This window comes from Mesoplodon mirus (assembly GCF_964341445.2).
Source record: "Mesoplodon mirus genome assembly, chromosome: 14".
Lineage (NCBI taxonomy): Eukaryota > Metazoa > Chordata > Mammalia > Artiodactyla > Ziphiidae > Mesoplodon > Mesoplodon mirus.
The window spans coordinates 8524364-8596452 of NC_138990.1; positions in this window are offsets into that span (position 1 = coordinate 8524364).

The following is a 72089-nucleotide window of genomic DNA, read 5'->3' on the forward strand; positions in this document are numbered from 1 at the left end:
GCAGGTCTCAAATTACTGTGGCCTAATTTCTCACTTTATTCAGCATTTAGTAAAGAAAGCTTCAAGGACATGACATATCATGGGAATGAAGCTACATACACAGACACACACACATACATATAGCCCACACACACCACACATTAAATTTATTTAGCCACATGGGCACAGGAATAAGAGACATTGTAAACCTCAAGAAGGTTGGATTGTTATGAGGGAAGCAGACATGTACATCAATAATATATCACTGGTTACAACTTAAACCTGAGATCCTTCCAAATTAAGATCCAGGTACGTCTGGAGAACTGCAAGGACAGACTGCCAGTGTGCCTACTGTTTCGAGAAAAACTCCCTGTTGAAGTTTGAGATGAGAACAATGGATCAAACTCTGAAGAGAAGGACAATTTTAAATATAGGGTTGCACCTCATAGAATAACCAATCCCGTAGACACATAGGAGAGTCCTACAGTAGATTATTTAATTCATAAACTCAAAAAACATGTACCGATCACTTGTCATGGGCTTAGCCCTCTGCTGGGTAATGGAGAGGCACTGAGGAGAAAAACTGACAAGGTCTAGCACTAATGATTCTGCTCCCAAGAGCAATGGGAAATCTATGACACGTTTCAAAGAGGTCCTTAAGAAATGAGTAAGTTAAAGGAGTGTTTGCCAGCAAATTCCATAAAAGCCTGAGAGCATAGACACCAACTGCAATTCTGATGACAACTGTGACCATCATAATGATATTAGTGCATCTGGGGTCTTAGTGTCTGGGCTATGGTGACAGTGTTGACACCACCCATAGTGCCCTCCACATTGGCTTATAGGCACTTTTGTGTACAGTGTACTTGATCTTTCTTATTTTGATCTTTGAGATGAAAGAGAAACCTCAGCATCAGAGGTGACATTGATATGTCTGAGCAGGAGCACAAGGTAACTTTCCTGGCACCATGTATATAGCTTCCATTTTTTTAATGATACAGTTATAGGAAATCTCTCCACATGGTGACAAAGAGAAAACAGTTTCTCCCAAGGTTGAGTAAGAGGACTGTGTGCATGGAAGTCATCCCCTGTGTTGCCCCAACATTACACGTGCTCTTAGAAGAAACCTGAGGTTATTTGATTCCAGCAAAGTGGATGGAGCAAGAGGCTATGACCAGGGAATTTCCACTTCTTATGTGGCTAGAAAAGCAGAAATTCATACTATTGCTTACGTTTTCTTTGGTATGATATCACTCATATGTGAAACCTATTTTTTTAAATTTATACAAATGAGCTTATTTACAAAACAGAAACAGATTTATAGATATCAAAAGCAAACTTATGGTTACCAAAGGGCAAACATGGGAGGGGGAGATAAATCAGGAGCTTGGGGTAAACATACACACACAACTATATATAAGATAGATAACCAACAAGGACCTACTATATAGCACAGGGAACTTTACTCAATATTCTGTGATAACCTATAGGAGAAAACAATCTAATAAAGAATGAATATATGTCTATGTATAACTGAATCTCATTGCTGTACACATGAAACTAACACAACATTGTAAATCAACTATACTCCAATAAAACTAAAAAAAAAAAAAAAGACCTTTTCTTTGTGAATTCAGATTGGTTTTCCCCATATTGGAGGAAAGGGGAAGAAAGAGTTTAAGCCAGTCCATTTCCCAAGATTGGAAATGGTCCTGATAGCTTGAAGAGAATTTCTGAAATCTCCTAATGTATTAGAAAGGAAGGATTTAGGAAGGTTGAGGAAACCTGCAGAAGTTGCCTCAAGTGCAGCAGTCACAGCCTTCTGGTTGTCAACCTCTAGCTCCTGGGACATGGCTACAGCCAGATGTTTATGTGATCACAACAATGTCTCAGCTTAGGCATGTAGGATACACGTAACTACCCACACACCACTCATACAGAGACATTCACCCTAAGGTTAATGATTTCACAAGTTATCCTGAAGACAATGCACTAGTTAAGACTCCCATAGCTGAAACAGGGAGTAATTGAAAGGAAGTTCTGTCCCAGGCAGCATAAAGGACCATAGCATTAAATAGAAATATAGTTATTGCATGAAGTTCTCAGCGGCAAGCATCAAAGGAGTAGAGGTTTATTCCCAAAGAGTGATAGGAAACAATACAAGTATCAAATATATCAGGTGATTAATCCCAAAAGAGCCAGTATACTGTCTTGAAAACAAACCTCAGCCCTAGACTTAGAAGTGTAAACCCCAATTTCTGGCTTGGAACGAAGTTGTGAGAGTAGATTCCAAGTGATTTCCAACAGGTACAGGGACGTGCGCAGGGACATTGTACTCTTCAAGGTGCAGGGAGAGTAGATGCTTTCTTGACCTCAGCACAATACATCACTTGTTACTATGTAAGTGCAATCCCAAGCAGCTTTGTGAAAAAAAAACCTATAATTATTTGTGATTTGGGCTCTATAGCTGGATCCATCTCTAACTTTAAAAAATTATTTGTTTGTCTGTTTGTTTGTTTATTATTTATTTATTTATTTATGGCTGCATTGGGTCTTTGTTGCTGCATGCGGGCTCTCTCTAGTTGCAATGAGTGGGGGCTACTCTTTGTTGCGGTGTGTGGTCTTCTCATTGCAGTGGCTTCTCTTGTTGTGGAGCATGGACTCTAGACATGCAGGCTTCAGTAGTTGTGGTACTTGGGCTCAGTAGTTGTGGCTCACAGGCTCTAGATCGCAGGCTCAGTAGTTGTGGTGCATGGGCTTAGTTGCTCCACAGCATGTGGGATCTTCCCAGCCCAGGGCTCGAACCCATGTCCTCTGCATTGGCAGGCAGATTCTTAACCACTGTGCCACCCGGGAGGCCCAAAGAAGGCAGCATGACTGTATTTTCAGTTCTATACAATTAAGTGTTTTTCTATTAACAGGGCAAAGTAATTCCATGCCATTGCCCTCAGTGATTTCCCACTAAAATACTGACCACAAATATTTCCTTCAAGCTGCAACTGATAGGTCACACTTCAGCTCTTTCCTTAAAACTAGAACTAGCATATGACTTTTCAAATCATTATTAACATGCATTATAACAGTTTGATAATTACTGAATGAAAGTTAGGTAGTGGATTGATTATTCTTGGAGAGATTCTTCCCCAAATTGCTGTGTGATCTTGCTTTATAGGAAATCAATCATATATTTTGACAGTTTGAACCTGTGTCTAAAATGACCAAACTAACAAGAAAGTAGTTAATAAATTGCCGTATTCATGGAAATATCAGCTGAGCCTTTAGCTGTCATATAACTGTTTTGAGTTACTGATGCCAAATGCACATAAATAAACTGGAGACAATGTGGCGCTGACCTGAGAGATAGGTGATCTTAGTTCTAGTCCTGGTTCTGCCATTATTCAGCTGTGAAACTTCTGATAATTTGCTCAGTATCTCTACATTTCTCCCATAAAATATAATTGTTGGATTAGATAAAATCATTTAAGAGGATCAACTGCTATCTGATTCTACCAATCAGTGAGTATTGAGAAGCAAAATAATCTATAATGTTCTTCCCACTATGATACTTTATGATGACTTACATCATTCAGTCCAGTCAAATCAACCTGAGTTTTTACAGTTTAGAACTTGTGTAAATTATAAAGATGACCCTATTAATTATACCTAACAGGTATTCAGTTTTATTTTTGGTAACCTACTCTACAGATCGCTAACCATTACTCAAGCCAATACAAATGTAATGTATGCCAACACCATGCTGTTTTGATTACTGTAGCTTTGAGGTATAGTCAGAAGTCTGGGAGGGTTTGTTCTTTTTCCCCAGGATTGCTTTGGCAATTCTGGGTCTTTTGTGGTTCCATATAAATTTTAGGATTATTTGTTCTAGTCCTGTGAAAAATATCATGGGTATTTTAATAGGAATTGCATTAAATCTATAGATTGCTTTGGCTAGTATGGCCTTCGTAACAATATTAATTATTACAATCTGAGATCATGGAATACCTTTCCATATCTTTGTGTCATCTTCAATTTCCTGCATCAGTGCTTTATAGTTTTCAATGTATAGGTCTTTCACCAGGGTAGTTAAGTTTAGTCATAAGTATTTTATTATTTTGGTGTGATTTTAAATGAGATTGTCTTTTTAAAAAAATGTCTTTCTGATATTTTATTATTAGTGTGTAGAGAAGCAATAGACTTCTGTATATTAATCTCATATCCCACAACTTGGCTGAATTCATTTCTTAGTTCTAATAGTTTTGGGGTGGAGATTTTAGGTATTTCCATATAAAGTATCATGTCATCTGCAAATAGTGATAGTTTTACTTCTTCCCTTACAGTTTGGATGCTTTTAATTTCTTTTCCTTTTCTGATTTCTGTAGCTGGGAATTCTAGTACTTTGTTCAACAGAAGTGGTGAGAGTGGGTATCCTTGTTTTGTTCCTGAATTTAGAGGAAATGTTTTTAGCTCTTCACCATTGAATATGACATTAACTTTGGGTTTGTCATAAATGGACTTTATTATGTGGAGATATGTTCCCTCTGTACCCATTTTGATGACCATTTTTAACATGAATGGATGTTGAATTTTGTCAAATGCTTTTTCTGTGCCTAATGAGATAATCATGGATTTTTATTCTTTTGTTACTTTGGTGTGTCCCTAGAATAAATGCAACTTGATTATGGTGTATGATCCTTTTAATATATTGTTGGGTTCAGTTTCCTAATATTTTGTTGAGGGTTTTTTCATCTATATCCATCAAAGATATTGGCCTGTAATTTTATTTTTTGTAGTGTCTTTGTCTGGTTTTGGTATCAGAGTAATTGTGGCCTTGTAGAATAAATTTGGAAGTGTTCTGTCATCTTCAATTTTTTTGGAATAGTTTGAGAAGGATAGGTATTAATTCTATAAGTGTTTTGTAGATTTCCCCTGTGAAGCTGTCTGGACTTTTCTTTCTGAGAGTTTTTTATTACAAATTTAATTTTCCTACTAGTGATTGGTCTGTTCAAATTGTTCGTTTCTTCTAGATTCATCTTGGCAGGCTATATGTCTCTATAAATTTGCCCATTTCTTCTAGGTTATCCACTTTTTTTGGTATACAACCATTCAAAGTATTACCTGATGATTCTTTGTATCTCTGAGTATCAGTTGTTATTTCTCCTCCTCATTTCTTATTTTATTTATTTGGGTCCTCTCTCTTTTCATCTTGGTGAGCCTGGCTAAAAGTTTATCAATGTCATTTATCATCTGAATAAAGAGTTCTTGGTTTCATTAATCTTTTCTATTGTTTTTTGTTCTCTATATTATTTATTTTCTCTCAATCTTTTTTTAATTTCCTTCTTTCTGTTGACTTTGGGCTTTGTTTTTTCTTCTTTTTCTAATTCTTTTAGGTTGTAGCTTAGGTTGTTTATTTGAGATTTTTCTTGCTTCTTGAGGAAGGCCTGTATCACTGTAATGTTCATTTAGAACTACTTTTGCTGCATCCCATAGATTTTTGGTGTGATGTTTTTTCATTTGTAATATTCTTAAGCTATTTTCTGGTTTCCTCTTTGATTTCCTTATTAAACCAGAGTTTTTTAGTAGCATGCTGTTTAGTCTCCAATTGTTTGTTCCTTTCCCGTTTTTCTTAATGTAATTGATTGCTAGTTTCCTACCATTGTGATAAAAAAAATACTTGATATGATTTCTATACTCAAATTTGTTGAGACTCATTTTGTGGCCTAACATGTGATCTATCCTGAAGAACATTCCATGTGCACTTAAAAAGAATGTGTATTCTGCTGTTTTTGGATGTAATGCACTGTAGATATCTATTAAATCCATCTGGTCTATTATGTCATTAAAGACCACTGTTGTATTGATCTCCTGTCTGGATGATCAGTTCATTGATGTAAGTGAGGTGTTAAAGTCTCCTACTATTATTGTATTATTGTAAACTTCTCCCTTCATATGTGTTAGTATTTGTTTTACATATTTAGATGCTGCTGCTTTAGGTGCATATATGTTAACAGTATAATATTCTCTTCTTGTATTGATCCATTTATAATTATATAACACCCTTCTTTTTCATTTGTTATGAACTTTGTTTTTCTTTTCTTTTTTTTAACATCTTATTGGAGTATAATTGCTTTACAATGGTGTATTAGTTTCTGCTTTATAACAAAGTGAATCAGTTATACATATACATATATCCCCATATCTCTTCCCTCTTGCATCTCCCTCCCTCCCACCCTCTTTATCCCACCCCTCTAGGTGGTCACAAACATGGAGTTGATCTCCCTGTGTTATGCAGCTTCTTTTCACTAGCTATCTATTTTACATTTGGTAGTGTATATATGTCCATGCCACTCCCTCACTTTGTCCCAGCTTACCCTTCCCCCTCCCTGTATCCTCAAGTCCATTCTCTAGTAGGTCTGCATCTTTATTCCCATCTTGCCCCTCGGTTCTTCATGACTTTTTTTTTTTTTTTTTTTTTAGATTCCATGTATATGTGTTAGCATGCGGTATTTGTTTTTCTCTTTCTGACTTAATTCATTCTGTATGATAGACTCTAGGTCCATCCACCTCACTACAAATAACTCAATATCGTTTCTTTTTATGGCTGAGTAATATTCCACTGTATATATGTGCCACATCTTCTTTATTCATTCATCTGTCAATGGACACTTAGATTGCTTCCATGTCCTGGTTATTGTAAATAGAGCTGCAATGAACATTGTGGTACGTGCCTCTTTTTGAATTACAATTTTCTCAGCGTATATGCCCAGTAGTGGGATTGCTGGGTCATATGGTAGTTCTATTTGTAGTTTTTTAAGGAACATCCATACTGTTCTCTATAGTGGCTGTATCAATTTACATTTCCACCAACAGTGCAAGAGGGTTCTTCTTTCTCCACATGCTCTCCAGCATTTATTGTTTGTAGATTTTTTATGATGGCCATTCTGATCTGTGTGAGATGATGTCCCATTGTAGTTTTGATTTGCATTTCTCTAATGATTAATGATGTTAAGCGTCCTTTCATGTGTTTGTTGGTAATCTGTATATCTTCTTTGGAGAAATGTCTGTTTAGGTCTTCTGCTCACTTTGGGATGAGGTTGTTTGTTTTTCTGATATTGAGCTGCATGAGCTGCTTGTAAATTTTGGAGATTAATCCTTTGTCAGTTGTTTCATTTGCAAATATTTTCTCCCATTCTGAGGGTTGTCTTTTTGTCTTGTTTATGGTTTCCCTTGCTATGCAAAAGCTTTTAAGTTTCATTAGGTCCCATTTGTTTATTTTTGTTTTTATTTCCGTTTCTCTAGGAGGTGGGTCAAAAAGGATCTTGCTGTGATTTATGTCATAGAGTGTTCTGCCTATGTTTTCCTCTAAGAGTTTGATAGTGTCTGGCCTTACATTTAGGTCTTTAATCCATTTTGAGTTTATTTTTGTGTGTGGTGTTAGGGAGTGTTCTAATTTCATTCTTTTACATGTAGCTGTCCAGTTTTCCTAGCACCATTTATTGAAGAGGCTGTCTTTTCTCCATTGTATAACCTTTGTTTTAAAGTTAATTTTGTCTGATACAAGCATTGCTACCCCTGCTTTCTCATCATTTCTGTTTGTATGAAATATCTTTTTCCATCCACTCACTTTCAGGCTGTGTGTTCTCTTAGCATTGAATCGAGTCTCTTGTAAGCAACATATTGAAAAGTTTTGTGTTTTTAATCCAATCAGCCACCCCATGCCTTTTGTTGGAGCATTTAGTCCATTTACATTTAAACTAATCTTTGAACGTTATGTACTTATTGTCATTTTATTAATTGTTTTCAGGTTATTTTTGTAGTTCTCTGTTCATTTATTCTTTTTGTTTCTTACCTTGTGGTTTGAAAATTTTCTCTAATAGTATGTTTGTGTCCCTTCTTTTTTGTTTTTGTGTATCTATTGTATGTTTTTGATTTGTGGTTGCCATGGGGATCTTATATGATGACCTATAATTATATCAACTTTTTTAAAAACTGGTAGTCATTTCAGTTCAAACACATTCAAAAGGATATATATTTTAATTCCCTCCCCCACATTTTATGTTTTTGATGTCATATTTTACATCTTTATGCTTATCCCTTAACAGTTTATTGTAGTTACAGTTGATTTTACATGTTTTTGTTATTTAATCTATGTACTGGATAATTAAATGGTTGATTGGGGATTGTTACTATATATTTATATTTCCTATTGGAATTTTACCTTTTCTATAGACTTTTACTTATTTTGCACTTATAGAAGACCCTCCAACGTTTCCTTTATTGTAGATTTAGTATTTTGAACTCCTTTAGTTTTTACTTGTCCAAGAAGTTCTTTATCCCTCTTTCTACTCTAAATAATAATCTTTCTGCATAGTGTATCCTAGGTTGCAAGTTTCTCCCCTTCAGCACTTTGTATATAATAAGTCAGTCCCTTCTAGCCTGCAAAGTTTTTGCAGAGAAATCACCTGATAACCTTAAAGAAATTCCCTTGTATATGAATCTTTGATTTTCTCTTGCTGCATTTAAAGTTCCCTCTTCACATTTAAACTTTGCCATTTTAACTATAATATGTCCTGGGGTGGGTCTGTTTGGGTTCATCTTGTTTGGGACCCTCTGTTCTTCCTGTACCTGACTATCTGTTTCCTCCTTCAGGTTTGTGCAGTTTTCAGTCATAATTTCTTCAGATACATTTTTGATCCCTTTCTCTTTCTCTTTTCCTTCTGGGACCCCTATGATGTGAATTTTTGTATGCTTAATATTATTTCAGAGATTTCTTAAGTTGTTTTTATTTTTTTAAAATTTGTTTTTCTTTCTGCTGTTCTGATTGGGTGTTATCATTATTCTATCTTCAGATAACATATGTGTTCTTCTGTATCAGTCTGTTATTCATTCCTTATAGTGTGTGTTTATGTTTTTAAATCTGTTACTGAATTATTCCTTTTTGATTGGGTCTTTTTTATATTTTCTAGCTCCTTGTTAAAACATTCACTGTTTACATCAATCCTTTTCCCTAATTCAGTTAATATTTTTATTACCATTGTTTTGAATTCTTTATCTGGTAGATCATTTATTTCTGTTTCATTATTTTTCAGGGGTTTTCTGTTGCTCTCAATTGAGAGCAGTTACTCTGACTTTTCATTTTGCATAACTTTCTCTTCCTTTATGAATTTAGGTAAAACAGTTACTTGTTACAGTCTTGAAAGAGTGTTCATTTGTGAGAGCCTCTGTATACAAACTGTGTGTGCCCAGTGCCTTTGTTTGGAGAGTTGGATTTGATGTGGATACAAGTCACATCTTTCTTCAGTGTGTGGTAGCAAGGGGTTAATATCCAAATATTTAAATAGTCCATACAGCCCTGTATCAAAAAGGAAACAAACAACCCTATCAAAAAAATGGAAGACCTGCATAGACATTTTTCCAAAGAAGACATACAGATGACCAACAGGCACATGAAAAAATACTCAACATTGCTGATTATTAGAGAAATGAAAATCAAAACAACAATGAGATATCACCTCACAACTGTCATAATGGTTATCATCAAAAATTTACAAATAACAAATCTTGGAGAGTATGTGGAGAAAAGGAAACACTTGTACACTGTTGGTGAGAAAGTGAATTGATACAGTCACTATGGAAAACAGTATGGATGTTTATCAAAGAACTAAAAATAGAACTACAGTATGGGCAAGCAATTCCACTCCTGGGTATATATGCAGAAAAAAAAAAAAAGGAATACTAATTCAAAAAATACATGCACCTCAATGTTCATATTTGCACTATTTACAGTGGTCAACATATGAAAGAAACCTAAGTGTCCATCAACAACAAATGGATAAGGAAGGTATGGTGTATTTATACAATGGAATATTACTCAGCCAGGAAAAAATGAAATTCTGCCATTTGCAGTAATGTGGATGGACCTTGGGAATATTATGTTCAGGGCCTTTTTTTAAAATGTTGATGCTAATTTCTACTTTTGTTACATCGTGATTAAATTATTGTTTATAAAATTTCTACTTTATTGAATATACTAATGATTTCTTTTTTATCTAACATGTGATCAAGTTTTGTGACTATTCTATGTGTGCTTAAGAAGTTGTATTCCTTTTATCTGTGTATAAAATTTGATATATAACCATAAAGCTGTGTGTAATAAATAATGTCATCTTTTTGTTTTTTAGGTCTTCTAGTCTTACTTAAAATTTCTTATCCAGGTGAACTCTGTTTTACTAAAGGTAGCACATTAGTTTCTTTTTAACAATGTTTTTCTACCCATGTCTTCTCACACTGCCTATGTTTTTGCTTTTTAAAGGGTCACTATGTTATTTGTTGTATAGATATCCACAGCATTGTAAACTGTGGCTTCTAGCATTGAAAAGAATCCTGTGTGTGTGAAAAAGCTTCCTTTATATTATGACACATAAGTCTCTCAGAACACAGAACTCAGAAAGCCTTTACACTCTTTCAGCCCTTTACACTGCCAATTCACATTTCTTTTTGATTTCTGGTACAGAAAGATATGTACATTAATTTTGAGCTTACTTATGTTTTATTAAATTTATCCTTTGTATTATAGTCTTCCTTGTTATGTATCTGGAGCAAATAGGGGCAGATACAAATATATGGTATGATATTCCATAGCTATTTTGATAGGAATTAATTATTTAACCAACTCGTTTTTTCTCTGATGGACTCAATACACATGTAAAATATCCGGGTCATAGATGATGTTCTGTAATTCTATTCACTCATTTTCAACTAATCAATAAGAGTTTTCTCAACAATCCTACCTAGTATTTTTCTAACTTCTGTAGCATGTAGCATTACTGTCTGTTGCATTATTGATGTGCCATTATTTTGTATCATTGGTATAATATTTCATGTAAATTAATCTTATCTCCCCAACTAGCACATGAACTTTTCAATAGCAGAGTCCACTTGGAGGCACCTTTCTTAGCAAGCAAACCTAGAGACTCTCCCAGGGGCTAACAATGAAGCTGAATATGTGTCACAGTACAGGAATAAATAACTAATGTGGATACACAGGGGAGAGTGAATGGTGAAAATTTACAAGTGATGTTGAAGCTGTGCCTTGAATTTTTTATAAGAAATTAATTCATTAGACAGATAAGGGGGAAAAGACATCTAATGAATGAAGAACCTGTTTAAATGCCCAAAGATATAGGAATACATGGCTTATTCTGAACATGGTGATTAAGGTTAGCATGACTGGAGCACAGTGTGTCAGAAGACCTGTTTCTGCAACACAGTAGTGCTTTGTATGTCCTGAAAGGGGTTAGAGTGTAATTCAGCCAGTCCTAGAGGTAATCATTAGGGGTATTTAAGGGGGAAAGTGATAGGATTATAGTTGGATTGGGAAAAATAACTGTGTCAATAGTTTTGAATGTATATTTCAGGAGGCATCTCAAACAAAAGGCATTGTTTTAAAAGCTACCCAATGTGGCCAGGAGAGACAAGCTGAAAAACTGAACTAAGCTTCCTTTATATTATGAACTAGCTGTTTTCTAGTGATGGTAAAAATGGATAAGAGATCAGATTTGATGACTGTTTTGCAGGTAGCATTGCTAAAATTTGATATCTAATTTGCTGTCACAGATGAGGCAGATAGAGAGGGTGATGTCAATGTTTTCAGCTATAAAGATTTTGTAAGTGGCCTAAGAACATAGGAGAGAGAGAAGGTTTAAGCGACACCGAACAGATTTAAAGTTCACTTTTATGGTGACATGAGGAAAAATAAATTCCCTCTCTGCTACTCCTCCTCCCTGAACTTTGCTTCGGCCTTGATGTGAAGGAATGTTGTAAAAAAGAAACAGTTAAATATCAAGAAGGACCATTGTGTTATCAGCTGTGTTCATAATATAATATTATAATATAATATTTATTCCACTCAAGGATAAATGGGGTTTGGAAAGTAAAGTTGCCTTCAGGTTGAACAGAGGCCGATTAAACTTCTAAAAAGAGTATTATAGAATGGATAAAAAATAAAGCCCTACTGTATAGCACAGAGAACAATATTCAATATCCTATGATAAACCATAATGGAAAAGATTATTAAAAAATAATGTGTGTATATATATATATATATATATATATATATATATATATATATGTATAACTGAATCACTTTACTGTACAGCGGTAATTAACACAATTTGTAAAAGAGCTATACTTTAATAAATAATAATAACAATAATTTAAAGAAAGAGTATTCTCTTTCACCACCACTGTCACGATTTTTCCACAAAGGCAGTTAATACCTTAAACCATAGACTCTAAGTAAGTGAAATAACTCAGTAATACCAGAGTCCCAGAAGATAGTGTCTATGGAATAGAACTAGGTAAATAATAGTCTGAGTAAATAAATGGCCAGTATCCAGAAGCTTACTTTCCTGTCTGAAGATTCTGGAAAGAAATATGGTTAAGATACTCTTAAGTCATTAAATTACATTGTCATTGGACGCTTGATTCCCTGGGCACTCCCAGAACATCTGGCCGAAAAATATCTTGTTGAGAATTTCATTGCCAGCATCAATCCACAGCTTTGAGAGTCACAGATGCCATGCTGGATGGGGGCCAATGATGTCTCTGGACTGCCTGTTCTTGTATAAGATAGATGGAAAAGTTGGGGATTGGTCCCGTTATTTTATTTTCATCTTGCTACTGAGAGCATGGATCACAAGCCACAGCCTGGTGCCCTGTTTCCCCAGACCTTCTGCTCCATCTTCCTAATAGAAATGAAGCAAAGACATTGTGACCCAGGGCCATGCATCCATAAGTGGTGTGATGCATGTAGCTTAACCAGAAAAAAACAAGTTTCTTAGTTCTGGTCTCATTTATAATGAAGTAGTTAAAAGGTAATTAATGAGTTAAGTGTGAAGGTTTTGATTTATTTCAGTAACAACAGGTACTAGATTGAATATGGTAGCTCTTTTCTAGAGATTTATTGAGAGAATAGAAGCTGCTAAGTGAAACTTGGAGTCTTAACTAAAGGTGAAATAAGCAATTACAAAAAAACATGTAACATGCCTTGCAGTGAAAGGTCTTCTTTTTTTTTTTTTTTTGGTGCGTTGGATCTTCATTGCTGCACGTGGGTTTTCTCTAGTTGCAGTGCAGGGGCTACTCTTCGTTGTGGTGTGGGAGGTTTTCATTGCAGTGGCTTCTCTTGTTGCAAACCACGAGATCTTGGTGTGTGGGCTTCAGTAGCTGTAGCACACAGCCTCAGTAGTTGCAGAGCATGGGCTCTAGGATGCAGGCTTCAGTAGCTGCGGCTCACGGGCTCTAGAGCACAGGCTCAGTAGTTGTGGTGCATGGGCTTAGTTGCTCCATAGCTTGTGGGATCTTCCTGGACCGGGGATCGAACCCATGTCCCCTGCATTGACAGACAGATTCTTAACCACTGTGCCACCAGGGAAGTCCCAAATCTGCTCTTTCTGATAAATATTCTACATTTGACCATCAGGGTGGTCTAAAATTCCAGGTATTAAATTCATCCTTGGTTTGAAGTTAAGAAATTACCTCATTGGGCTTCCCTGGTGGCACAGTGGTTGAGAGTCTGCCTGCCAATGCAGGGGAGACGGGTTCGTTTCCCGGTCCGGGAAGATCCCACATGCTGCGGAGCTGCTAGGCCCGTGAGCCATGGCCACTGAGCCTGCGTGTCCAGAGCCTGTGCTCCACAACAGGAGAGGCCACAACAGTGAGAGGCCCGCGTACCACAAAAAAAAAAAAAAAAAGAAAAAAAAAGAAATTACCTCATTAAGCCCTTTCTGAGGATGAAAATTTTATCTTTATCAGGGATGTTCTTTTATGACATTGTTTTTTGTTTGTCTGTTTGTTTTGTTGTTGTTTGTATTCTTTTAGGGTAAAGGTTTACTGAGCTTGACCACTTTTTGACTATAGACTCCTATGCACTGACCACAAGGGATAGAATATTAGCAATAAAATGTGAACCTATTTGGGTATGTGAATTAATTAGTTTAGCATGACAATAAAATAACACTGACAGAATGATATATACACCTCCATATTTTATTAGGAGATTCAGGATGGAGAAGGCAGGTTGGAGAGGCCAAGGGCCAGAAACCCTAACCTGGGGCCTCACAGGAACTGGAATGGAGTCATGGACAAAACAGGGATTCTAGGAAAATGCAGAATGAGGGCACAAATAATTTCCTCTTCTCATAATGCCCAGCCTATAGTTGAAGTTCAAAAAGAGTCAAATTTAACTTTCAAAAGTTGATTGTTGTCTTTCAAATAAGGTCTGGCCTCTATACTGCACTACTGATAACTAACTAATATTAAAACCTTCCATCTAGGGCTTCCCTGGTGGCGCAGTGGTTGAGAGTCCGCCTGCCGATGCAGGGGACACAGGTTCGTGCCCGGGTCCAGGAAGATCCCACATGCCATGGAGCGGCTGGGCCCGTGAGCCATGGCTGCTGAGACTGCGCATCCGGAGCTTGTGCTCCGCAATGGGAGAGGCCACAACAGTGAGAGGCCCACATACCGCAAAAAAAAAAAAAAAAAAAAAAAAACCTTCCATCTACTTTTGAAAACGCAAGTTTCCCTCTGAATTTGCTTTGCATTTTATGATTTTCTGAATTACTGTCTACCTTTCTGCCTTTTTCATAAATTTGAATTTTAGGCAATGAAGAAATAATACGTTTATCAATTGTTTATCCTTCCTTCAGGGACTAACATTTATATCAAAGAAGGATTAAAACTCGGTGAGAATCAGGCTGAGAATTCTAACCTTAATAACTTAAGACATTTCATAATAATAAGTAGAATCTTTCTGGATTAGTTTTGTGTGTGTTGGGCTTAAATGACATATGCTTTTATTCTCATATTTTACTGTTTCAAAGCACAGAAGCAGAAATTTAAGTGCAAGGAATGTGTGCTTGATAAGGAGAGTGAATAATTAGAAGTATTTCAAACTGGATGAGCAAAAACAAGAAAATAGAACAAGCTCACCCCGTACTAATGTATACTACTTGTATGAAATGAGGGAACAATATTTTTGAAATGAAGGGCAATTACTCTTCCTCACAAATTTTCTATGGATTTTAGCCTACTTCTAATTTGAAAAAAAAGGACATTGAAGGCAAATGTATATGAGAAATTTAATCTTATTAATGTGCTTTGGTTTGGAAAGAATATGAAAAGAACCTGAGAAGATCATGTAAACAAAGAAATTGTGGTTGCTCACCAAAGTGTAAATTTTCCCCTGAATTTTATCAAAGTATCTGATTTGTGACTTTACTCAATGTTGGAGAATTGGAAAAGCTATAAGTTAAAAATGAGATAGCAATCAAGCAAAATATTCTGTATCTGGAGAAGGATAAAGATGTGAATCCTGCTTTACAGAGATTAATCTATCTATCCCCCTATTGTTTTGTTTTGTTTTGTTTTGTTTTGTTTGCGGTACGTGGGCCTCTCACTGTTGTGGCCTCTCCCATCGTGGAGCACAGGCTCCAGACGCGCAGGCCCTGTGGCCATGGCTCACGGGCCGAGTTGCTCCACGGCATGTGGGACCCTCCCGGACCGGGACACAAACTCGCGTCCCTCACATCAGCAGGCGGGCAGGCTCTCAACCACTGCACCACCAGGGAAGCCCTATTGTTTTGTTTGTCTTTGTTTTTCCCCCCCTTATTTCAGGAAGAGAAATGATTCATCCCCTTTTAGGACATATGCAAATGAGTTTATTTTTTGGTTACTTGTGATTTGGAGCATAATTTCCATGAGTCATTGAGGTTGATATAGAAATACTGGTGAGGACCCCATGAAGAAAAGAGAGGTCTCTAGGGTAAGGGTGATCAGAGAGAGGGTAGCAAGCATGCTGGTATAGGGTCTACCAAAATGCCTAACACGTATTAGGAGTGCAGCCAATTTGAGTTGAAAAAATGAATGGATTCACCAACAAACATAAGTGAAAGACTTAATTATGGAAATGCTACAGATAAGTTTGTTTCCAAATTCTCAGTGCTTTTGAATGTTTTTGTCCGAAAAATTATCAACAGTCTCAGTGATTTTGACCTCTACATATTACAGCTTTTTTTGACACCTTTATTGAAGTATAATTGCCTTAAAATGATGTGTGAGTTTCTGCTTTATAACAAAGTGAATCACTTATACATATACATATGTCCCCATATCTCTTCCCTCTTGCATCTCTCTCCCTCCCACCCTCCCTATCCCACCCCTCTAGGTGGTCACAAAGCAGCAAGCTGATCTCCCTGTGCTATGCGGCTGCTTCCCACTAGCTATCTATTTTACATTTGGTAGTATATATATATATATGTCCATACCACTCTCTCACTTTGTCACAGCTTACCCTTCCCGGTCCCCATATCCTCAAGTCCATTCTCTAGTAAGTCTGTGTCTTGATTCCCATCTTACTCCTAGGTTCTTCATAACATTTTTTTTCTTAGATTCCATATATATTTGTTAGCATATGGTATTTGTCTTTCTCTTTCTGACTTACTTCACTCTGTATGACAGACTCTAGGTCCATCCACCTCACTACAAATAACTCAGTTTCATTTCTTTTTATGGCTGAGCAATAATCCATTGTATATATATGCCACATCTTCTTTATCCATTCATCGGATGATGGATGCTTAGGTTGTTTCCATCTCTGGGCTATTGTAAATAGACCTGCAATGAATATTTTGGTACATGATTCTTTTTGAATTATGGTTTTCTCAGGGTATATGCCCAGTAGTGGGATTGCTGGGTCATATGGTAGTTCTATTTGTAGTTTTTTAAGGAACCTCCATACTGTTCTCCATAGTGGCTGTATCAATTCACATTCCCACCAGCAGTGCAAGAGTGTTCCCTTTTCTCCACACCCTCTCCAGCATTTATTGTTTCTAGATATTTTGATGATGGCCATTCTGACTGGTGTGAGATGATATCTCATTGTAGTTTTGATTTGCATTTCCCTAATGATTATTGATGTTGGGCATTCTTTCACGTGTTTGTTGGCAATCTGTATATCTTCATTGGAGAAATGTCTATTTAGGTCTTCTGCCCATTTTGGATTGAGTTGTTTGTTTTTTGATATTGAGATGCATGAGTTGCTTATAAATTTTGGAAATTACTCCTTTGTCAGTTGTTTCATTTGCAAATATTTTCTACGATTCTGAGGGTTGTCTTTTCAGCTTCTTTAAGTTTTCCTTTGCTGTGCAAAAGCTTTTAAGTTTCATTAGGTCCCATTTATTTATTTTTGTTTTTATTTCCATTTCTCTAGGAGGTGGGTCAAAAAGGATCTTGCTGTGATTTATGTCAGGGTGTTCTGCCTATGTTTTCCTCTAAGAGTTTGATAGTGTCTGGCTTTACATTTAGGTCTTTAATCCATTTTGAGTTTATTTTTGTGTATCGTGTTAGGGAGTGTTCTAATTTCATTCTTTTACATGTAGCTGTCCAGTTTTCCCAGCACCACTTATTGAAGAGGCTGTTCTTTCTCAATTGTATATCCTGGCCTCCTTTATCAAAAATAAGGAGACCATATGTGTGTGGATTTATCTCTGGGATTTCTATCTTCCTCCATTTATATATATTTCTGTTTTTGTGCCAGTACCATATTGTCTTGATTACTGTACCTTTGTCCTATAGTCTGAAGTCCAGGAGACTGATTCTTCCAGCTTCTTTTTTCCTTTTTAAGATTGTCTTGGCTACTCGGGGTCTTTTGTATTTCCACACAAATTGTGAAATTATTTGTTCTAGTCCTGTGAAAAATTGCATTGGTAGTTTGTTAGGGATTGCATTGAATCTGTAGATTGGTTTGGGTAGTATAGTCATTTTCAGACTGTTGATTCTTCCAATCCAAGAACACACTGTATCTCTCCATCTATTTGTATCACCTTTAATTTCTTTCATCAGTGTCTTATGATTTTCTGCATACACTTCTTTTGTCTCCTTAGGTAGGTTTATTCCTAGATATTTTATTTTTTTTGCAATGGTAAATGGTAGTGTTTTATTAATTTCATTTTCAGATTTTTCATCATTAGTGTATAGGAATTTAAGAAATTTCTGTGTATTTATTTTCTATCCTGCTACTTTACCAAATTCACTGATTAGCTCTAGTAGTTTTCTGGTAGCATCTTTAGGATTCTCTATGTATAGTATCATGTCATCTGTTAACAGTGACATCTTTACTTCTTCTTTTCCAATTTGGATTCCTTTTATTTCTTTTTCTTCTCTGATTGTTGTGGCTAAAACTTCCAAAACTATGTTGAATAATAGTGGCAAGAGTGGCCAACATTGTCTTGTTCCTGATCTTAGTGGAAATGGTTTCAGTTTTTCACCATTGAGGATGATGTTGGCTGTGGGTTTGTCATATATGGTCTTTATTATGTTGAGGAAAGTTCCCTGTATGCCTACTTTCTGGAGGGTTTTTATCATAAATGGGTGTTGAATTTTGTCGAAAGCTTTCTCTGCCTCTATTGAGATGATCATATGGTTTTTCTCTTCCAATTGTTTAATATGGTATATCACATTGATTGATTTTCATATACTGAAGAATCCTTGCATTCCTGGGATAAACCGCACTTGATCATGGTGTATGATCCTTTTAATGTGCTGTTGGATTTTGTTTGCTAGTACTTTGTTCAGGAGTTTTGCATCTATGTTCATCAGCGATATTGGCCTGTAGTTTTCTTTCTTTGTGACATCTTTGGCTGGTTTTGGTATGAGGGTAATGGTGTCCTCGTAGAATAAGTTTGGGAGTTTTCCTCCCTCTGTTGTATTTTGGATGGGTTTGAGAAAGATAGGTGTTAGCTCTTCTCTAAATGTTTGATAGAATTCGCCTATGAAGATTTCTGGTCCTGAGCTTTTTTTGTTGGAAGGTTTTGAATCACAGTCTCAATTTCAGTGCTTGTTATTGGTCTGTTTATATTTTATATTTCTTCCTGGTTCAGTCTCAGTTGACTCTGCTTTTCTAAGACTTTGTCCATTTCTTCCAGGTTGTCCATTTTATTGGCTGATAGTTGCTTGTAGTCATCTTTCATGATCCTTTGTATATCTGTAGATTCAGTTGTTACTTCTCCTTTTCATTTCTAATTCTATTGATCTGCGTCTTCCCCATTTTTTCTTGATGAGACTGGCTAATTGTTTATCACTTTCGTTTATCTTCTCAAAGAACCAGCTTTATATTTATTGATCTTTGCTATTGTTTCCTTCATTTCTTTTTCATTTATTTCTGATCTGAGCTTTATGATTTCTTTCCTTCTGCTAACTTTGTGGGGGATTTTGTACATCTTTCTCTAATTTCTTTTGGTGTAAGGTTAGGTTGTTTATTTGAAATGTTTCTTGCTCTTGAGGTTTCTTGTTCTTGTCCATAACTATTATCTATTCCTGCCCTACCATTGTATTTTGGCAGCAGGTAACTTCTTGTCTTGTTTCACAGGTTCACAGATGGAGAGGAATCTTGCCCTGGAAAGGATCATATTCAGAATGTGACCCATATCTGAATATTTAGAAAATGAGATTCTGGACTTTGGAGTTGACAATATTCAGATAATGGGATTTTGGACTTTGAGTGGGTGCTTTGGGATTGAGCTAAAAATAGTTTGAATGACAGATGAATATAAATCTTTGAAGGCTAGAGGTCATACTGTAATGGACAGAACAATGGCCACCAAAATATGGCCAGATGTGTGAATATGTTACCATACATGGTAAAAATCACTTTGCAGATGTGATTAAGTTAAAGATATAAAGGTAGGAAACTTATCCTGGATTTTCTATGCAACTTCAATGTAATCATAGGGATCCTTATAATAAAGAAGCAAACATGTCAAGGATAGTAAGTGATGTGACAATGGAAATGGAAGAAGAAAAAGCAGTTTGATATGGGACCATGTGCTAAGTAATAAAGAGAGCCTCAAGAAACTTGCCTTTATCAGGCAAGGAAAAAATTTTTCCCTTAGAGCCTCCATAAGGAAACACTTTGACTTTAGCCCAGTGTAATACTGATTTTGAACTCCTGACCTCCAGAACTTTAAGCCAATATTAATATATATTTTTTAAACCACTAAGGTTTGTGGCAATTTGTTACAGCAGCAATGAGAAACTAATATTTATGCTGTATTACTCTGATTGATTTGGGGATGTTAAATCAATCTTGCATTCCTGTGATACATTTCCCTTGATGGTAGGTTATAAGTCTTTTTATATCTTGCTGGATTCAGTTTACTAGCCTTTTTATTGAGGTCTTCTGTATCTATATTCATGAGGATATTTTTTAATATAGCTATTTTTTGTTTTGGGGTGTTTTTGCACTATTTTTTTCTGATTTTTGTATCAAGGTAATACTGATCTCATAGAATGAACTAAAAAGTGTTCCCTCCTTGTATATTATTTTGAATGAGTTTATGAAGGATTGATATTAATTATTCTTTTAATGTTTGGTAGAATCACCAATAAAGTAATCTAGGCTTTGCTTTTCTTTCTTGATTTTTTTTAAATTCTTAATTCAATCTTTGCTTTTATAGGTCTAGATTATATGTTTCTTCTTGAGTCAGTTTCAGTAGATTGTGTCTTCTAGAAATGTGCCCATTTTATCTAATTTATTTATTTTTTAGCATACAGTAGTTGATACCTCCTTATTATCTACTTTATTTCTGTAAGACCAGTAGTGATGTTCCCACTTTCATTGCTGATTTTGTTAATTTGAATCTTTCAACTTCTTTTCTTGATGAGTCTAGCCAAATTTACCAATTTTTAAAATCATTTCAAAGAACCTCCAATGAATCAATGGTTTCATTGATTTTCTCTATTGTTTCCCTATTCTCATTTCAGTTCAGGTCATTAAATTTATGTCTTTCTTCTTTTTTAATATAGTATTTTACAGGTATAAATTTCCCTCTAAGCATTGTTATTACACCATTCCATAAGTTTTGACATGTCATGTTTTGCTTTTATTTTTTTCATAGTGTTTTCTAATTTCCTTTGTCAGTTCTTCTTTGCTGAATAGATGACCTAGAAAAGTGTTGTTAATTTTCACATTTTTGTGAATTAATAAAATTTCTACCATTATTGATTTCTAATTTAATTCCATTGTGATAAAATCATATACTTTGTATTTCAATTCTTTTAAATTTATTGGAGTTTATTTTATGGCCTAATATAAGGTTTATCCTAGAGAATGTTCCATGTGAGCAGAATGAGTATTGAGAAGAATATGTATTCTGATGTTAGATGGAGTATTCTCTAGATATTTGTCCTGGCAATTTGTTTTATAGTATTGTTCACATCTCCTATTTCTTTATTGAACTGCTGTATTATTGTTCTATCTATTATTGAAAGTCAGGTATTGAAGTTCCCAGTTACTATTGTTGAACTATCTATTTCTCCCTTAATTGTGTCAGTTTTTGCTTCATGTGTTTTGGGGCTCTGTTGATAGGTGTATATATGTTTATAATTGTTATATATTCCTAATGAATTAGCCCTCTTATAATGGTAAAATGTGTTTCTATTTCTCTTGTAATTATTTTTGTCTAAGAGTATATTTTGCCTGATTTTAGTATAGCTAGTTCAGTTCTCTTTTGACTCTTGTTTGCATGTAAATGTTTCCATCCTTTTCCTTTTAATCTACTCATGTCTTTGAATCTAAAGTATTCATCCTGTAGACAGTTTATGTATTCTGCCACCATCTGTCTTTTAATTGAGGTATTTAACTGACTTGCATTTAATGTAATTACTGATAAGGCAGGATTTATACTTGTCCTTTTGCTATTTGTTTTACTTATGTCTTGTGCTTTTTTCTTTATTCCTTGACTCATCTTTTATTATTGTTAAATATATATTTTCTAGTGTATCTTTTTAATTCTATTGTTTTTTTTATTTCATTATATTTATTTAAGTTATTTTTGTAGTGTTTGTTCTTGAAATTAAACACCTTAATTACACACCTTACACACCTTGAAATTAGCACCTTAATGTGAAACAATCTATTGATTAATGCTAATTTAATTTCAGTAATGTGCAAAAACTTCTGCCTAAAATACTCCTATTCCTTCTTCCTCCTTTGTAAAAATGTTCATCTGTATAAATTATAAGCCCACTAACACAGTTTTATATTTATTTTTATGCAGTTGTCTTTGAAAACAGATTGGAGAGGAAAAGAATTACAAAAATGCGTGTATACTGCCTTTCATAATGGCTACAGTTACCATTACCAGTATTTTCTTCACACGTTCCTTTAATTCTTTATACATGGTTTCCTATAGTTCTTTGAATATACTTATAATAGCTTATTTAAAATTTTTTCAGGCTTCCCTGGTGGCGCAGTGGTTGGGAGTCCACCTGCCAATGCAGGGGACACAGGTTCGTGCCCTGATCCAGAAGATCCCACAGGCCGTGGAGCGGCTAGGCCTGTAAGCCATGGCCATGGAGCCTGCACGTCCGGAGCCTGTGCTCTGCAACGGGAGAGAGGCCACAATAGTGAGAGGCCCATGTACTGCAAAAAAATAAATTAATTAATTAATAATAATAAATAAAATCTTTGTCTACTAAGTCCAAAATCTGGTCCCCCTCAGGGACATTTTTGATTAGCTGTTTTTTCGCCAGGGTATGTGGACTTACTTTCCTGTTTCTTCCCATGCCTTGTATTTTTGATGTTGTTTTTGTGTTGTTACAAATTGACTTGTTTGTAAAAACTCTGGTATTAGAGTCTTCTACCTCCCACTGAGCTAAGCTCTGAATCATTCAACTAGCCACCTAAGCATAGACATTTCCCAGAGAGCTAGAAGTTTAGACAAAATACTGAGTGGGCACTGGAGATGCTTTTAACAAAGCTCCAAAAGCAGTTCAACTTTTCATTCTCCGCAGTGATGCTGGCTTTTACCTACTAAACCTCTAAGCTGTGGAGGGAATGGAGAATAGCCCTAAGTTCAAACATCACAGACCCCACTGTCTTACCAAAGTTCAGTAGCTTCTCTTGTATAGACAATTTTTGGTTCATTCTGTGGCTTTGGTTAATGGTGAGACTTCTGAAATGATTGATTTTAGTTGTTTTGTTTGAATTTTATTGCTTTAAAAAGAGACTGAGTTCATTAAGCTCCTCTCTCTGCAATTCTTGAGGTTGATCCTCTCCTGGTTAACATCTATGTTAAAGTTTATAGCTCTAAGTGTATTATCAGTTGTGGTGTAATATCTGAAAACTAGAAAACACAGTTAAATGTGATGCTGACATTTTCAGAAAGCCTGTGATCATTTAGAAGAAAGAAAATGTGCACAGGTAAGTAATAAATTAATGAGGAAAAAACAAAGATACATGCATAGAGTTTCCTCATTTTTATTGGTATTCAGTTCAACTCCATAAAAAGAAATGAAAGAAGTCTTAAAAGGGATATTACATACTAATCCCAAACAAGATTTATCAGATGGAGGAAGCAGCAGCCACTTTTGTATCTTAACTTATTTTCCAATTTTACAATTCATAAAATACTCACCAAGGCATGACACAAGTTTGGAGTTCAAGCACGGTGCATTTTATGTTGCAAGATCCATTAAAAACAATAATTTGTAAGATCTTCAATAGGAAAGTGTGCAATTTTTTCAAAGAATACTTCAAAGAGGGAAGCAGGACTCAATCCAATTTCATGTGAAAAGTAATTTCATTCTCATCTGTGGCCACTTCTCTTCTTTGATTGTGGTTGAAGTTGGAGAACTAAGAACAGAATGAATAGGATCTCTTCATGTCAGTAGTTATTTTCCACAAGTACGAAATGATAACCTGGCTTTCCCTCGGGAGACAGCAGTAAATCTCACACTTGGAGCAAGAATGACAGGGACTTTGATTATGAACTCATTCTGCTGAGGATTACCTTTCTCTGCCTATTTCTTTTTCTTCACTGCCTGCAGTCCAGAGTATGAACATAGCTGTTTGACAAAGTTCACTTATTTTGCATCGTTAGCCTACTGACCTTCCTTCCTCTATGAAAAGTGGAATTCTAATCTAAAAAGACAGCGCCAGAAGGATGGAATGGAAATGTCCCAGCTGGTTCCTTACCAGGTCTGTGAATGGGGCTTTATTCTTCCTAAGCCTCACTCTCCTCGTCTATAAACTGGAGGCCACTGTTTTTCTCACCTGATTTTATTAGATTATCAAATGAGATTATACTTAAAAGAACTATTAAATATAACAATTAGATGTTTTGGCTGCTGATAGGATTAACACAATTCTATCAAACAAATCTTGAGAAAGAATTCAATCTTTACAAAAATGTTTAATGCACTGCATAACATTTATTCCAGACAACCTATCTTTCTGTAAGCAATGATCAATCTTTACCCTATTTGGAATTTTCACCTCATTTATTTAGTATTTATTTAAGACATTAAAACAAAATTACACTGACATCCTCAACACTACTTGGTAGGAATTCCAGCATAAGATCAACATGTGAGTTTCGCAAAGTCAGGCTGGCTTTCATGAGACCTGTGGAAGCATGATATTTGAGTAGATCCCAACTCCCCATGTTTTATTTTGGGATAAGAGACACATAGGATGTTGACATTTGACATAGATGGATTTTATACACAATTATTTTAGGAAAAATTAAAAAGATTATCTCAGCACTGTAGTTTATAAATCAATGATAAGTAGATAAAGAAATAGTCAAAACCAAACAATTGAAAGAAAAATACTGTGTCCTGTACATATCACGTTTTCCTATGAACTCCCTTCTTTTTGTGAAGACCTTGTCATCCATTCTGAGGAAATGTGCATAAATCATAAGATTTGATGTCCTGGGATGTGATTTTAAATCTTCAAATATGTATTGTGTGCCTACAAAAGTCCGTACACTCTTCAAGGTGGTGGTGGTAATGTAAAGCAAAACAGGTGAGGTCTCAAATAGTGCCGAGGTGGGCAAGAAAAGGGTGGGTTCTCAGTGCTATGTCTACCTTTCCTTTCTGTTCTGTTGTTCTAAACATAAAACTGCCCATGCTACATTTGCTTATCCCTTTTAATACTTAAAAAGTTAGGGATATTTGGGGCTTCCCTGGTGGTGCAGTGGTTGAGAGTCTGCCTGCCGATGCAGGGGACCCGGGTTCATGCCCCAGTCTGGGAAGATCCCACATGCCATGGAGCAGCTGGGCCCATGAGCCATGGCCGCTGAGCCTGCGTGTCCGGAGCCTGTGCTCCGCAACAGGAGAGGCCACAACAGTGAGAGGCCCACATACCACACACACACACACAAAAATTAGGGATATTTGAAATAAACCTGCATAACTTCACAATATAATAATGATATCATTCAGATCTTCTTCCTCCATGAAGGTTTCCTGCTTTTCCATTCTACCCACTCCACTCCACCCCAGCTCTCCATCCAGAAATTATGTCTCACCTCCCCTGTATTTTCTTAGTTGTTTTTCTTTTTTTTTTATCATAGGTCTCTCATGATCTTTATCCTGGTCCTTTAACTTCTGTTAAAGTTACTTGTGTGTCTGTTTCATCCTTCTTGGTTTCTTGTAATCTCCTGGAGGGCAGGGTCCATACCTGATTCAATTTATTCAATGCCAAGACATTTGATATATACACAATGCATTATATACCTGAATAATTCTTCTTCCTATGACACTTGGAACATTGCCTGGCACATAATAGGTGTTCAATAAGTATTAAGTCCAATGAATGATAGCATGATGTCAGGCTAAATTAAAGGACAGTGCATATATAAATGAACAATGTAATTTTTAGTGTCCTCAGCAGTTTTGAAGACTGGAATAATGACTTTGCCTTTTAAAATATCTATTTTTTTTCCAGACAAGAGACAAGAGAGAAATTTGTAAGGCTCCTTTTGGGCTCCAGATGCAAAGTGAATATAATAAATCTATTATTAAAGTAACAAGATATTCGAAAAAACAATGCCCTTACCACAAGGTTAGGTCTATTTGTAAAATTTAAGTCTATGGGTAAGACCTGATATCCTACAGCTCTTATCAAGGTGTTAGGAAAAGTAAGGAAAATTAGAGAGTTAACTAAGAATTGCTTAAACCCCAACACAGTCAAGAGCACAAGCCAGTTGAATGCAGTGTTCTTTTTCATGGCTGCATTCAAAAAGAATGAAAGCTTCTCAGTTCCGTACACTTTCAGCACTAAGTTTTACTTTCTCGATTTTGAATGCTTTATAATCTGTGAAATTTCATGAACTGAAGTCCTTATGTTATTGCTTGACTAGTTTGGGGTCCATTAGCTAGTATGATGGAGACAAATTAAAGTTCTTGATGGAGGCTTTCTACTTAAATTTGTTTTCTTCTATTTATTTAATTAACAATCATCTGTGATTGTCATGTGTCATTCACTCCATTGCTTCATTGTTGTTGCTGTTGTTGGAAAGGGGAGGAAGCATTTATGTATTTATGTATTTCATTTTTATTTTATTCAACAGAAGACATTGGGTTAGGTTTTATTTATTTATTTATTTTTGTTTTTTATTATTTTTTTTTAATTTAGGGGTCAGTTTTTTTCCCAGCTTTGTTAAGGTATGATAGACATATAAAATTGCATATATTTAAGGTATATAATGTGCTGTTTTGATATATGTAACCTTGTTTGGTAATTACCACAACCAGGCTAATTAACATAGCTAACTACCTCACCTCACATAGTTACCACTGTGTGTCTCTGTGTGTGTGCATATACACTTAAAATCTACTCTCAACAAATTTCAAGTATACAATATAGTATTATTATATTTACCATGCTGTACATTAGATTTCTAGAGCATATTCATCTTATAACTGAACATTTGTACCTTTTGACCAATATCTTCCCATTTTTACCATTCCCCAGCTCCTAGAAACCACCATTCTACTCTCTCTCTCTAGGTTCAAATTTTTTAGATTCTAACATTCAGTTTTAAAATAATATCTTCTAAATTTATCCATGTTGTCACAAATGGCAGAATTTCCTTCTCTTTTAAGGCTGAGTTATACTGAAAGAGAGAGAGATTTACCTATTTATCTATCTATCCATCTATGTATCACAATTTCTTTATCCATTCACCCATCAACAGATACTTAGATCGTTTCCATATCTTGGTCATTGTGAATATTGCTGTAATGAAAATAGCATCTTTTAATAAGTGTGGGGTTTGTTGTTGTTGTTGTTTTATTTTTGCCTCACAGACATCATCTCAGTGTCTATCCCTGGTTAAGGTCAAATGTCTTCTGTACAAGGCTGCCAAAAGGCAAATGACCACCATCAACTCTGCAGTGAGTCCCAGGTCATCCATTTTAGAACCTAAATCTGCACAGAATCTTGGTGGAAAGTGGATTCAATTACATACCATAAAATATATAAATTAATTTATATCTCCTATGACTTTGTTTAAATCTTTATTAACAGTATCTCATCCTTGTAGCCAGGAAATAAAGTGTATCCAAAGGCAATAGTAGGCCACAGCAGTCTAGTAAGAAGGGTATCTATATGTTGGGATGACCTAGTGTCGGTATCAGAGCCCAAACAGAGTAAGGAGAAAATTCAGGCATGAGGGTGGCCTAGTGTCAGTCCTCAAAAACGCAGAAAGGACTTCCATGTGAGTCTTGCATGGGGTGTCAGAGTCCAAGCTAGATGAGGCAGGCATATGTGAGACTGGCCTTGTGTAGAGTTTTAGAACCCAAGAAGAATGAGGAGAACAGCCATAACTGGGCATGGCTTAGCATGTGAGTTCAGAGATACAGCTGGAGGAGAATGGTGGGTGGCAGCAGTAATGACAGATTGGTTACATATAGGGGAGTTGGTCGAATCAGTACATAACCTAAGGGAAATAAAGCCAAGTTTCTCACTGTTGAGGAGGGGAGTCACACACATAGAAAGGGAGAAAATTAAAATGAGTTCTGGGATGTTGGATTGGAATTATTAGTATAAAGAATAGTGACACCCCAATACCAATGAGATGATCTAGCAATCAGATTTTGGTTTCTGAATACCAATCTCCACTTAACAGGGATCAGGGATCTTTGGATAAATGGCTGATTCCAAGGCTGAGAAGGCAAGTCTAAGGTGATTTTTTGTGTCAGCATTCAAAGATAGTAACATTAAAACTCATTAATCATATAGGAAACCATATGTTTATTTTTGAGCAGTCCCATACTTAAATAAAATTTACAAGTTCAATGCAAAGAATGTATACTTACATCACAGATACAATTAAGTGAATAAATAACTAAATCAAAGTTTGATGAGAAATAAGATGATTATATCATTACAAGTCCTTCCCCACAGAACTCTTCCTAATTGCCAGAAAAAAATAAAAATAACCTTACAATGGGAGGCCTGGAAGACTCCACCTTAACAAAAGGTCAAAGTGAACATTATCAGGAATAGCACAGATTAAAATTTTACACTTCCTGGTCAGATGCAATGCAATGTCACATTTGTGATATTTCTGCCAAAGATGTATAAATTGAACCTAATTGTGAGGAAACATCAGACAAATCCAAATTGAGAGACATTCTACAAATTAATTGTTCCATACTCCTCAAAAGTGACAAGGTCTTCAAAGTCAAGGAAATAAGAACTTTTCCAGATGAAGAAGAATAAAGGAACATGACAATGAAATACAATATCTACTTCTGAAATAGATCCTTTTGCTAAACATTACATTATTGGGACTGTTGTAGAAACTTGAATGAGATTGAAGGAATAGATAGTAGTAATGAATGGATGTTAACTTCCAGATTTTTATCATTGTAATGTGGCCATGTAGGAAAATATACTTATTTGTAGGAAACATACACATTAACAAATTCAGTTCTTTGTGTTGTACGAGCAGCTTCTCTATAAGTGTGGGACTGCTCCAAAACAAACAAAAAAAATTAATCAAATTCAAACTGAATGCACATATCCTTTGAGCAATCCCACTTCTAGAAATCTTTAGAGATGCTCAGACAAGAGTACCAGGGTATTTGTATAAATATACTCATGGTAACATTGTTTATAATATGGAACAATTGAAGATAGTCTAATCTTGAACAATAGAGGGAGTGTTAAATTGTGGTCTGGTATGGCATATGATGCCATAGAGCTTTCAGAAAAGGGTGGATCTCTATGTAGAGACAGGGAAATTGTTCAGGACATATTGTTGAGTGTAAAAAATGCAAGACTCAGAACTAAATATATAGTATAATTTAATTTCCATTAAAAAATAACTCCAAAACAACCAAAAATAAATGTATATATTTAAAAGAACATGAACAAATTAATTTGTAACCTATATAAGGTATTTATCCATGTGCACTTTAGTAATCCTGGGTCATTCTTCTGTTTTATTTATAGCCCGCCTATTGCATTAAGAAATTAAAATGGAAGGTTACTCACCAAAAACAATCTCAGGGTTTGATTGACCATTTATTCAAATTTTCAGATGAAATCACCTTTTTATATCAGCATAAGCAGCAAATTCTACCTTGTCTTCAATCCAAAAATAAAAGCATTATCCTCTTTTTCTACAACATCAGAGTGTTCTTAGGATAGAAACATCCACCTCATTTCAGTCTAATGGTTTCATAACATTGGGGGAAGAATGATTCTTTGACCTCAGAGTGTCCGTTTTCTTTTTTCCCTCTCTTTTTATTCATTTTTGTCTTCATATATCTGCCTTTTGGTGAGGTGATGCCCAGAAAAAAATTACTCTTAGCATTTATTTTTTTACCCAGAATCATAACCTGGACACAGCCAACTGATCTATTAATTCCAAAGCTCAGTACCTTAGCTAAGAATCTATAAGAAAGTTATGAGGACAAAAATTATCCTCTTAGAATTTTATACAGAGACATTTGGTAAGCCTTTTCAAGCTCAGCAGATAATCCCCAACTCAACTATTCTGAACTCACATCTTAAGACAATTTCAGAAGGAGCACCACATTAGCTACTACCACCTAGAGGACAAACTCTCACAATTGTTGGAAAAGTATACAATTGTGCAGTTGGTTTTCACCAGGTTTCCAAGTGACTTCCCTTAGGAAGAGATAGGAGGGTATGACTCAAACTCCCAGCATGACAAAGGAAACGCTTCCTTCTCAACTTACTTTACTTCTTGTGATTTAGAGTTCCCTCCTTAAGAACTAATGTTGACAGAATGCTAAATACTTTGAGTATATAATTCTATCACCATAACACTCCATAAGGGTAGATATTATCATTCATTTTTTACTGACAGAGGCTAAAGATTGTATGTAACTTGACAAAAATTTTGCCCCAACACCTCCATATTTTTAATTTTATTTTTTCTATCATCTTGTCAGCATTCATTCATTCCACAAATATATAGAATATATGCATGTTCTAGGCATGGGAACACAGAAGTGATTTAAGAGGAATATATGTGTTAATATATATTCTATCTTATTATTCTTTAGCTCTTTCCTAATACTTGAGCTGGAACATTTCCAATAAAGCCAGTCTCTATACTGTTATCAAAAAAGATTATATATTGAATTGCAATTATTTATTAAAATATCTGTCACCTCCACTGATCAGTTTTAAGTATCCGTAAGGGCCGGGATAGTAGGAATGTCATTTGTTACTAAACTCCTCGTTTCCAGCTTATTTGTTATGAAGCTCTGAAACCCACTAAGTATTAATTACATTTTGAATGAATGATTATCATGCTCATTCCAATCAGGGAGCTTATCACTGTGTACATTTTCTCTTTGCTAATCAAAACGTCTGCAGTCTAATTATTTTGGGGTTCTACTATATATTAATCTTTGCTTTAAATATTGAGGCCATATTAGAAAACACAGTTTGGTGCAGTGCCTGAGGGGAGAGAAGAGCTTCACATTCAAAGCCACCATTTCTGTGAAGAATACAATTTGACTCTCATGAGTCTTGAAAGGTTGAGTTTAAGGCATCCTTAGTTTGAGCATTGTTCCCCTGGAAGAACCACATGATGGCAAACACATCAGGGCACAGAGAGATAGATGACTTCACATGAGGGACAACTTGGCAGACATGACTCGTCCCTAGAAAAAAGGGGGGGTTCCTATTAATTCCCAGAAATGATTGAGTGATTCTTTTATATAAAGCAGGGATCCTGCATGAGTTGGCAAGGGGAAGAACAACAACCAAAATAATTATGTGCATTAATATTACTTCATTTATATCCATAAGCTGGAGACACCTTAGGGCATTTGGCTTATAGGAAAATTAGAGCATTGGGAAGCAGGGAGTTGATATGACATCTTCATTATTACACAGGAGCAGAGCATAGGCTCAAAACTACGTCTCCACACTCAAAGTCCAGCAGTCCTGACCATATTCCAATTCACTTGCTCTACTGGATTATGCTTCCCCTACTGAGATGATCCTTCATTATCTTCACCAAGATAAATTCTATCCAGGCTTCAAAGTTCTAACAAAGTTCGTCCTCTATCACATTTCATTGGATATTTGTTTGATGATAAGGTAGCTATAGGTGTCTTAAATCTATACACATATTTTAGTAATAAATTATATCTTTTCAATACTTCTAAAGAACATAAAATCAGAGCAATATCGGTCATACAAACCATATATTAAATAAACAGGCACTGATCACCGTGTTTATGCCAGAAACAATTCTATAATTGTACATTACCCACATATAGAAGGAAAGGAAAACATGAATTGAGCACCTAGTATATGTCAAGTATCACTCTAATATGACAGTATTCGTAAGTGAAGGATGGAATTAGCAGGATTGAGCATAGATTGAGACACAATTTGTATTATATTACTCCTAAAGAAATGAGCATACATTGACTGTCTATTATGCACCAGGTACTATTCTAGACACATTCTTCACACACATAGCAGAAGGAAACATGCATGGAGTACATACTATATATCATACAATATTCATATGCAACCTTACTCACTTAGAGGCAAATAAAATAAGCATTTATTATGTGCCCAGTATTATCACAGATGTTATTCTAGTACAAACTTAGTCATGCAGAAATGAAAAGTAAGACTCTGGGTTAGTCACTTAGCAGCCATCTTGGTTATCAGATCAGCCGTCATAGTATCACAGTGTATGTGTTCAAGTGACCCTTATATACTTAATAACGGCACAAAAACACTAGAATAGTGATTCTGGTAATTCGGAAATGCCAAAAAGAAATCATGAAGGGCTTCCTTTAAGTGAAAAGGTGACTTAATAAGGGAAATGAAATTATATAACGAGGTTGCTAAGACCTATGCCATGTGGCTGACAGAATTTTGCTGCTCTAGCCAGGTGTCAGGCCTGTACCTCTGAGGTGGGAGAGACGAGTTCAAGATATTGGTCCACCAGAGACCTCCCAGGTCCATGTAATGTCAAACAGCGAAAGGGATACAAGATATCTCCATCTCAATGCTAAGACCCAGATCCACTCAACAACCAGCAAGCTACAGTGCTGGACACCCTATGCCAAACAACTAGCAAGAAACAACACAACCCCATCCTTTAGCAGAGAGGCTGCCTAAAATCATAAGAAAGTCACAGGCAACCCAAAACACACCACAGGATCGGGTCCTGCCCACAAAAAAATAAGATCCAGCCTCATCCACTATAACACAGGAACCAGTCCCCTCCACCAGGAAGTCTATACAACCCACTGAACCAACCTTAGCCACTGGGGACAGACACCAAAAACAACGGGAACTAAAAGACTGCAGGCTGTGAAAAAGAGACCACAAATGCAGTAAGTTGGGCAAAATGAGAAGAGAGAGAAACACAGAGCAGATGAAGTAGCAAGGGAAAAACCTATCACCAAACAAATGAAGAGGAAATAGGCAGTCTACCAGAAAAAGAATAAAGAATAATGATAGTAAAGATGATCCAAAGTCTTGGAAATAGAGTGGAGAAAATAAAAGAAACGTTTAGCAAGGACCTAGAAAAACTAAAGAGCAAATAAACAATGATGAACAACACAAAAAATGAAATTAACAATTCTCTACAAGGAATCAATAACAGAATAATTGAGGCAGAAGAACAGATAAGTGACGTGGAAGATAAAATAGTGGAAATAACTACCACAGAGCAGAATAAAGGAAAAAGAATGAAAAGAATTGAGGACAGTCTCAGAGACCACTGGGACAACATTAAATGTACCAACATTTGAAATATAAGGGTCGCAGAAGAAGAAGAGGAAAATAAAGGGACTGAGAAAACATCTGAAGAGATTATAGTTGAAGACTTCCCTAATATGGGAAAGAAAATAGTCAATTCCAGGAAGTGTAGAGAGTACCATACAGGATAAATCCAAGAAGAAACTTGCCAAGACACATATTAATCAAAATTTAAATTCAAAGAAAAAGTATTAAAAGCAGCAAGGAAAAAACAACAAATAACATACAAGGGGATCCCCATAAGGTTAACAACTGATCTTTCAGCAGAAACTCTATAAGCCAGAAGGGACATATTTAAAGTGATGAAAGGGAAAAACCTACAACCAAGATTACTCTACCCAGCAAGGATCTCATTCAGATCAGACAGAGAAATTAAAATATTTACAGAGAAGCAAAAGCTAATAGAATTCAGCACCATGTAACCAGCTTTAAAACAAATGCTAAAGGGACTTCACTAGTAAGAAAACACAAGAGAAGGAAAAGACCTACAATAACGAACCCAAAACAATTAAGAAAATGGAAATAAGAACATACATATTGATAACTACCTTAAATGTAAATAGATTAAATGCTCCAACCAAAAGACATAGACTGGCTGAATGTATACAAAAATAAGAACCATATATATGCTGTCTACAAGAGGCCCACTTCAGACCTAGGCACACATACAGACTGAAAGTAAGGGAATGGAAAAAAGTATTCCATGCAAATGAAAATCAAAAAAAGCTGGTGTAGCAATTCTCATATCAGACGCAATAGACTTTAAAATAAAGACTATTACAAGAGACAAAGAAGGACACTACATAATGATCAAGAGATCAAACCAAGAAGAAGATATAACAATTGTAATTATTTATGCACCCAACATAGGAACACCTCAATGCATAAAAGGGGAAATCAACAGTAACAAAATCAGAGTAGCAGACTTTAACACCCCACTTTCACCAATGGAGAGATCATCCAAAATGAACATAAACAAGGAAACACAAGCTTTAAATTACACATTAAACAAGATGCACTTAATTGATATTTATAGGACATTCCATCTAAAAACAACAGAATACACTTTCTTCTCAAGTGCTCAGGGAACATTCTCCAGGATAGATCATATCTTGGGTCACAAGTCAAGTCTTGGTAAAATTAAGAAAATTGAAATCATATCAAGTATCTTTTCAAACCACAAGATGATGAGACTAGATATCAATTATAGAACAAAATCTGTAAATAATACAAATACATGGAGGCTAAACAATACACTACCAAATAACCAAGAGATCACTGAAGAAATCAAAGAGGAAATCAAAAAATACCAAGAAACAAATGACAATGACAACATGATGACCTAAATCCTATGGGATGCAGCAAAAGCAGTTATAAGAGGGAAGTTTATAGCAATACAAGCCTATCTCAAGAAACAAGAATCATCTCAAGTAAAAAACCTAACCTTACACCTAAAGCAACAAGAGAAAGAAGAACAAAAAACTCCCAAAGATAGCAGAAGGAAAGAAATCATAAAGATCAGATCAGAAATAAATTAAAAAGAAATGAAGGAAACAATAACAAAGATCAGTAAAACTAAAAGCTGGTTCTTTGAGAAGATAAACAAAATTGATAAACCGTTAGCTAGACCCATCAAGAAAAAAAGGGAAAAGACTCAAATAAATAAAATTAGAAATGTAAAAGAAGAAGTAACAACTAAAATTGCAGAAATACAAAATGATCATGAGAGATTAGTACAAGTAACTATATGCCAATAAACTGGACAACCTGGACAACCTGGAAGAAATGGACAAATTCTTAGAAAAGTATAACCTTCCAAGACTGAACCAGGAAGAAATAGAAAATATAAATGGATGAATCACAAGCACTGAAATTGAAACTGTGATTAAAAACCTTCAAACAAACAAATCCCAGCTTCACAAGTGAATTCTATCAAACATTTAGAAAAGAGCTAACACCTATCCTTCTCAAACTGTTCAAAATAGAGCAGAGGGAGTAATACTCCCAAGCTCATTCTACGAGACCACTATCACCCTGATACCAAAACCAGACAAAGTGTCACAAAGAAAGAAAACTACAGGCCAATATCACTGATGAACATAGATGCAAATATCCTCAACAAAATACTAGCGAAAAGAATCCAGCAGCACATAAAAATAATCATACACCATGATCAAGTGGAGTTTATCCTAGGAATGCAAGGATTCTTCAATATATGCAAATCAATCAGTGTGATAAACCATATTAAAAAACTGATGGAGAAAATCCATATGATCATCTCAATAGATGCAGAAAAGGCATTTGACAAAATTCAACACTGATTTATGATTAAAAACCCTCCAGAATGTAGGCATAGAGGACATTTACCTCAACATAATAAAGGCCACATATGACAAACCCACAGCCACACAGCCGACATCATTCTCAATGGTGAAAAACTGAATATTTCCTGTAAGATCAGGAACAAGAAAAGGTTGTCCACTCTCACCACTATTATTCAACATAGCTTTGGAAGTTTTAGCCACAGCAATCAGAGAAGGAAAAGTAATAAAAGGAATCCAAATCAGAAAAGAAGAAGTAAAGCTGTCACTCTTTGCAGATGATGTGATACTATACATAGAGAATCCTAAAGATGCTACCAGAAGACTATTAGAGCTAATCAATGAATTTGGTAAAGTAGCAGGATACAAAATTAATGCACAGAAATCTTTTGTATTCTTATACACTAATGATGAAAAATCTGAAACAGAAAGTAAGGAAACATTCCCATTTAGCATTGCAACAAAAAGAATAACATACCTAGGAATAAACCTACCTGAGGAGAAAAAAGACCTGTACACAGAAAAGTATAAGACACTGATGAAAGAAATTAAGTATGGTACAAACAGATGGAGAGATATATCATGTTCTTGGATTGGAAGAATCAACATTCTGAAAATGATTATACTACTCAAACCAATCTACAGATTCAATGCAATCCTTACCATACTACCAATGACATTTTTCTCATAACTAAAGCAAAATATTTCACAATTTGCATGGAGACACAAAAGACCCCGAATAGCCAAAGCAATCTTGAGAAAGAAAAACGGAGCTGGAAGTATAAGCCTCCCTGACTTGAGACTCTACTACAAAGCTACAGTAATCAAGACAGTATGGTACTGCCACAAAAACTGAAATATAGATCAAAAGAACAGGATAGAAAGCCCAGAGATAAACCCATGCACATATGGTCATCTTATTTTTGATAAAGGAGGCAAGCATATACAATGGAGAAAAGACAGCCTCTTCAATAAGTGGTGCTGGAAAACTGGACAGGTACATGTAAAAGAATGAAATTAGAACTCTCCCTAACACCATACACAAAAATAAACTCAAAATGGATTAAAGACCTAAATGTAAGGCCAGACAATATCAAACTCTTAGAGGAAAACATAGGAAGTACACTCTATGATATAAATCACAGTAAGATCCTTTTTGACCCACCTCCTAGAAAAATGAAAATAATAACAAAAAATAGACAAATGGCACCTAATGAAACTTAAAAGCTTTTGCACAGCAAAGGAAACCATAAACAAGACAAAAAGACAATCCTCAGAATGGAGAAAATATTTGTAAATGAAGCAATAGACAAAGGATTAATCTCCAAATTTTACAAGCAGCTCATGCAGCTCAATATCAGAAAAACAAACAACTGAACCCAGAAATGGGCAGAAGACATAAATAGACATTTCTCCAAAGAAGATATACAGATTGCCAACAAACCCATGAAAGGATGCTCAACATCACTTATCATTAGAGAAATGTAACTCAAATCTACAATGAGGTATCACCTCACACCATTCAGAATGGACATCATACAAACAATAAATGCTGGAGAGGGTGTGGAGAAAAGGGAACCCTCTTGCACTGTTGGTGAGAATGTAACTTGATACAGCCACTATGCAGAACCGTATGGAGGTTCCTTAAAAAACTAAAAATAGAACTACCATACGACCCAGCAATCCCACTACCTGGCATATACCCTGAGAAAACCATAATTCAAAAAGAGTCATGTACCACAATATTCATTGCAGCTCTATTTACAATACCCAGGGCATGGAAGCAACCTAGGTGTCCATCGACAGATGAATTTATAAAGAAGATGTGGCACATATATACAATAGAATATTACTCAGTCATAAAGAGAAATAAAATTGAGTTATTTGTAGTGAGATGGATGGACCTAGAGTCTGCTATACAGAGTGAAGTAAATCAGAAAGGCAAAAACAAATACTGTATGTAACACATATACATGGAATCTAAAAGAAAGAAAAAAAAATGTGTTCTGAAGAACCTAGGGGCAGGAGAGGAATAAAGACGCAGACATAGAGAATGCACTTGAAGACATGGAGAGTAGGAAGGGTAAGCTGGGACGAAGTGAGAGAGTGTCATGGACCTATGTACACTACCAAATGTAAAATAGCTAGTGGGAAGCAGCCGCATAGCACAGGGAGGTCAACTCGGTGCTTTGTGATCACTTAGAGGGGTGGGATAGGGAGTGTGGGAGGGAGATGCAACAGGAAGTATATATGGGGATATATGTACATGTATAGCTGATTCACTTTGTTGTACAGCGGAAACTAATACATCATTGTAAAGCAATTATACTCCAATAAACATGTTAAAAATAATAATAATAAATAAATAAATTCAGTGACAAGTGACCTTATAAGAGAAACACAGAGAGACGCACAGAAGAAGAGGAGGAAGCAATGTGATCATGGAACAGGGACTGGAGATTGGAGCCACAAATCCAAGAAATCCCTCCAACTACCAGAGATTAGAAGAAGCAAAGAGCAGAATTTCCTTTAAAGCCTTTAGAGGAAGTATGGTCCTGGGGACATCTTGATTTTGGACTTCTGGTCTCCAGAACTGTGAGAGAATAAACACCTCTTGTTTAAAGCTACCAAGGTTGTAGCAACTTGCTATAGCAACATTAGAAAATTAATAAATATACCAATGTCACTTGCTTGTTTTGAATAAAGTGCCATGACAATGTAAAATGTTAACTATAGGGGCCCTAGATGAAGGGTATACAGGAACTCTCTGTACTATCTTTGGAAACTTTCTGTAAGTCTAAAAATTATTCCAAAATAAAAAACTAATTAAAACAGCACAATTCAACTCAAAATGTTATAGATTTTACTTCTAATTTGTTATGAGTCAGACTTAATATTTCTTTGAATAATATGACTACTATGCCATTAGATATCTCACAAATAAAAACAAGCATTTCTAGAAAATAAATCTTTCAGATGGGGAACACTGATATGGAAATGCCAGGTTTGAAACAGAAAATTCATATACTTGGGTTTTCATTGTGTTTCAGAGCTCCAGTAGTTTCCCTCTGGCTTGTAGTTGATTAAGGTGAGTGGTCTTAACGAGTGCTATGAGTGACACTTAGACAAAGTCTTCCTTGACCTTCAGTGGAATATAAATTTACACTGTTTTTCTTCCCTACCCCTTCAGTTTACATCAATGATAACCAATCAGGATTGTTATAAAAAAATAATAAAAAAAAAACAATCCGAAAAAAAAGTAAGGTACTATTCTGAAACTACATTACTCACACAGAGCTAAGGAGACAAGAGGCATTGATGACCAATTATTACCAGGCACTATTTTAGAACATTACTCACATCACACATAGGTGGAAAGAAACAAGCAGGAATTTAGTACTGCATATAATCTAAGTAATATTCTAGCCCCACCATTTGCACACTTAGGAAAGGTAACAATGCATGGAACACCTACTATGTGTCAAGCATTACTCTAATAACACGTGACTAAAATGATGAAAGCATTATTTGGGGCCGTTACTGTTGCCCAATTTTCCCATCACTGCGAAGAAAACAACATGCATGTCAGCCCTCTCCAGTTTGCATAAGTGTAAGCTGCAGATACTCTGAAAATCATATCTGAGTGTAAATTATAAGGACCCAAAGGCTTTGACTGAGTTACCATCTTTTATAACTCACACCTAGTCTGTCTTTTTTCAAGCCCACATTCAAATGTGGCCTTCCTTGGGGGAGTTTATTGATAGGGGCTAGCACTATACCCAGATGTGAAATATGTATCTTCATAAATTCGAATAACCGGACCAGATGTTGTGCTTCTTGATTAGTTCCAAAGGTAAGCAATGAAAGCAGTTGATTTTGAGTTGCTTACAGAATGTCACAGGTGGCTCCTGCCCAGTTTATTCTGAAGACATTCACTGTTTGGGTGGACCCTTGGATCTTTGCTGGATTTTTTAAACAGCCTCCATGAGTCATGTGTGTCATCATTGTATGTAAATCAGTCCTATCTCACTCTTCAGTTTCTATATTATCATATCATCAATGTAGTGTATTATTACAGTTGGGACCTGCACCAAGATCAAATTTCTTCCAACCAGTTACTGACAGTAAGCAGGTAAATACAAATAACCCTGTAGTAATATGGTAAATATAGCTTAGGATCCTTCCTACATGAAAAAACTGAGATTGGTAGTGGGAAAAAGCACTGGCAAGACCAACTATTGAGTCTCCTTTACTGTTTTTCTTCCCCACTCTTCAAACTATTTCAGAGTCTGCTGATGCTCTAGGTGGAACTATTTTATTCAATCCTTGACAGTCTACTATTAGTCTCATGAGCCATCTGCCTTTTTCATCAGCCACACTGAGCTATTGTATAGCGAATTTTTTGTTACCAGCACTCCAGCTTCTAACATGTCACTAATTTGAACAGTAATTTCTTTTTTTTTCTGCCAGTTATTTTATACTGTTTCAAAATAACAATCTGGAGAGATTGCATGGGGCTCAGGCAATTCTATAGGTTCTCACTGTGATAGGGAAGAACAAATCTGACTGTATATTAGATGTTCCTTTTTACTTTAACTTTTGTACTTTGTTGCCTGTGCTTAGTCATGCGGGCTCTGTACCTTTTGTAAAACAATATTCCCTGTAGCCTGAACTATACAGGGTTGCCTATCCTCAGGGTTCTGAGAGTCCATTCATCTAGAGATAGAAAGTTACAGAACAGAGAACAACATTTGTCTTGCTGGAGGTTTACAGGAACATTATGACCTGCCCTATGTGGACAGCTGCAAGCACAAAGGATTCTGACACCAAGAAGTTTGCAACAACTAACCACATCGCAACAACTAACCACATCTCTCCTCACCTTGCCTTTAAAAGTGCTTTGCTGAAACCCTTCCAGGAGTTTGGGGCTTTTGGGGCATGAGCCACCCATTCTCCTTGCACAGCCCTGAAATAAATCCTTCTTTGCTCCAAACTCCAATGTTTCTGTTCGTTTGGCCTTGCTGTGAATTGGGGACATGAATTTGCATTCAGTAACATAATTAATGTATTCTGGAAGGTAAACTTATGTCCATTCTGTTCTACAATACTAGGGAGGGGAGGTGTTCTACAGTTAGACTTACTATCCATCCCCTGAATACATGCAGCTAAAAGATAGACAACCACTTGATATCAAGTCTGTTCAAACATTCCAATTTGCTTAATTTCCTGGACCATCACCCTTGGCAATTCAGTCAAGTTTCTCATTGTCTTTTTTTTTTTTTTTTTTTTGCGGTATGCGGGCCTCTCACTGTTGTGGCCTCTCCCGTCGCGGAGCACAGGCTCCGGACGCGCAGGCTCAGCGGCCATGGCTCACGGGCCCAGCTGCTCCGCGCCATATGGGATCCTCCCAGACCGGGGCACGAACCCGTATCCCATGCATCGGCAGGCGGACTCTCAACCACTGCGCCACCAGGAAGGCCCTCATTGTCATTTTTATCTTCTCACCTTTCTAATTCTTCCAAACTGGGGTAAATAGTGGAGATTTGTTCAGGGCTTTTAAATGTTAGAGGACCAGCAGGGATTACCATTGGTCTACCATCCTCTGATTGGGTTTAGTGATATATGTGTGAGACAATCCATTTAGTGGTTTCTTCTGTGTGTGCTACTCTGCTTAGATATCTGTGTGAGAGGCTCTTTGTTTATAAGTGCCTGGTGTGTTCATTACTTTCTTAAGTGACATATGAATTTGAAATTGTGTTTAGTGAGGCCAAGTGTGTGTGATACATCGTTTAGTAATATTTTCTGAGACATTGCATTTAGCTGTTTATGTGCTACTATATTAGTGACTTATGTGTGTGATACTCTACTGGTTCATGGTTTTCACTGCTATGTCTAGGGATGTGAGACATTGTGTCAGTAGTGGCTTGTGTGTGGAAAATTGTGTTTAGTGATATAGGTCTGAGACACTGTAATTTGAGGTGCCTGGTGTGTGTGCCATTGTGGGCTGTGTGTGTAGTCTGTTTAGTGACATTTGGTTGTTTATTTGCTGTGTTCTTTAATGACATCCCGTGTTTAGTTGTACCTAGTGTATTCACTATTTTGTTCAGAGATACATGAGTGAGATATTGAGTTAAATAGAGACAAGAGTGTGTGGCACTGTGTGTAGTGATATGTGAGATCCTGTGCTTAGTGTTGAACTGAGGTGTGCTAATCTGTTTAATGATGTACATCTGAAGCCTTTGGCTCAGTGGTGCAGGCGCTGTTGTGACAGTGACATGTGTATCATACATATGTGTGAGACAGTGTATTCAGCCCTGCCTGGTGTGGGTGGTATTCTCTTTAGAGAAATATGTGCTACCGTGTTTATTGATATATGTGTGCAATGTTGTGTTTATTGGTGTGACTGCTACTATGTTTAGTGATATATGTGTGCAAAACATTAGCTGGAGTGCCTGTTTTGTGTAATATTTTGTTTAGTGATATATTTGTGAGCTACTGTGTTAATAGTGTCTAATATCTGTGCTAGTGTTTCAGTGATACATGTGTGAGACACTGTGTTTAGTGGTGCCTGGTGTGTGGGCTACTAGGCTGGTTATAAAGGAGCAAAACACTGTGGAAATAGCCTGGTGTTTGCTACTGTATTGGGCGATTTGTGTGAGGTGCTGTGTTTAACAGCACCTGGATGCTTGCTATTTTGTTTAGTGATATATGTGAGAGACACTGCCTTTAGGGATTCCAGGTGTGTTTCCTACTGTGCTTAGTAATATTGCTTGAGATACTGTGCTTAGTGATGATTAACCCCGTGCTGCTTCACACAGTGAATCATGGGCGAAGATTTGAATTCAGTGGTGTGTGTGCTATTGTGTTTGGTGATATATGTGGGAGACACTGTTTCATGCTGCTTGTGTATTTGTTACTCTATTTAGTGTTATATGTGTGTGTGAGAGATTGTGCTTTGTGCCATCTATGGTGTGTACTACTCTGTTTAGTGATATATGTGTAAGACACTGTTCCAGATGAAAAGTATGTGTCATTTTGTTTAGTAGTATTCGTATAAGATATTTTGTTTGGTCGTGCCTGCTGTGTGTGCTTCTGTGTTTACTGATCTACCAGTGAGACATTGTTAATGGCCTGTGGTGTGTTTTTTTGTGGTACTTACGGATATGTCTGTGTTACATTGTATTTAATGGGATGTGTATTAGACTATGTTCAATTATTTCTGTTTGAAGCACTTGGTTTGTGTTATATGGATGTGCGATAATGCATTTAGTGATACGTGTGGTAAGAATTTTTATGTAGTAATGTGTGGGTGTGAGCCACGGGGCTTAAAGGTAAGTGGTGTACGAGATAGTGTACTTAGAGGTGTGTATTTGAAGGAATATTGTTTTATATAGTATGAGTTATGTTTAAAGCTATGCAATAATTTTGCAACTCTGTGCATTAATATAAGTGTGAGACAATATTTAGTAGATGTGGTCGTGTGCTACTGATTAGTGATGTATTTGTGAGAAGCTCTGATTAGAAGTGCTTCTAATTTCTACCTTGTTTGGAGACATGTGTTAGACACTCAGTTTGATGGCGCCTGGTGAGCTGCTTAGTGATATCCATGTGAAACATTGTTTTCAGTTGTGCCAGGTGTATGCAACTTTGTTTAGTAATATAATGTGAGACACTGTTTAGCAGCATGTGATGGCTGTGCTACCCTGTGAGTAACATACATGTGACACTGAGTCTGGTGCTGTGTGTGTGCTACTGTGTTTAGTAATATGTGTGAAATGCTGCGTTTATTGTTGACTATTGTGAGTGCCACTGTGTTGATGACACATATGTGAAACACCATACTTCCGGGAGCCTGGTGTGTGGGCTACTCTCTTTGGCGATATATGTGTGTGAGGAGCTGCGTTTAGTTGTGCTTGGCATGTGTGCTACTGTGTCTAGTGTTACGTGTCAGGAGCTTGTGTTTGTTTAATGATATAAAGTTGAACATCGTGTTTAGTGGTACAGGGCGTATATGGTACAGTATTTAATGAAATACATGTATGACACTGTGCTCAGTTGTGTGTGGCATTGTGTTTAGTGACATACATGAGAAACACTGGTTTCAGCAATGTGTGGTGTGTGTACTAATTGTTTAGGTTTATGTTGTGACATATTGTGTTACTAGTGTTAGGTCTGCGTCACCCTGCATGAAGCCTGGTGTTTAGCGGTCTGTGTGAAGTACTTTGTCAGTGATGTATGTTGAAACTCTGTTTAATACTATTAGCTATATGAGTTACTGGTACAGAGATGTATGTGTGTACCATTTAATATAGCAGTGCATGATACCTACACCTCTTTTAGCAATATATATTTAAACTCTGTTTAGTAGTTCATGTGTGTGTTACTGCATAAGATGATACATATGTGAGCATGCATCCGTCTAGCAGAAGAGCTATATTTACTTCTTCCCTAATGACATATGTTAAAGAACTCTGTTCAGCGTTATGTTTGGCAGTGTGTGTTGCGGTGTAGTATTTTGGTTAGTGATATCAGTTGAAACACTATGTTTAATAGTGGTATGTATGTTTGTTACAGTACATAGTGATATATGTATGAACCAGTATATTTAAAAATACTTGATGCATATACCACTTTGTTGTGTTAACAAAGGCAAGTTCATGTGCCCGATACACATTGAGGCCAAAACCAAACCAAATACTGAATACCAACAATACCGAAACATCAGAGTTTGGAGCAGAGAAAGGTTTATTGCAGGGCCATGCAGGAAGAATGGGTGGCTCATAACCCCCCAAACCCGAAACTCCCCAAGGGGTTTCAGCAAAGCATTTTTAAAGGCAAGGTGAAAGAGGGACATGGTTGTTGCAAACTTCTTGGTGTCAGAACCCTTTGTTCTTGCAAGTGTCCAGGTAGGTCAGGTCATGATGTTCCTGTAAATCTCCAGCAAGACAATTGTTATTCTCTGTTCTGCAACTTTTTTTTTCTATATATGACTGCAAAAGCATTACACCCTTAAAGGTCAGAGCTTTGAGAATGGGCTAACCTGAATATTTCAGGCTATAGGCAACATTCTTAACTGGAAACAAAAGCAATAGATTACAAAGGTTAAAGTAAAAGAAACAGATCTAATATGGAGTCAGATTTGTTCTTCCCTATTACAGCTTTACATTATATATGTGACACACTGTATTTATTAGTGCTAGTATACGTGTGACCACATATTGTCATACATGTGTGAAACACTGTGTGTTGGCACTGCATGGTACATGTCTTAATTTGTTTAGTGATCTATGTTGATATACTGCGTTTAATAGTGTTAGGTGCATGTTTTGCACACACCTGAATAAACACTGTGCCTCTCACACACATCACTAAACACATCATCACCAACAAAAATTGCCACTAATACTGTGCCTCAGACACATACACAAGTAAGCACAATGTCTCACACCTATTTCACTAAAATCATTATAAAACACATACAACACACCACTAACCCAGTGTCTAATACACACATCACTTAACACTGAGCCTAGCACCAACATCACTAAACACCTTATCAAACACAACACACCACTAAACACAATGTCTCACACACAAATTATTAAATACATATCACACACACGTCATACCACTAAAAGCAGTAACTCACACATACATGATTAAACAGAGTGTCTTACACAAACCCTGACAAACACAGTATCTCAATCACACATCACTAGACACAGTATCATAACACAGCACAACACTAAACCCGGTGTCTGTACACTATATCTTCACAGAATCTACACACATCACACACCATTAAACTCAGAGATTCACACACACACACTACTTAACAATTATCACTTAAGACGTTTTATTAACATTTCACACATTATTAAAGCAATGTCTCATGCATTGTTGTATCTGATCACAACAATACCACATAGTCTCATAATTACTCATAATAGTATTACACATGTCATGTATCAATAAAAATATCTCATACACATTGATAAACACGGTGCTTCATACACATATCACTAAACCCAGTATCACACACACACCACAGAAAAGTAAGTGCAGTGTCTCTCACATACTTCACTAAACACAGTGATTCAAACTTCTCACTAAACAGATTATCACACACACCAAATATCATTAACTACACACACATTAACACAATACTTTACACACATTACTAAATACAACATTGCACATCATGTCATTAGGCATGACTCACAACTACTTTAAAAACACAGTGACCTAAAATCATCATGAAACACTGTATCACATACGTCACACACCAGTGCACACACTTTCTCGTACACACATTATTAACAGTCTGCTACATACACAATATTAAACATAATATCACACATGATAAGCAACTAGACCCAGTATCTCACAGACATCACTAAATCAGCATTATAAATACCACATACCACTAACACACATCTCACACACTAATCACAGTGTCATGCATAGTCCACACCACTAAACACAGGGCCTCACATACACATCACTAACTACAGTATCACATACACCAAACACAATGTTTCAACATAAACCAGTAAACACAGTATCACACACCATCTTGTTAACACATTGAAGAAAGCTCTCATGCTTGAATACCTTGTATATGCCAGGCACTATTAATACATTACTCACTCAGGGGGCAAGAAAGTGTCCGTACATGCCAGGCTAATTTCTAGTATAATATTTATTCACACATACATGGAAACGAGTGAGCATGCATTAAATACCTAATAAGTTCCAGGTGCTGTTCTAGTACAAAATTCCATATAGTGGAATAGAGCAGCTAATACATGTCTGGCATTATTCTAGTTCAACATTACTCACACATGGGATGAAGGAGACAGGCAGGAATTGATTGTCTGTTATACGTCAGGCACAGTTTCTCTTTTAACATTAGTCAACCATGGGGGAAACAAACAAGCATACATTAAAGATTAAAGCCTTCTATGCCCCCCAGGTACTCTTCTATTACTACAGTGCTCACATAGGGTGGGAGGAAGCAAGACTCAGCAGCTAGGATATGCAAGGCACAGTTCTAATACACAGTTACACACAGAGAGAAAATGACCATGAATGTAGCACCTAGTACGTGCCAGGCACTATTCTAACACATCTTTACTAACCCATAGGGGAAGGAAATGAGCCTGTGTGGAACACATAGCATACACCAGTTATTATTCTAGTGAAAATCACTTATACATACAAGGGGCAGTGATAGGACTCTGTGTGAAGCATCTAGTATATGCCAGGCTTTATTTTAGTACAACATTACTCACACAAGGGGAAAGATGGCAGTTGCATTAATTGCCTAGTATATGTCAGGTACCATTCTATTAAACACTTATATATGGGAAAGGAAAGGAATGGGAATTCATAGCCCGGGACATGACACTGTACTAGTTTATAATGTGGTTCACACATAAAGGAAGGGAATGAGCATAAATTCAGAGCTTAGTAGAGATCAGACACTACTCTAGTATAACATTACTCATAATTAGGAGGAAGGAAACAAGATTACATTGAGCACCCAGAATATGCAAACATGGTTCCACTACAATGTTACACACATAGAGGGAAAGAAACAAGCATGAATTAATCATGCAAATACGTTTTAGTACAATCTTATTTCCATATAGGGGAAGAAAACATGCATGAGTGAAGTACATAGTATACCAGGCACTATTCTGGTATGTCATTACTCACACACAGAGAAAGGAAATGAACACATAAGGAGCACACAGCATATGTGTTGCACTATCTTAGCATAAGCCATATATTGTAAAAAGGGATGAGTAGGTATTCATGCTAAATATATGACAGACACTCTTTCAGGAAAATATCCTCACATAAAGGAAATAAAGGAACATGCACTTAGTAACTAGTTAATGTCAGGTACTATGATCATCCATCATTACTCATGTAAAGGGAGAAGGAAAAACAATGCGTTAAGTGCTTAGTGTTTACAAGGTCCTATTTTACTACAAACTTAATGGGGGGGGGATAAAGATGCAGGAAGCACCTAATATATGCCAGGCAGAGTTCTAGTAAAGCAAAATTTGCATAGAAAGAAACTTGCATGCATTAAATGTCTACTACATATCAAGTCTTATTCCAGCGAACATTATTCACCCATAAAAGAATTGGGGAACCAATGAAAAACTAAGCAGATTGTGTGAGTTGATTTAGAATTTAAAAACACATCTTGTACAGCATGGTGACTGTTGTTAACAATATTGTATTGTATATTTGAAATTTGCTAGGAAAGCAGACCTTAAAAGTTCCTATACTAAGAAAAAAATTATAACTATGTGTGGTGATGGATGTTAACCAGACTTATTGTGGTGATCATATAGCAATATATACAAATATTGAATCATTATGTTGTACACCTGAAACTAATATAACGTTATATATAAATTATACCTCAACAAAAAAATCTTGAATGCTGAAAACAAAAAACAAGAAGGAAACAAAGATTGTATTAAGCATCTACTATGTGCCAGGCACTAACTAATCTAGCACAATGTTACATATAGATGGAAGAAATAAGCATAGTTTGATCATCTAGTAAATTCAAGGAACCATTCTAACACAACATTACTCATAGGTAGGGAAGGGAAACAAGCCATCAATTTAGGCAAGATGCTATTCTCGTACAATCTTACTCAAAGGAAAAAGATGAGCATTCCTGGCATACCTGGTACTACCACTAGACTGTTAAAACATTATCTTCTATTAGGAGAAAAGTAGTAAAAATGCATTACGTGCCCCATTTATGCCATCCAGTACTCCAGTACCACTTTACTCTTACATAGAACAAAGGTCACAAGAGTGTATTGAGTGTAAAAAATATATCAAACACTGTTCTTGTATAACACGATTTACACATACAGGGAAGGAAATGATATTTCATAACATGCCTCAGATATAGAAGGTCCATCATTGCTCACAGTAGAGTAGAAGAAGTAATCATCCATATGTACTTTTTATAAGGCAGGTAGTTTTCTGGTACAAGTTTGCTCACATAAAGGGGAAGGAAACAGTCATGAATGGAGAATATTGTATATGCCTGACACTACTATGGTACAACATAACTCACACATTGGGAAAATAAAGTAACATGCATTGATTTCCTAATAGGTGCCAAGTACTAAAGTATTACTTTATACTTTAAAGTATATTTTAGTAAAGTATTACTCACACATAGGAAAAAGTCAGCAGGCAGGCATCTACTGAGTGCCTAGTGTATGCCAGGTTCTATACTAGTATAATGTTATTCAGATATGAAATAAGCATGCATTAAGTGACAAGTGTATTCCCAAAAGTATTTTAATACAACATCACTCACAAATAATGGAGAATACAATGGGTATTGCGTTCCTAATATTTGTCAGATCCCATTCTAGTACAGTACAATCTTCCTCACATATAGAAAAAGGAAAAAAGCACCTAGTATTGCCAGGCACCATTCTAGCACAGCATTACTCAAGCATAAGGAGAGAAAACAGAATACACTAAGCATCTAGTAAAGGTCAGGAACTATTCTATTACAACTTTATTCACAGAGAGAAGGAAAGGAAAATAATGCATTGAGCATCTAGTATATGTCAGGCACTTACCAAATTCACACGTAGGGAACAGGAAGCAAGATACATTGAGTGCCCACCATATGCCAGGTCCTATTCTAGTACAACTTTACACATAGCAGAAGGAAAGAAGATCACACGAGATATTGAATATATGCCAGTCACTATTCCAGTATATTACTCACGCATAGGCTTCTTTTCTTTCTCAGTTTGACAATAAGCTTGTACTAGAATAGTACCTGAAATATATCCAGGTACCACATTACTCACAAACAGTAGGAGCGATGCAATTGCACATTGAAGCACTTGCATAAGACAGGTATTATTCTAGTACAGCTTAAATCATAGTTAGGGAGAAGGAAAAATGCATTCAGTGTACTCCTAATATATGCCAGGTTCTATTCTGCTATAACATTATTCACATATGAGTAAAAAAACATAAATATGAATTGATCACATAAACTCATCCAGGGAACACTCTAGGACAATATTACTTATTGACAGGGGAAGAAAATGAGCTTGAATAGTTTACCAAGTACAGGCTAGGAATTGTTCAAGAATAGCATTGCTCACACATAGTGGAATTAAGTAAGCATGCATTGAGTCCTAGTATATGTAAGGTGCTATTAATGACAAACTTACTCATTCATTGAAGAATGAAATGAGGATATAATTGGCAACCAGGAAGTGCCAGACCCTATTATATGCAACATTACACACATAAGCAAAGAAAACAAGGATGTATAGAGAAACTAGTTTTACATGAGAGCACAATCTAGTTCAACATTATTCACACATAAGCGGCAGAGAACAAGTGTAAGTGAACAACTTGTTTATGCCAGGCACAATTCTAATACTACATTCCCCACATAAAGAGAAAAACAAATAAACAGGCATTGAGCACCTAGTATATGTCAAGTATGATTGCAGTAAAATATTACTCACACATCACGTGAAAGAAAAAAACATGCATTGAGCTACCAGTCCAAGTAAGGTACTTTTGTATTACAACCTCACTCATACACATGGGGAGACAAATATTCATGCAACTAGTGTCTATTATATGCTAGACACTATTCTGATACATCATTACTCTCACATTGGGAAATACTATGAGCATACATTAAGTGCAAATTATATACCAAAGCTACTTCTGCACAACATTACACAAACCTTGGAAAAAAAGAAGGACGTATGCATCAATTGACTCTCATATGCTAGGAATTATTCTAGTCAAATGTTATTCTAGCATAAGTGGAATGAAATAAACCTGCATGATGTACCTGGTATACACCAGACAATCTTCTAGTAAAAACATTACTCACATGAGTAAAGACAGCAAGTATCCATTAAGTGCTTGGTATATGCCCCATACTATACTAGTAGAACATTACTCTCACATAGCCTTCTTGGAATACTTAGTATATGCCAGGTGGTTTTTCACTATGTCCTTGCTCACAGCTAAGGGAAGGAATCAAGTATTCTTGGAGCACAAATTACTGTTAAACAGTCTTCTACTAAGACATTACTCACACATAGGATAAAAAGGAAATGATGCACAATATTGCCAGTAATTGCAAGTATTATTTAAGTACAACATTACTCACACATGAGGAGAGGAAATTAGCATGGATCAAGCCCTTAGGATACACCCTATTCTACTACCACCTTATTCAAACATAGAGGAAGCAAATATAGAAGAAACCTAGTGTATAAAAGGTATGATTCTAGCACAACTTTGTTCACATTTATGGCAAGAAAATGAACGTTCATGGAGTACCAGGTCTATGCAAGGCAATCAGGGTTCAAGTCATCATTACTCACACATATGTGGAAGGAAGGTAGCATATAGTAAGCTTGTAGTGTATTACATATATAGAAATTTACATGTTTATATACATAGATGCATATCATATGTGTGTATGAGATACATATTTATATCTATCTTTATGTATTGGCTCTCTTTCTATAGAAAATCCTGACTGGTACAAGTACCTAATATATACCTGGTATTATTTGGTACAATGTACTCATGCAGAGGGGAAGAAAACAAGCCTGCCTGGAGCAACTATCCTATACCACAATTTATGCTAGAATAAGTAATATTACTCACACAAAGGAGAATTGAGTAAGCACGCACTGAACACCTAGTACAAGCTAAGCAGTATTCTGTACAATGCTACACATACATTAGTGAAGGGCATATGATTTTTTGAGTGCCTGGGAAATCTGTAGTAAAAATTTAGTCTCATATAATTGGAAGGAAATATGCATGCATCGAGTCTCTAATATATGTCTGGGACTATTCTGCTTCAACATTACTCACATCAGTGGGGAGAAATTGATCAGGCATAGAGTACTTAGCACATCCAAGCACTATTCCAGGACAACCATACTCAAACATAGGGACAAGAAACGAGCTTGCATTGAGTGTATAGTGTATGTGGTGTCCTGGTGTAGAAAACATCACTCACCCATAGGAAAAGGAAATAAGATTGAATTGAGCACTGAGTATATGTCAAGAACAATTCTAGGACAACCTGACTCATTAATAGTGGGAAGGGAACCAGCATACACTGAGCATCTCTGCCTGCTACATTTCTACTACCAATTCATCCACATGTAGGAGAAGGAAGCATAAATGCATTGATCTCCTAGGAAAAGTCACATACACTTTTTGTACAAAGTTACACACATATAAGGGAAAGGAAACAAGTGTGGATTGAACTCTTGCTCTATGGCACATTCTAGTCTAGTAAAACTTTACTCACACAGAGTGAGCAGAAAACAAACATGCATTCAGAACTTAGCACATGGCAGGCAACTTTACTCACACATCTGAGAAGTAAATGAGCATGATGAAGCCAAGTATTCTTCTAGTACATTTCTCACATAAAGGGGGAAACAAGCATACACCCAGAGCTTATGCCAAGTACTATTCTTGCAACTTTTCCCTCACGGTGATCATGCATTGAACCATCAGGATATTCAAGGGTTTATTCTAGTACAACTTTATTCACACATAGGAGGAAGGAACATGCAATGAACACCTGGAACATTGCAGGTTCTATTCTAGTAAATGTTTACTCTGACACCGGAAATGGAATTGAATATATATTAAGTGCCAAGTATATGCCACATACTTTTCTAGTGCAACATCACTTACAAATCAATGGAATAATACAAGTATTATTAAGTGCCAAATATTTTTCAGGCATGATTCTAGTTCAATTTACTCACTCATAGGGTGTGAAAGGAACATCTGGTATTGCCAAGCACTATTTTAATACAATATAATCCAAAATTAAGGAAAAGGGAGCAAGCAGGTATTAAGAGCCTGTGTGTACCAGTTTTTTAGTACAACTTTCTCTTAATAGACTAAAGAATACATTCATATATTTCACACATAGGTTAAGCCAAGCCAAGCACTGAACTCCAGGTACATGCCAAACACTAATTTCATATAACATTACTCACTCACAGGGAGGAGAAGGCACACATGCATTAGCACCTAATATATAACTGACATTACTCAAGTACAACACACACACACATAGGGGAAGAAAACAAACCTGCATGGAGTACCTAGTATAGGCCAAACTATATGCCAGAATAATTTTCCTCACACAGTGGAGAATTAAGTAAGCATTCATGAAGCACCTAGTATATGCCTGACACTCTTCTAATACAACCTTATCTGCACATCAGTGAAAGACAAATTTTTTGAGTGCCTATGTTGGTTTGCAACCTCAGGAGATTCCTGGGTGAAATTTGACACTGGCCCCATATAGGGAAGGAAAGGAGAGACCAAAGAAAGGGTCAGAGCACTCCATATTGGTAGGTGGCAGTTTTCATAAGCAAGGGGACTTATACATGAAATTTGTCTTGGATGACCACAAGACAAGTAGATCTCCACACCCACCTGTGAGAATCTTAAAAGTTTGTGTAGAAGTCTTAATGGGGTTCAGTCACTTACACCATCCAGATGTTCTCAACCACACCCTACTCTCTCAAGGTTGAATTCTTGAAGTGCTTCCCATGATAGGAACAATGGGTGGAATGTACATTCCAAGAACAGGGGAGGGGATAAGGAACCTCTACTTGCCCGGGTCCAGCTTGCATGTCAATCAGCAGTCACTTCCTCTCGATGACCTCTTCCAACACCCCACCCCTTGTGACTGACTCTTACAATCTTACATGCTTCCCCCACTTCTACCACAATGTGCCATGAGAGGTTAGCAAGAGGTTTCATTAGCATGGAGGTGGCTACTTTGGTTGCTATCTGGCTACATTGGAGACAGATGCTACAGCATCAATATAGGCACATGCAAGAGAAAACACAGGTTAGGATAATGATTCTCATAATAAATAAGAATCTTTTTTCATCAAGAGGCCCAGATCTAAATCACTGATGTTTTTTAAATCCTCAAGTTGGAGGTCAGATCACTCAGGACATTTACTTGTGTCCTCATGTGATTTAATAAAGATGACATGTTAGCAGACTCATCAGCTATGAATACAACATTCTGCTTAGATAATGGCATAGATGCCTCCTTGCCAGGCAGTAATAATGTCCAAGGCCATCCTATTTTGAAGGACATCTCTCCTCATTAGAGACATTTCAGTGTTCAGTAAAGACAGGCTTTGCTAGCTATCATTTAAGGCTTGTTGGGTGAATTCAGTAAGGACTTCTGTGTGCTGTACCATCCTCCAGGCCAATAGGGAGAACAAAGATGGCAGCCAGACAATCAGACCAGTGGAAAACAGAAATTACCCATCTGGCCTTGAGGAGAGGGAAGTTGGCAGCTTTAGGAACTTGACCTAATTGTGAACACCATACATGTTGTCAGGGGAGACAACACCATCAAGAATGAGGAAATGGGCGGGGCATGGGATATGCTAGATCACAACTCCCACCTTTTCCCCTCTTTAAATGATGTATGTTTCATTCCAAGTATGGCGTATTTCAGTAGGTCCAGCTTGAAGCAGGACAACAGGATTCCCGTGGAGATTGGAACCAAATCCTATCTGCCTGCAATTCTTCTGAACAACAGTGAAAATATTAACCCAGTAGTTTGCACAGATAAAACATGTTTCTCTCTAATTATTCTTATTTCATATACTACAATTGCATGCAATCCTTTATGTCTGTCAGCCCTTTAGGATACATCAATAGCCTCTGAGTTTTAAATGACATTTGTGTTGTAAATCAGTTATGGTTTAACCATGTTTCTGAATTAATTTAGATCCTGGATGTTTGCAATGAATTCCCTCTCTCAGCCTCTCTTTCCTTCTGCTTTCCCTGCTCTGGTTTTTAGCTACTCTGACTAAACTTTATTTCTGTGTCTTGTAAATATTCTTGAGAGACTTTTAATGCAATATAATATGATAGTCGTGTTTTTGTTGACTTCCTCTATACGCTTCATCTTGAACAATGTTACTGATGGCTTTTCCTTCCCTTATTTCCTTATCTTCTTTCTGACATATCTGCTTCCTGTGTAGCAGGCCTACCATGCCACCTTCATTTAACAGAAGCTAGATTCTCTCAACTATTTTCTTTTGGATAATTTGCCTTTATTTTATTTTCTGTTCATTCTTATGGCCCCTTGAAGCCGTCTTCTTTATCTTCCCCATCTATTTCTGAAAGCCCACTATTTTTAAAGTTTTACCTGAGGATCTAATTACAGCACTTATTTCAACAGATAATTAGGCGACCCTCAGCCTTTAATTCTGGCATAAACCAGGAAAATTCCTTTAAATGAATCTGACCAGTTTCAGCAGGATGAGACCTAGCTATGACTGGTTTTACTCAGTGAGAAACAATGTGATCCAAGAAGAAATTATGACTGATCAAAAAATTCTAAGTTTATCCTACAGTTTCAGAAACATTTAAACCAAAGAAAACGTCTTTATATTGCTCACTTGATTCAAGTAATTTTGACAGGTTTAAATAGCTGTGGATAAGCCTGAATTAAACTAAACTAATGAGAACAAATTTGGGAAATCCAGACCTGGTTTAAATCACTCAGAACCTACGTAAACATATCAAGCCATTTTTATAAAGCTCATGGTCATTTGTACAAGGTTCTCCCAGCTGTGACCAACCCAAATGATTTGGAACTTTGGAATGATTTAAACTTCTCAGAAAAGCTTAACTTTACATTAGAAACTTTATTAACTGAGTATATAAGTTAGTTGAGTTCACTTTGGTTCTGATAAATTAACCAAAACATTTAAGCCTGGCAGAATAGGCCTTGACTTATTTAGGAAATCATCACAAAGTTTACCTCATAAATTTCTCCTTAAATTTTGCTTCTTTGTGTCTACAGATATGTATCCCCCAATAAATCTAATTTCTGGATTGATCTTGAGGTCTTGATCTCAGGAATCAGAGTTACAGCAAACATATCTTGGCTTCATCCATAATGAATTCATTTGTCCTGACCTCAAAGTTGCAACTTCTAAAGTAGATCTCACTTCCTTCAAAGTGAATCTTCCTGCCCTTTATGGGGAAGATGCTGTGGCAGATAGCTGATGATTACTGAAGAACTGCTGAGAAGAAGGTGTCAGACTAATCACTTTACATACATTATCTCATTCCATCCCCCCAAGAGCTCTATGAAGTGTTGGCAATACTGCCTCAGTTTCCAATAAAATAATCATTTGTAAAAGGCACACACTGGAATTATTTTAGTTTCTTTGGAAGCCTCTTTACTCAGATATACATCCCCAAAAGGGACTTCTGTCATCCCACCACTCTGGGAGTGCATTCTGTAGACATGTGGCCATGGAAATTGCTTTGTAATGCATGACTGTTCACTTTGTCTAAGACTGTGCAAATCTGGTGCCATCCTTCAGATTCATCTTCATGTAGGGGATACTCAATTCATATAGCGGATACTCTATTCATATAGCTGTACTAACCAGGATATGTGACAGAGGAAAATGCCTGCTCTGCACTTTTTTAATAGCTCAATTTGAGTTCCAAAGTAATGCCGTTCTTGCTGATGATCACTTGGGCTATGTTTCCCCACCTCTGTAGGGATGCATGATTTTTCTTTCTCTACCATTAGAAGTATTGTAATGAAAGTGTTGGCTCGCACTGCATGGTTTCTGGATGGTGCAAAAGTTCTTCGCTGGTTAGACTTTACTTCTTCTCTGTGTTTTTACAAGATCAAACCCCCTTGTTGTTAACCTAACATTGTAGATCCTTCAGTGAGTAAGCAATACAATATGGTCTAATGGTTAAGTAAGTGTGCTTTTGAGTCAGGAATCCTGGATTTAAGTTCCAGTTGTATTACTTAACACCTGTGTGACCTGGGCAGCTTATTTAACTTGTCCAAACTTCAGTTTATTCATCTGTAAATGAAGATAATTACAGGATCTTCTCCTTACCTCCTTATGGCGATAGCTGCAAGGATTAAATGAAGGTCTCTATGTAAAGTGCTTGGCCTTGCACAGAATAAGGGCCCAATAAATGTTAGCTAGTACTACAACTATATGACAAGGACTTTATAACCACTACAGTTGTCATTATGTTATGTACAAGCACATTCCTCAAATTCCAACGGTGAGTGTTGTTATCCTCTTTTATTGATAAAGAAGCAGATTCGAACAAGTCTAGGAATTTACCAAAGGTCACACAACACTATGGGATATCAAGAATCAGTTCCTGTCTCTGAGTAGTCAAAAACTGATGTCCTTTACCCATTTTTAATACTACATTCTCACTCCCTGATATTCCCTAGGTCCTTTCATCTCTTCTTGTTTTCTTCCCCCTTTCACTTCTTACAGAAGAAAAACTAATGGGTCAATTTACTTTTACTTCTCCCCACCCCCAGTTTTTCCTAATTCCTCACCCCCTCCCCACCTCTCTTCCTCATTTTATTCTTAAGGCCTTCCTCTCATGTATAACTGTTGGTGATGACTCCCCCTACCCCAGATAGGAAAGAGGAAAGTTAAATTCAGAGTTGGAATTCCCAAATGGTTGGTTTCCCTGGTCTCCAACCAGGGAATTTCACTGTAATGCTCTCTTTCCCTTTGCAGGTTCTGCGTTTCTCTAGGCTACACCAGATGCTCATCAGCTTTTGCATTTATGGGGCTTCCCCAAAATGTCACTGGAAATCATTCTTCCTTCCCTTCATTTGAGGTGATCAGCTCTCTATATTCAGCATCTGCTACAAAGCACTGCCTTCTCACCTCACTCAGAGGGGGATATGGTATTTGTCTGATGAAGACAATGGAGAGGAAAATAAGAGGAGTTGCACAAATAGAAGTAGAGGGTTCTAAAATTTGTGACCATGGGTGTTTCAACTAGGTACGACAATCATCCATTCATTCAATCAATCAACGTATATTGACCACTGGCTAGGTGTCAGGTACACTGCTGGGAGTGGAAGTCTGATAAGTCCCAATCATTAATTTGTATGCCAATGTACTATCCTGGAATATGGGAGCACGTGTCGTGGCTCTTGTTAGGTGAAACAGAAGAAAAATTGATGAAATAAGAGATATACTTGGAGAAACAGCAGAAATAATGTCAGAAATGAGAAAGGACAGGGCAATAAACTAAGACAATCTCCAATGCACAGAGGAGTTAGCCAGTTGTGGGTGACTTTGCTGCTCTAAAATATCACTTGCTGGAGAGGGACAGTAACACAACTTTTAAAAACCTATAGTTTAACAAGATATTTGCCTACAATGGGTAACGGTAAATGCCACTGTTATTAGGAGGTGACAAGATGAAAGTTGTGGTTGAAGCAGTGTTGTCTTGCTGACATGTAATATAATAGTGGTAGATCTCAAGGGCTTGCTTTGTACTTTTGATCTGATATGAGGAGATGACAGTTATGCTCTAATTTTCAGGGTGTGCTTTTAGTTGCCATGTTGAAACTATTTTCCAAAGCCAGAAGATGAACAAATGTCTTGTACCAGATATAAAGTGCCCCTAGAAAGCTGAATAGCTGAAATAGTACTCTGAAGGGGAAAAAAATGCCTTCTTCCCCACAATGGAAACCCTGGGGCAGAGGAGCAGTTGGAACTAGAAAACATGAAGTCCTAATAAGCCAAAACCTTTAGATTACACCCCTTGTTGTGAATATAGCAGGTGGCGGTCAGAAGAATTTCAGGAAACTAGTAATGAGAAATGATAGACAGGAAAGGAACACATGGATGGCTACCCAAGGGTCAAAGACTTATCCCTTGAGACAGCTGATTCCCTGATGACCCAGGACCAAGCCAGCATTTTCCAAACTCGTGTTCCATGGAACAATATTTCATAGGATTTAATGTAAGAGTTGCAATTTTATAAATGTTCTAGATTCAAATAAATCTGAGAATTGTGAGTTAAACAAAACCAAACAGGTACATTTTTTTCCCTCTAAGAAATCTGAGAGCATTTAATGTGATAACACATAATGTGTTTATCCAAGAGGGAGAAAAAAATATTTTCCAAACATATTAATAAAAGGGCAACTTTTAACATCTTCCAGAACTTGTATTTTGTGGACTAATGTTTAGGAGATATTGGTTTAGACGACTGATGATATTTGATCTATAACACTGGCAAACATAGAAAGGTAAGAGCAAGAATGTTGATATTTAACCTATAAAACTGGCAAATATAGAAGGGCAAGAGCAAGAACTTCTGGCCCACGGGGATTCATACAGATAAGTGGACAGCAGTGTCACCTTGTGGAGTGGTCTATTCACAGTATGGTCTTAGGAGGTGGAGAGAAAACAAGTTAGGGAGAGACTAAGCCCCTGGAAGCAGTGCTCAGGTTCCAGCCAGGTTTCTAACCAAATGAGACTTAGGGTGGAATTCCCAATCTTTTGAGGAAACCATGTGCTAGACAAAGAATCCAAGAAAGATGACAATAAGTATGCAATGTGCCAGAATATCATAGTTGCATCATACCAGATTCTACTTCTAATCTATAGGACAATACACTATCTGGTCCAGCAAATAGCAGATCTACAAATAGAAGATTAATTGCATCTTCTCCACGAAATGGTAGGAGACTAGTAAATGGCATATATCTTGTCCTATTTTTAATTCGGAAAATGGAGGAAATCTTTCTGTACATGTCGCATGCATCAGTGAATAGAGTATGGATAACTGGACAAGAATATCCAAGGAGAAATTAGGAAAGAGCTGACAAGTAACTTCTTGGTGTGGCCTGGGCTGATGAGGTTCCATGATTTTAAAATGCCTACATGATAAGTTAGAAAACACATGCAGTCCTCTCTGTTTGATCACATATTTATTCAAAAGCCATTTGGAGCCATCATGATACTCACTGTGCTGCATCCGGCACTTTGAAATTTAAAAAGAATAATTAATGTGCTTCTAATTCCAAGCTGACAAGACCTGTCATCTGAATATAATAAACTCTAAAGGGTCTCCTTTCAGCAAAGTACAGTAAGAGGCCAAAAAACAAGTAATGTCTAGGATTCTGATGGTAAAGAAACTGATGATGGGTACCACCTGCAGTTTTGTCCCAGTGTTAGTGCCAACATCTCAAAATAATAAACTTATGAGAGTGCCTTCCTAAAGCAAAGGTCTTCACTTTTACAGACATTTAAAAAGAATATAAACCCTGCTGATTTTAAAGCATTGCTCATGTAATCATTGACTAAATATAATGACCAAACCCCTAGTGTAAAATCATGTTAGTACTTTCTAATCATTTTTTAATCATGAAATGAATTCTGAGCATTGGAGAGGTAAGATGGTAGCCTTGTCTTCAAGGGATTTACAGTTAATAAATTAAAGAGAACATTGTTTTGCAAAAAAGCAGTTACATAAGTGGGAACAAGAACCAAAAGTCTTGCTGCTTGAGATTTACACAGTTCTGAATTGATTCACAGCTGCCTTGTAGGCTGTGCTGTAACAGAAAAATAGCTTTGGCAATTGCCTACTTTAATATCTATGTAATTAGGGCACTTTCTAAAATTCTCTATTAAATTGACTGGTAAATAACATTTATGTAACATTAGTTAATTATTAATATTCTAATAACATCTATAAATCATTTACTATGTGTCAGATACTGTGTTAAGTGCTTTACCTACCTTATATCATTTGAGTTTTAAAAACAACATTAAGGGCTTCCCTGGTGGCGCGGTGGTTGAGAGTCCGCCTGCCGATGCAGGGGACACAGGTTCGTGCCCTGGTCCGGGAAGATCCCACATGCCACAGAGCGGCTGGGCCCGTGAGCCATGGCCGCTGAGCCTGCGCATCCGGAGCCTGTGCTCCGCAACGGGAGAGGCCACAACAGTGAGAGGCCCGCGTACCTCAAAAAAAAAAAAAAAAAAAAAAAAACATTAAAACTTAAGTTCTATTATTATTTGCAATTTGTATATGGGGGAATACAATAGAGAGGTTAACTAATTTGCCCAAAGTCACACAGCTGGGAAGTAAAAATGTCAGGATTTGAACCTTGGCATTATGAATCTAAACCCCAAGTGACTAACTATTAAAGAGAATCATTCAGTGTGCAACAATGAACCTCAATTATACGACTATTAACTTCATAGTGACTTAATTTCAGTTGATAACATTGCTATTAAACAGAATAAAACAAAACTCCCTTTTCATACCAAAGTCTCCAATATTCCCATGTTAAAGGAAATTCTGGGCTTCATTCCCAGGTAGGCATAGACTACATTAATTACACTTATCAGTAGGGTAGAGATGGCACTAATTATCAAATGTAATAATAACAGTGATTATACACAACCTCGCTCAGCCAAAATTTTATAAAATAACCAACTAAAGAAATTTGTACATTTGCCAAAACTTTAGTTTTTTGTGCTGTTCTGCACCTCCTATTTCTGCCCCTTAATCCTGTGTGTCATCCTAGAGCTTGAACAAGTCCAGCACTGGAGTCACCCCCTCCCTCGTTTCTATTCTCCCTTTCTTGGCAGGGCTTTCATTCGCAGCCTCAGAGAGCCTTAGCTGTTCCCAAGCAAAGCCAACCACAGAGGAAAAGCTTTTCAACTAAATACACTTAAAAATTAAAGCAATGCCCTTTGGTGTGCCTCCACTCCTTCTACCATAGTTCTGTAAAGAACAGAAAGCTTCACGCTTTGGGGCTTCAGATGTGACAGAATCTGCATCGTGAGCTGAATGCACCAATGAACTATTTCCAAAGATGTTTCAAAAATCAATTTGGTTCTAACCCTCTCCCTTTGGTGGATGCTGCTTCCTGGTAGATGAGGGTGGTGGCATTTACTGCTTCATAAAATCGTAATGAAGATACATATCAATCTGGTTTTCTCAAGGTGAGGAATTATCAGGGAAATAAAACGGTCTCGATAGAAGCATTGGGGAAGTGATGGGGGCTTGCTTAGATTTTCCATGAGCAGATGCATTGTATGACTCCAGCAGAATAATAAAAATATGCCCTGGGTCTGCTCAATTGGGTGAGCTACTGTAGCTCCCAGATACACTGTCCAGGAAAATATTCATTATGAACAGTGTACCTTCTCTCATATTAACAACTCACATGTGCACTGAGTTTCAGAGTAACAGAGGATTCCATTTAACAAAACACAACGGCAGATCTTTCCTAGCCAGTTTTTGGCCTTCCATGTGAAATTAGTGATTCCATCTTAGGATAGCCTGGAAATAAGAGAAATGAAGGATACTGCGAATGATGAAGTGAAACCCATAGGACCCTCATGAGAATGTTATTTGCTTGTGACTTTGAAAGAAGGCAAACATCACAAGGTTGAGAAATGTCTATGTCAGAAGATTAAGTAAAAATTTATAAGGGGAGTTATTTTGCCAGATACAAAAAAAAATTCACATATTCGAAAACCTCTACCACTTTGGCATCTCATCTATTCACCAGCAGAATCTCCATATGGCCCTCAACATTCTACATCCCAAGATCTGACTGTGTCCTTCCTTTTAAGTTCCTTATTACTGTTCTTGCTCTTACTTCTATTCGTTCAGCTTTGAGACTATATCAGGATCTATAGGATCTATGAGCTATTTCCTTGATAGAAGTAAAGAGAGGTAATTATTTACTCAATAATTATTTGTTCAAAATTGTTGAATCTTTATCACCTTCCTCAGACAATTTACCCCTTGCCAACTACTTGCCCACTCTGGACTTCCAAGTTGGTTACTTTAATTCCTATGATTTGCTTTAGCTCTTAAATTTCCATTCTCTGTTTCTCTACTCCTGGTGAATGAGGGTGTTGAGCATTTCAACAAAACAAAACAGCAGCAGGCCTGGCGGACCACAAGTTAAAACTTAGCAGACTCAACATGACGCAGCACCAGCCCCAGGGTGTGGCCCATAGCACACACCTGTGGATGTACTTTCACAGGCCCAGACTTGATCCTTGAATCTTTGGGTCCACTGCCCCTGCCCAGCTGTTGCACTGTAACCTTCAGGGAGCCTCTGACTCTCTCTTGTGTTCACCTCATAGCTACAACCATGTATTCTGAATCTTGAGAATTTCCAGTATGTTTTATAAACAAGTTGAAAGAGTGCCAAGAATACTTAGCAAATTTCCAGGTAGGCAAGAATGTAGATGGAAGAGAATGTTGTTTCCTTGAAGTGAACAGTAATTGTTCTTGAATTGTCTTAACCGAACACACAACAACACTTGTTTTCCCAAGACAGGGGCTGTACAAATGAAGTAAGCAGACAAGAAGAAGACTGGGAGAAAACATTCTGATCATCAAGGTGAATTAGATCAGGACCACTTACTCTGAAGAAACAGAGCCAAAAATAGCAAGAAAACAAGCTGTGATGATCCTAATGAGACTCTGGAGTTACCCATTTTCTCCAAGGCCGATGGAGTGAATATTTTCTGTATAAAAAAAGAGCCATTTTTTTTAACTCTATAAAAGCCAAACTGCCGTAAGTTGATAAACCTATCAATGATCATTTGATTTTTTCTTTCTTCTCATTATGGTCCAGATATATGTGTACAGATTAAGAGTGGGAGGAGGAAGAAAATAGATGCATGGACTTTTTTGTTCTGTGGAATAAGTGAACCAATGTCTTGCCTACGTTTTTTGAAAATGTTCTTAAAGGCGGTGCAAGTAAATCTGCCTTTTCCCCATAGTTTCTTACCACTCCTCATTCTGTCTTGGATTATTGCAGTCCTTTTCTCCAAGATCAGTATGTGGTGTAGTTACATTAGTGAATAATTCACATCACAAAGAGGGAAATTATTTTGCTGTAAATGATGACCAAAAAACCAGTAAGTCTAGTTTACATTAAAGCCCAATGTTAGAGAATTCTAAAAAATAATATCTCAATACTATTGGGATACTGACATTAGAGGACTGACAAAGACAGTCAAAGAAATTAAGAATGTATTCAAGACATGGCAAAGTTTCCCCAAAGACCCCCCTCCCAATCTTTGTTTGCTCTCACTCTTTCCCACATCACTAAATTTCCATAGTAGTTACCAGTCAGAAGCACTGATTATGCTGGTTGTATTCTCTATTTCAAGGTTTGTGCATGTATGCATGATCAATGCCTCCAAAAGAATTTTGATCACTTTGAGAGGAGTCATATTTTAAGCTAAAAACATGTTTTGCAAATGAAGTGCTGAAACTCATATTCTAACCAATAATTAAATTATTTTCCCACTTATCCCATTTCCATCACCTCAAACTCCCATTCAGCTTACATTTGTATTTTAATGGGGGAGGGGACGGCCTGCAGCCTGACTAATCTGGTTTTGGTGGTAGCATTCATTCTTTTATTTGTGCTCTCTTGGAGAAAGTTGCTTAACATAACGTGTTGATAGTCTACATGGATTCTATAGTCATAAAACTATTTACTGTTACATTTTTTTTCTGTTCCCTTTTTAAACACTGTTCTGAGCAGACTGAGTTTCCCAATAAACACCTGTTTAAGTGAGCTTTCACAGGGTTGATGGATCGATCTACCCTTAGGAGGACAAATAGCTCTTAGTACCTGCTGAGATAGAAATGTTACACCCTTTTTCAAGATTCAGAATTATGCCAGGGGACATAGATTTGCAGGGCTCAAGAGCTGTTTTTGAACACCTTTGTCTTGGAACATAGACTTAAGGAGACTTGCTCTTGTCTTCCCCTACCCTCACCTCCTGCTCAGCCCACACATGATTTGAAACAAAACATTGTTTAGACTTGCAGGCAGCTGAAGAATGGCCTGGGGTTCACATTCATGCTTTTCCAGGAGCCTGTTCTTGACTGGAAGTTGTTTCCAAAGGCAGTTTGGTGGTCTGGCCCTGCCTCACTATTCAGTAAGAGACAGGTACAGGAAAGAAGCAAGTGGAGAGAAGGCCCTTTGGAAGGTGGTGTCTAACACAGTTACTCCCTCTCTTACAAAGGAGGTCAGTTTTCTCAATACCCCATCTGACTGGTGTCTACGATAGAACAGGAGGAACAAAAAGACTAGAAATTGAGACCAAATTTTTTTTAATTAAAAAAATTAAAGTTTTGACTTTTAATTTATTAATTTATTAGTTATGGGAACTTAGGAAGTCTTTTAACTTCTCTAAACATCATTTTTTCTGATTTGTTAAAGAAAATAATAATGTATGTTTTCCCTGCTGTTGGTATTCAATTTAATGTTATATTTTAAAAATATATTAAAAACTTCAGTGTGCCACGCAAACAAATGGTATTATTCTGGTGGCATACAGGGAATAAGAAGGAGAATATTGGAAGAATGGACATCTTTTAGGTTAATTTGACAGAGTAATTTTGATATAATTACTCTATCAGGTTAAACTAAAAGATTAAGTATTTCCGTAAAACTCTAAGGGATATTACACATGACCATCATGCTGTAATTATACAGCAGAGATTTAACCATGTTTTTAGTTCACATAATATTTAATTAGATTTTTATGCTTTTTCTATAGAGGAATATTTGAACAAGTATGGCAATGTTGTAAAAGAAGATACCGGGCCTTCCTGGTGGCGCAGTGGTTGAGAGTCTGCCTGCCAATGCAGGGAACACGGGTTCGTGCCCCAGTCTGGGAGGATCCCACATGCCGTGGAGCGGCTGGGCCCGTGAGCCATAACTGCTGAGCCTGCGTGTCCGGAGCCTGTGATCCGCAGCTGGAGAGGCCACAACAGTGAGAGGTCCACGTACCACAAAAAAAAAAAAAAAAAAAAAAAGTAGAAGAAGATACCATGTGGACTTAAAGTACGTAGTACATAATTAATTCAAAATTATTTAAGCAATAAAATGTTCACCTAATAGGCCATTAAGCTACTAGTAAATGTTATATTGTTTTAATTGCACTTAATACCAATTAAAAGCAAAAATCATATTTAATATTTTGCCTTGAAGGATCTCAGGGTGGAAATTCTTGTACACTTAGTCCTGCCAGTATTACTTACATAAGCAATAGGACAGGAAAGAAGATCCAGAGGCCCTCTGGACCCCAACTGTCAATACCATGTCAAGGACAGTCATTATTCATTGTGATCCATGGGAACCCCAGGATTGCTACTGGAGGTGAAAGAGAAAACGGAGAAGTAAAGTAGGTGGGGTTAAGATCCCTTCCCCACCTTGGCTTCATCTAAAGCAGTTCTGCTATTTTATGTTTTATGTACAAGGCTTTATGTGTAAGTCCATTAAAAACAAGAACTTGTCATCTTCTAAAGATGGTTTGAACTGCTGCTGTAGATAAGGAATTATCTACATTATGCTGTGGATAAGGAATTAGGGAATCTAAACTATAGTTTTGTGACTTGGGCAAATCATTTATCCTTCTTGGAGCATAGGATTTTGTACGTATAGAAACAAAGAGATTGAATTAAATGTTTAATAGTAAACTAATTAAAAAGGTTTTTGAAATATGAGCTCTTGGGATAAATTCTAGGATGGAATACCAGGAAACTAACATTTCACTTTTAATTCCAACTATAGCTGGTTATTCTAAGGAGCATAAAGAGATCTTTAACTACCTAGTCACAGGGAGTTATGTGGTTCATGTCTTTAACTGGCAGAAAATCCCCTACCTCCCTCACTGAACATATTCATCTCTTTTGGAACTGGCATCAGTCAGGCCAGCCAGACCTACCTTAACCAGTTTATCAGACACAAAAAAATGCCAGTCCTTCTGCTCAGGGTTATAGCTCATGCAGAACCTTTCATAGAGATGGCCACAAATAATTTAATAAAAAATGAATTTATAAATCTGTAGCTTAAAGTCATATAAGGTATATAGGTCAATTTAAACTATCCTTCATATGAAGACAAAGAAAGCAGAGTAGCTCTACTGAAGTGATGGGGGTTCAAAGCAATAGAATGCCGCAACCTTTCATCACGTCTCCCCACCCTGAGGCACCTGTTTGAAAACCACTGCATAACCCATTCCTTTAACTTATTTCCATATATTGCAATTACTATTTTACATTTTATTTTTATTTTTTAAACACCTTTATTGGAGTATAATTGCTTTACAATGCTGTGTTAGTTTATGCTTTATAACAAAGTGAATCAACTATATATATACATATATCCCCATATCTCCTCCCTCTTGCATCTCCCTCCCTCCCACCCTCTCTATCCCACCCCTGTAAGTGGTCACAAAGCACCGAGCTGATCTCCCTCTGCTATGCAGCTGCTTCCCCCTAGCTATGTATTTTACATTTGGTGGTATATATGTCCATGCCACTCTTTCACTTCATTCCAGCTTACCCTTCCCCTTCCCCGTGTTATAATGTCCACCTCATTTTTACCTCAATAATCATGGAATTCAAAATTGGTCCTTTGGGAAAACATTGATAAAAGTCTTCACTTTAAATTAAGGCAGGACTTAAAGTTACTTTATACTTGTTAAACAGACAATCTAGGAATGTTTACTTTATGCATTCTTCTCTCTTTGTCCTTGTTCCTGTGGGAAGCAGGGATTAGAAACTGGGTTGACTCTTGCTCTCTACTTTCAAATAGGGAAATCACCCTGCTTTCAAAATCTAGCACTGCTGACCTCCACTAACTTTACTTGGATGCAATGCAGGAAAAAACAAACAAAAAAAAAAACAGACAAACAAAAAAAAAACACTGCCTTTAAAACATTAGAAAAATTCTCATTGATATGTTTCTTATTTGATTCCTCAGCACTTTCCTGAGGCAAGAATTTAAAAGCCTTATACAGGTACTTCCCTAGTGGTGCGGTGGTTGAGAATCTGTCTGCCAATGCAGGGGGCATGTGTTTGATCCCTGTTCTGGGAGGATCCCACATGAGGTGGAGAAACTAAGCCCTCGTGCTACAACTACTGAGCCTGTGCTCTAGAGCCCATGTGCTGCAACTACTGAGCCCCCATGCCACAACTACCGAAGCTTGTGCACCTAGAGCCCATGCTCCACAATAAGAGAAGCCACCACAATGGGAAGCCTGTGCACCGCAACGAAGAGTAACCCCCACTCACCACAACTAGAGAAAGCCCATGTGCAGCAATGAAGACTCAAAGCAGCCATAAATAAATAAATATATAAATATTAAAAGCCTTATACAGACTTAGTAAGAAATGTACTTGAGTTAAATGCACAAAATGAAGACTTCTCACCTTAGCCACCAGGCACATACATTTATCAGAGTAGTGCCAGGAACAGAGGAGAAGGGAATGGAGTATGAGCTCTGCCAACAGAAAGCCAAACTGCAGAAGAACTGCTAGGAAAATGTGAGGAGTCAGGTGAGGTCATTGATGGTTAGACAGAGGTGTAACAGTAATAATGCCCAAGAAATGAAGTGAAATTGCAGGTATACCCAATACTGAAGAAATCAAAATGGTGTAAGAGAGACATGAAACACCTGGAGTCCATTCTGGGAACTGGTGAGGGTGGGGGAAAGTATTCTGAATGTGACACTGAATGGTTCCACTTAGATAGCCTCATGTTTTAGAGGAATTATCCCACATTCTTTAAAAGATGGCAGTATTTGAAAACTGATAGAGTAGGTTACCTTTAAAGAGAATAATTAAAGTGCTATAATTATAGGTGAGGGGAGAATCTTCTATCATTCTCACTGAAGCAATGTTGTCTTAGATGCCAGGTAAATTCCTGGGATTAGGTATTACCAATGCAGCATCGGTTGACCACAGCCACACTCAAATAGGTCCATGAGGGCCAGTAACAGTTCCAAATCACCATCTTTCTCTCTCTGCACAAAGTAGCCCCTAACCTCCTTAAGGCTTAAACTCATCTCCCAACATCAAAGCTTAAGTGGCATGTTCAGACGACATTACCTAGGTCTAGCCACCATTCATCCCAATAGTACATTTCTTCCTTGGTACTCTTCTCACCCAAGTTCCTAGAACCCATTGCTATATAATTTAGAAGCACTCAGCATATCCCTGACTTCTATGTCTGACCAACTGGTCCAAGTAATGTTGGAGAGAGAGGAGTAAGAAAAGATTTCCAGAAATCTTTTAGAAAAATGAAAGACGTAAATTTTCTATTTGAGGACAATGGGCTCAATCATTAAATAGTCAGGATTTTCATTTAGAGTCAAGTCCCTCCAGGTGTTGAAACCGAGGTCCCCTAAAACCAGTTATGATTAACCTCTCTAAAACTTTATTCCTTTTCTTGTCCCACACCTGTTCCCCTTAAGATTAAGGAGTATCAAAGAAAAGGGGGGATTGTAACTGAGCAGGACCCTATGGGGCCTTCCCAGAACAGATTCCCACAATGTCTTCTACCTGTCTCTTGTTTGTAGAAAATATTTAGTCTCCCAGGCCTCTCCTGAGTCACAAAAGACTGGCTCAAGAATTAATGATTCAAAGAATGAGAACATGTAGTACCAAAAAATAACCATTGGGCCAGGAGAACTGGTAATAATTTAAACAATAGATGAGCCATACAGCAGTCACAGAATCTTTAGTTCTTCCCTGAAGGACATCGATAACAGTGTCTGATACATATTCCTGAGTTATTTTACAGATGTTAAAACCCCCACCAGATGGGAGAAGCTAAATGCATGATGGCTATGAACATAGTCCCCTAGACCAGCTGGAGCCTGGGGATTGATGATGTTAACCTCTGTGACACCACTCTGTTACCTCACAATCAACCAATCAGAGAATTATGCACAAGCTGGCCACATAAACTGTGACTCTCTCCCTTACCTTGTCTTTACAAACCCTCCCCTGAAATCCACTGGAGAGTTCTGGCCTTTCACATATTAGCCACTCATACTCCTTACTTGGCTTTGCAATGAACACTACACTTTCCTTCACCACAATCCAGTGTCAGTAGATTGGGTTTGCTTCAGGTGGGCAAGCGGACTCCACTTTGGTTCAGTAACAGTGTCTCAACAGGAATTAGGGGAGAGGATGTAGAAAACCAAGATTACCCAACTGTGAAATCTAAGGATGCCTTGGAAAACATTTTTATGGTCTTTTAAAACATCCTGAATGGTCATGTATTTACCTGATCTCTTTAAAAACTATTTCTGACATTAGCTTCAGGTGGTCATGAATTTTCCAAGTTTCTTACCTGAACACTACTTTTTTTTTTTTTTTTTTTTAAAGAAGATGTTGGGAGTAGGAGTTTTTATTAATTAAATTATTTATTTTTGCTGTGTTGCATCTTCATTTCCGTGTGAGGGCTTTCTCTAGTTGTGGCAAGCAGGGGCCACTCTTCATCGTGGTGCATGGGCCTCTCACTATCGCGGCCTCTTGTTGCGGAGCACAGGCTCCAGACGCACAGGCTCAGTAGTCGTGGTTCACGGGCCTATTTGCTCCGCGGCATGTGGGATCCTCCCAGACCAGGGCTCGAACCCGTGTCCCCTGCATTAGCAGGCAGATTCTCAACCACTGTGCCACCAGGGAAGCCCCCTGAACACTACTTTTCAAAGTCCCACCTAACCCCCAAGCCTTATGAGTCTTCTTAATATATCACTAGTCCTAGGTAGACAGGCTCAAATATATGTTCATCCCATCAATACCCAAAGTTCTGAACTGTATTTTCTGTTTAAAATTAAACATATTGAGTACAAAATCCTTAAATTCCCTTTTTGCCTTTCTGGACTTCTCAAATCTCTGTACCTGCTCTTGAATGACATCTCAACCTTAGCTGTATATTGGAATTACCTGAGAAGCCTAACAAAATACAGCAAGATTTTAATTTAATTGGTCTGGTTTGGGATTTGGGCCTTAGGACCAATTTTTAAAATTCCCCAAGTAAATCTAATGTGCAGCTCAAGCTGAGAATCTTTCTAGAGCAATGGTTCTTAATGCATGGACCTACTAAATCTGATACTTGGGAGATGGGGCCTAGCAAAGTGTCTTTAAAAGCCCTCTAGGGGATTTTGATGCATGTTTAAGATTAAGAACCACTGTTCTAGAGCATAGCAGTAAATACTACAACATTAGTTCTCAGACAGTGGTCCCCAATCAGCAGCAGCAGCAGCAAGACCATCTGGGAATTTGGAAGAAATGCAAATTCTTGGGTTCCATCCCCAGGCTTACTGAACCAGGAACTCTGAAAGTGGACTTAGTTATGTGTCTTAACAAGCTCCCAGGTGGTTGAGAATCACTGCTCTTTGAAAATAGGAACCAATCAAAATAAAGCTTTTTTCCCTCAGACATGAGGGAAAAAAGGAAAGAAAGAAAAAGGAAGAAAAGAAGGATAGGAAGGTGGGAAAGCAAACAGAGGCAGGCAGGAGATTTTTTGTTCTTCGCTGTCTTGTACTAGATGGCTTTGATCCCTATAATTTAGCCCTGTGGGGTAGGTGATATCCTTCTTTAAAGAAGAATGCTAAGGGACAAAGAAAAGTCTGTCCATGGTCAAATCAAGGCAACAGAAACAAGATTTGCACCTGTATCTATGACTCCAAGCTGGAACATTCCCTCTACCAGACTAGGACATTAAGCAGCTATAGACTCTGGGGTGGCTACTGTCTTACCCTGTTTTTTATGGTTCTGCTTGTCTTTGTATAAATAAATCTGTAAAACATAGCCCATCTGGAAAATGTTAATCATACGAATAATAGTTTATAACTACTGAGTGTTTACTATGCACCAGGCACAATTCTATGTATTTTCACAGGTTAATTTATTTGACTCTCACAACAATGCTATGCAGTGGGTACACTAAACCCTTTCTATATATATGGAAATTTAGGGTTTATGTCAAGTGCCAAATGTCACAACCCCTAGGTGGAGGGGCCTGGGTTTAAAACAGTCTAATCCCAGATTCACATATTTAACCCTTATAACCAGTGGTTCTTGGCCAGAGGCAATTTTTTGTCCCAGGTGACATTTGGGAATGTCTGGAGACATTTTTGGTTGCCACAAGTACAGGAAGAGTGCTACTGGTAGCTAGTGGATAGAGGACAGGAATGCTACTAAACATCCTACAGTGTTCAGTACCGTCTCCCAAAGCAAAATATTGTCTGGTCCAAAGTGTCAATAGCGCTGAGGTTGAGAACCATCCTACACTACCCCAAGTACAGAAAAGTCCCAAGAGAGGCAATTTAATAAGCAAAATATAGCTATTTAAATTACTGTATTTGTATCCCTTTAATCAGTTGTTAACAAAATTTCCTGATGATAAGAATGCCCTGTGACCACAAGCATGGTTATAGAGTCTCTCTGGAACTGAAACCATTCCAGTCTCAGGAGTCAAACTTCACCCAGGTCTGAAAATAGCAAGCAATGTGTAGGGAATAAACGTTGCATCTAGAGGTGCCATTAACAGATGTGGAGTTCAGTAAGCAGAGAGTCCCAAACACTGCAACAATCCCAGGTAATTAAACATGTGTGCTACTCACCTCATAGTGTATCAAAATTTATATCTGGCTTTATCACTGTAATTAAGGAAACTAACCTGCAAACTCCTGCTCCTGGGTGTAATAGGAAGGCTTATCTAAGCTAATTAAAATACTATCAGACTTTGTGCTGTAAAATTCCACTTATAGGTCTGGGTCCATGAAGGGAAAATTTTCTCAAGGCATAATGAAAAGTAGGAGGTCCCTGTGTGAGAGATTAGCTGCTACCTGATAAATTTAATTGATAGAGATGGCCAATCTGGATAATATAGGAAGAAAGTCCACTTGAGAATCTGAGTCAGAACAGGAGAGACATGACAG